This window comes from Trachemys scripta, chromosome 7, assembly GCF_013100865.1.
Source record: "Trachemys scripta elegans isolate TJP31775 chromosome 7, CAS_Tse_1.0, whole genome shotgun sequence".
Taxonomy (NCBI): domain Eukaryota; kingdom Metazoa; phylum Chordata; order Testudines; family Emydidae; genus Trachemys; species Trachemys scripta.
Genome location: NC_048304.1, coordinates 96,928,891 through 97,000,181, shown reverse-complemented (window position 1 = coordinate 97,000,181; position 71,291 = coordinate 96,928,891). Strand labels below are relative to the sequence as shown.

At 45.7% G+C, this 71,291-nt stretch overlaps 3 protein-coding genes across 3 annotated transcripts; 2 read left to right on the top strand and 1 right to left on the bottom strand.

Annotated features, from left to right (window-relative positions):
* The first annotated feature begins 24,893 nt into the window (after window positions 1–24,893).
* On the top strand, window positions 24,894–26,522 carry VENTX (VENT homeobox). Its single transcript, XM_034777759.1, has 3 exons — window positions 24,894–25,215; window positions 25,868–26,106; window positions 26,208–26,522. Exons 1-3 carry the CDS (start codon window positions 24,927–24,929, stop codon window positions 26,520–26,522), a joined length of 843 nt encoding a protein of 280 aa, XP_034633650.1. The 5' UTR covers window positions 24,894–24,926.
* Window positions 26,523–43,923: 17,401 nt separating this feature from the next.
* Window positions 43,924–50,427, top strand: LOC117881016 (homeobox protein vent1-like). The gene is given in 4 exon segments (XM_034777771.1): window positions 43,924–46,558; window positions 46,801–47,033; window positions 47,958–48,251; window positions 48,254–50,427. Coding segments are annotated over 4 exon segments (828 nt in total). The 5' UTR covers window positions 43,924–46,302; the 3' UTR covers window positions 48,299–50,427.
* A 1,971-nt stretch (window positions 50,428–52,398) lies between these two features.
* On the bottom strand, window positions 52,399–56,449 carry LOC117879943 (homeobox protein vex1-like). Its single transcript, XM_034775531.1, has 3 exons — window positions 55,727–56,449; window positions 54,972–55,216; window positions 52,399–54,010 (listed from the first exon to the last, which is right to left on the bottom strand). The coding sequence occupies exons 1-3, from the start codon at window positions 56,016–56,018 to the stop codon at window positions 53,639–53,641; spliced, it is 909 nt and encodes a 302-aa protein (XP_034631422.1). The 5' UTR covers window positions 56,019–56,449; the 3' UTR covers window positions 52,399–53,638.
* Between the last annotated feature and the right edge of the window lie 14,842 nt (window positions 56,450–71,291).

Below are 71,291 nucleotides of genomic sequence, written 5' to 3'. Positions count from 1 at the left end.
AAGTATGAAATCCCCATTTGACTGCTGGGGACAGAGCCTAGAGGGGGCAGCAACTTACCCCAAGTCCCACAGGTCAATAGGAAACCAGCAATGGAACCCAGGAGTCCTGACTCCCAGTTCCCTGCTCCAATCACTCCAGCGGAGCACACTCCCTCTCAAAGCAGGGGGACCGGACATGAGGGCCTGGTTGTAATTGCCAGCTGTGGGAGGGAGTGTGCAGCAGTGGTTAGTGAAGGGGCCTGGAAATAAGGACTGCTGGGTCTATTGGAGAGTGTCACTAGGAGCAGTGCATAAGATGAGGTGTCCTATCATGTTTACTCAGATCAGATTAGGACATAATAGAATGGCTGAAATAGTTTATTTTATTTGTATTGTATTATTTTGCAATTGTTAAGAGCAGCAACTACTTAGCTCAGACTGAAGCATCTTATCTAATTTTTGAGATCTAAGTGTCTCCTCTTTGAGTGCGACGAGACAATTTAACACATTGTGACAAAGAATTTTCATTGCCACTTGTTATGATTTCAAGAAACAAACTGGTTTAGTTTGAATAGGATTTTCGGTCAGAAACGGTTTCAATGAAATTTCCCCACCATCTCGATTCCTGGGCTCTATCTCTGCCTTTCGGGGGGGGGGGGGGGTTCTTTCTTTTCGAAAAAGAGCCTGATTTGGATAGGGATAGAGACCAGGAATCGAGAGGGTGAGAAATTTCATTGAAACCGTTTCTGACCAAAAATCCTATTCAAACTAAACCAGTTTGTTTCTTGAAATCATAACAAGTGGCAATGAAAATTCTTTGTCACAATGTGTTAAATTGTCTCGTCGCACTCAAAGAGGAGACACTTAGATCTCAAAAATTAGATAAGATGCTTCAGTCTGAGCTAAGTAGTTGCTGCTCTTAACAATTGCAAAATAATACAATACAAATAAAATAAACTATTTCAGCCATTCTATTATGTCCTAATCTGATCTGAGTAAACATGATAGGACACCTCATCCTTATTTCCAGGCCCTTTCACTAACCACTGCTGCACACTCCCTCCCACAGCTGGCAATTACAACCAGGCCCTCATGTCCAGTCCCCCTGCTTTGAGAGGGAGTGTGCTCCACTGGAGTGATTGGAGCAGGGAACTGGGAGTCAGGACTCCTGGGTTCCATTGCTGGTTTCCTATTGACCTGTGGGACTTGGGGTAAGTTGCTGCCCCCTCTAGGCTCTGTCCCCAGCAGTCAAATGGGTATTTCATACTTTCCCACTATTGGAAAGTGCTGGGAGAATCCCCCAGCAAAAGCTGCTCTGACAGTGCTAAGCAGCATCTGTTTGCTTGTGAGAATGTCCTATGGGACTGTGTCAAAAGCCTTATTAACACCAAGATAGATCACATCTACTGTTTACCCACATCCACTAGGCCCCTAACCCTGCCAAAGAAGGAGCTAGGATTGGTCTGGAATGATTTGTTCTTGACAAGTCCATGCTCACTAGTCCTAAGAACCAAATTGTCCTGCAGGTGCTGACAAACTGATTGTTTAATAAGCAGAGGCTGCTCCCAATGCTACACTCGGTTTCTCAGAAATGAGTAGACTTTATGGTCAGCAGAGACCGTTAGAGCATCTAATCTGACCCCCTGCATATCACAGGCCTCCTGTCTACCACAATAGCTACATTGGGGGCAAACACATTTCGGAAAGGCATCTAGTCTTTATTAAATGACATCAAGAGATGGAGAATCCACCACTTTCCATGGTAGCTTCTTCCTGTGGTCAATCATCCTCGCTGTTGAATATTTGTGCCTTATTTGTCATAGGAATTTGTCTCTTTTCACCTTCCAGCCATTGGGTCTTGTTCTGCCTTTCTCTGCTCGATTAAAGAGCCCTTTAATACCCAATATATTCTCTCCATTAAGGCACTTCAACACTTCAGTGAAGTCACCTTTCAATCTTCTTTTGATAAGCTAAACAGGTTGAGCTCTTTCAATAGCTCACTAGAAGGCATTTTTCTCCAGCCCTCAGAACATTTGGTGGCTCTTTGCTGCCCCAGCTCCAATTTCTAGGACCATCTTTTTCAAAGGAGGACACCAACACTGGAGGCAGTATTCCAATAGCAGTCTCACTGCTGCTGTGTCACCTCCCTATCCTACTCACGGCTCTGCTCCTTCGTCTAATGATGGCTTTAGCCCTGTTCACCACAGCATCACACTGGGAGCTCATGTTGAGTAGCTTCTCCACTCTGGCCCCTAAATCTATTTCAGAGTCACTGCTTTCCTGGATACACATCCCCATTCTGGAGGTGTGGCCGGCGTGCCTTGTGGCTACGTATAGGACCTTGCATTGGGCTCTGCTCAAACTTGTTTTCTTTGAATGGGTCCAGCTGGCTGAATGAGCCAGATCGCTCTGTATCACTGCCCTCTCCCCATCAGGAATTACCACTCTGCCTGTATTTTGTCACCCCCTGAATCTTATCCTCAGTGATTGTATGTTTTCTCCCAATTCATTGATAACAATTATTTTAAAAAATTAGTCCTTGAGAGCTTCTTCAGACCCTTAGTACCCAGGACCTGCTCCCCACAGCATAGTGAAAAAGGCTGTCCAGCCCTGCTGGTACATACCGGATAAGCACAGAACAAACACACTTTAGGAGCTGTGTTGTCCATAGGCTCTGAACAACATGTGGGGGTCAGCAGCTTACAAATGCACGACAGACCTGTAGTGTAGACAGGTCCCAACTGTGTCTCAGTTTCCCACCCTGCTCTAAGTTTAATCACAGCCTCCATGTCTTTTCCGCCATGTCCCTTAACCCCACGTCACTGCAGAAGAGAGATTTTCTGGTAGCCAGCTGTCTCTCCTGCATGTGGATGTCGTTCCAAAAGACGTGCTCTGGCTCAGTCCCATGCTATGGTTGGCTGAAGGAACCACTTGGTCACATTCTAGGCCCTGAGTTATACAGGAGGGGCGACTAGATGCACATAATGGTCCTTTCTGACCTGAACCTCTATCAATCGCTACATTTTCTGCTGCTAGGAAGAGAACTTTGAACCTATTTTCTCTCATTCACTTTCAGTCAAAATAATTTCAATCCAGGCCAAAGGATTTCCTCTTCCATTGTGTCTTCAGCACCTTTGCTAGCAACCAGTTACTGTTACCCACAGGTTTCCAGTTTCAACCTGTCCCAGGGTGAGATGGCCAGGAAAGGGGTTGGAGCTCAACTGCACCTGGCCCAGGTGATGCAGCTCCCTAGGGTGAAGGGAATAAGTGTGGGGGTCACGTGACAAGACGCAGCCTGTGACTAGGACCCAGGCCTGCTGAGAGATAGAAGGGCAGCCTGTGCTCAGCCAGGAGAGAGACCCCAAGGGAAGCAGGCATGGGAGGGGCTTGGATAGTCCTTTAAAGGTCAGGGACAAGCTGGAAAGGGGCCAGGCTGAGCACTAAGGACAAGGCCCTAGGAGGGAAAGACAGGGCAGTTTAGGAGATGGGGCAGATAGTCCAGTTGGTTTCGGCTCCCAGGACCAGACACCCAGAGGTGAAGGTGATTGTCGGGGCTTCTGTCCTTCTTCCCCAGTGTAGATTTGATAGTGGAGAAGACTGATGCCGTAAGGGGGAAGTGAGTTACCCCAAGGTCACCCTGTGAGTTTATATCACGAATGCATAGTCGGAAGGATCCAATAGAAACATGGATTTTCCAGTCTCTTCTTTCTAGGAGTCCCCAGGGCTAAGGTAAAACCCCTGCGGCCCCTCCCCATTCTGCTCACCTCCAAGATGTGCTGGAGTTTGTCTGTGCTGGGGGGTGCTGTCAGCAGGATTGAGAGCTCGTCATCCATGTTCTCTGGGCAGGCCTTGCTCAGAGCCTGCCAGCGGAGGGAGACCAGGGGTCAGGATTATGGAACCTGTTGTGACACCTGCCAGGATGACAGCAGGCCCTGTAGTCCTTGCCCAAAGCAGCTCTCTGCAGAGAGCCTGGTGCACAGCAGTGTAGGGAACAGCCAAGCTGCTAGGGATGGGAGCTGGGCTTCCTGGCAGAGTCCAGCACCCAAAGCCCAGCATCTGCAAGGAAGGGATTCCCCACAGAGGGGCAACATCACTGCGATTCCTATTCTGGATCTAGTGGCAGCTTCAGTTTGCTGGCAGGAGACTGTACATGAGACCTTGTAGTTGCGGAGGTGACACAGGCACTAACATGTGCATGGGAGTTTGAGCAACAGGGCAGAGGCCTGTGTGGGGCAAGGAGGGCAGGGATTTGGGAAGCAAGAGCAGAGGATCAAACCCTTTCTTAATGTGGCCCTTCGGCCAGGCGACCATCTTTTAGTCCACTCCTTCCTGGGTCGCGCTCATCCCAAACGAAAAGACAAAAAATGTCTTTAACTGAAACAAGATCCTCTGTCCCTTGGGGGCTTTTCCTCAGCCTGACTTTGGCTCGGCCTGCCCTTGCTGGCCTTGGTAGCCCTTCCTATGGCCCTGTACATCCCCTTCCTTAGAGACCGTGGGAGAACCAGTCCTACCCTGGATTCTAGGTTCTGCCCCAAGGCCCTGTACCGACAGCTAGGCCTGCTCCTGTACCTTTGTTGCGGTTTCCCCTGGTTTCCCCTCAGCTGGAGCTCACTCTGTAATCCATTTGGCCTAGCTCCAGGCTTTATAGCCCACAGGCCAAGCCCCCCGTTATATACCCTCCTCCTTAGAACCTGGCCCACGCGGGGGCAAGTTCTATTCTTCTCCAAGCTTCATCCCTCGTCATCTCATCGCTGTCACCGGCTGCGCGCTTGTACAGCCTGTGCGCAGTGTCTGCAGCTCCACTGCCAGCTCGCTCGGGGCAAACCTTCTCTTCTGCAGTATCCCGACGCTCTTCCTGCAGCCACTCAGTCTCATGAACAGCTGCTTGCAGAGCCTGTTCTGAAGCCTTTAGCGTCTTCTGTTGCCTTTTTGCTACTGCCGCTGCATATGCCAAAACCTTTCCGGTCAGGGTCTGAGAACCCACCATGGACTGCTCCACCCTTGTGTTTGTCCCTCCTCCAGTCTGCTTCATCTCTGGGCCAATCATTTTGTCCTTCATCTCCCTGCAGCACCCGACAGGGGGTGTTGGTGGAGGGTCTGCATGGTCCATGGCCACCCCAGCCACCTCCACCTTGCCTGCCTTATGGGGGTTTGTGTCAGAGGACACCTTCTCCTTTCTTTCTAACTTCTTAGGGCCCTGGCCCTTCGTTCAGCCACTCAGCAATTTCCTAAGCAGGCCGTGTCTTTTGATATGGCCTGCTTCTCTGCCCCCAAAAGAAAGAACTCTTGCTCCCATCTTGGCATTAGGCCACGCTTGTACACTTTCTCATGCCCTTCTCCCTGGGCTAACCTTCTCAGCACAGCCCAGGCATGCTCTCCTTCTCTGCTCTTTTTGTCCATGGGCATAGCAGACCCTGGGTTGATTTCTCTTTGCAGGATCTCTCACAGGTATTGCTGCTGCTGCGTCTGTAGCTCCACCTGCACTTCCTTCTGCTTCTGTTGGTTTTCTAGGAGCTGCTGGAGAAACCCCTAGATCTGCTTTGGCTGCTTAGACAGTCCCTGGAACTGAAGTGGGAAATCCAGCGACCAGCTTGATCCCTTGATACACCTGCTTGGGGGAGGGATAGCTCAGTGGTTTGAGCATTGGCCTGCTAAACCCGGGGTTGTGAGCTCAATACTTGAGGGGGCCATTTAGGGATCAGGGCAAAAAACTGTCTGGGGATTGGTCCTGCTTTCAGCAGGGGGTTGGACTAGATGACCTCCGGAGGTCCCTTCCAACCCTGATATTCTATGATTCCTTCAGCAACCAAGACTTCCCTCACGGATCACAGGGGGAACTCAATCCTGCCAACTATGCCAATCATAAATGAATCTACTCATCGTTAGGTGCCCCCCGGCGGCCAGGCATGGCATCACAGCCCTCTCGCTGGGCTAGTGTCCCCCATCCATGGTCGCTCCAGCACCACGGCAGTTTCTCTGCCTGGTAACTCTGGCCAGGTCACCACATTTAGTCCACCCTTCTGGGGCCCAGCTTGCCTCACACTAAAAGTCCAAAGAGGTCTTTCCACAGACAGAAGTCCTTCTGCCATGGCTGGGGCACTTGCTCAGCCTGTAGCCCCCTTGCTGGGCTTGGGAACCCTCTCCAGGTGCGTGTACGCCGCCTCCTCTGGGGCTGGTAGGGGAACCCAGTCCCACCCTGACATTGATAGCAGCTCAGGGCCCTGGACCCAACAGCTAGGTCTGCACCTTTCTCTTTGCTGCACTTTTCCAACCTCTCTTCTCAAGTTCCCATCCAGGCTTTCCTTGCTGCTCTGAACTTCCTACCTTGTTCTCAATCCTGTTGCTACCCCAGTTGGGCTGTATCACCACTGAAGACTGGCTCTTTGGGGGGGGGCGGATATGGTGCCTCTCAGTTCGGGCTCATTCTGTAATCAGCTTTCTGTGAGTGCCAGGGAGCTCCATTTCCCCTTCCACTAGCTCCCCATTTACAGAAAGCCAGAGCAGTACCTGCAGCAGGGAGCAGGAGTTGCTGGTGGCCTCAGAGGCACAGGCCCTGCAGCGCCTCAGGCACCTGGCGCAAGTGCCGCATGATACGGAGCTGGCGCATCACATTGGCCGTGACGTCCTCCTGCTGCAAGGGAACGAGAACCTGTCTGAGACTCAGACGCCTCCGAGGAATCGGGGGATTAACGGCCCCTGGAACCAGCAGCATTTCCACCCAGCCCCTGCCCACCTCTGAGGGATGGATTCCCCCTCCTGACCCCCAGGATGGAATCTTGTTGTCCTTCCTAGTGACCTCCAGTGGCAACCCCCCTCCTTGTACAGGGAGCTCCTGCAACCTCCCACTCAGTGCCCCTGACAGCTGTTCCACCTCCAATCCACAGCTCAAGTTCTCAGACCCCTCTCCTCCAGCCCCACCCAGGTTGGGTAGGGAGGGGATTGTAGCGGGGGGGCAGGAGGGATTCTGGCAGCAGTGAAGTGGGATGTGGGGAGGTTGAGGCCTTTCACCAAGTCACCCCAGCCACTAATGCTGAAGCCGCAGGATGGCAACCCTGGTGAATGGAACGGATCGGCAGCCCCTGCTGACTGAATCCTCCTGTTCTCTCCAGCAGGGCCGGCTTTAGGAAGGGCGGGGCCCAATTCGAACATTTTTGGCGGGGCCCCGGCAGGGATGACTAACAAAAAAAAATAATGTAAAAAAAAGCCTTTCATTTCTTCCATGTATTATTTACTTTCTATAACTATATAAATAATAAAATTATATATTATGTACATTGCATCATATATGCTGTTGATCGGTTATTAATGAGCTCCGTTTCACGTGTGTGGGTCCCCGCCACTCCCTGAGGGTGTGCTAGGGTGACCAGATGTCCTGATTTTATAGGGACAGTCCCGATTTTTGGGTCTTTTTCTTATAGGATCCTATTTATCCCCCACCCCCTGTCCTGATTTTTCACACTTGCTGTCTGGTCACCCTAGTGGTGTGCACATGTGTGGGTCCCAGCTGCTCCCTGCCCCCCTCATTGAAGCAGGTGTGCAGGGTTACTGCACTGGGAACTGCAGGGCACCAGTGGACATGGGGCTGGCTGGAGGCAGGGCGGGGGCTCACTGGAGGTAGGGTCTGGCTGCAGGCAGGGCAAGAGGTGCGGGGCTGGCTGGAGACAGGGGTGTGTGGGGCTGGCTGGCTTTGGGCAGGGCCGCAGGGGGGTGCGGCAGGGGTTGCCTGGAGACAGGGCAGGGGGTGCGGCAGAGGCTGGCTGTGGGCAGGGGGTGCAGGGCTGGCTGCAGGCAGGGCAGGGGGGCGGGGCTGGTGCGGGCAGAACAGGGGGGGCGGGGCTCGAGGTAGGGCAGGGGTGCAGCAGGGGCTGGCTGCGGACAGGGGGTGCAGGGCTGGCTGAAGACGGGGCTGGCTGCGGGCAGGGGGTGCGGGGCTGGTGCGGGGACGGGGTGCAGCAGAGGGAGCTGGAGCCCCGGCCCTTTAAATAGCCCCCGAGTCCCCTGCTATCCCAGGGCTCTGGGGGCTATTTAAAGGGCCCAGGGCTCCCCTGCTTCTACCGCCCCGGCCCTTTAAATAGCCGCGGGAGCCCTGGGGAAGCAGCGGGGCTCCAGCGGCTATTTAAAGGGCCGGGGCGGTAGAGGCAGCGGGAGTCCCGGACTTTTTAAATAGCCCCAGAGCCCCGCAGCCCTACCCCAGGGCTCCAGCAATGGGGGTCTGGTAGCAATTTAAAGGGCCTGGGGCTCCGGCCCCTGCTGGGAGCCCTAGGTCCTTTAAATTGCCCCCTGGGGAAGCCGGGCCACCCTGGTACAGCGCCCTGGCTCTTGCCGGTACACCGTACCGGGGCTTGAGCCCGGGGCCCGATTCAGGGGAATTGGTTGAATTGGCCTAAAGCCGGCCCTGGTGGGGGTATGGCCACAGAGCCGCAGGGAGGGGAACCCTGAGGTGTGGGGGCTGGGTGGGTACTGGGAGTTCCTCCTGAAGGGACGGGGGTTGGCCAAGGTCACTCAGCCCCGGGGTGTGGGAGGGGGACAGGCTGAGGGCATTCAGAGCCCCAGGAAGTGGGCGGGGGCTGAGGGGAGGGACTGGCCAGGGGCACTCAGAGCTCGTGGGAGGGGCTGTCCGGGGGGGGCACTCACAGCCCCAGGAGGTGGGTGGGGGAGGGGCACACAGGATTTCATGAATTCCCTGGCAGTGAAGAGCTGCTGGTGGCAGGGAGGAGCCAGCCATGACAATCCCCACTTGGGATCCCTGGCTGGGCTAGTGGCTATGGGGGCCCGTGGCCAAGCTGCAGCGGAAGGTGACCTGAAGGAAATGCCTCGGCCTCGGCCTCTGGCTAGGAAGGGCCTGGGCCAGACAGTGACCCACCGCGCAGTGTCCCAGCTCCTTGCCCCACACGACCCAGTTATGTTTTCAGCCCTTTGTGGCTGTTTCTGCAATGTAGACATTCCCTATGTAACACCCATGGCTGGCCTGTGTCAGCTGTTTCTAGCTTGTGGGGCTACAGAGCTGTTGAATTACAGTGTAGATGGTCCTGCTGGAGCCCAGGCTCTGGGACCCCACGAGTGGGGAGAGTCCCAGAGCCCAGGCTCCAGCTTGAGCCAGACCATCTACACCACAATTACACAGCCCCAGAGCCCAATCAGCCACAAGTGTTTAATTGCATTGTAGACTTATGCATACGTTACAGCAGACTTCAGGCTATCTGTGTGCTGGTGCCATTCCCTTGATTTCTGGGTAGTTACTCCAGACTTTCTCCAGTGTAAGTGAGAGATAGATTAAGCCCCCAGAAACCCAGGAACACACTGCATTTGTGCAATAAAAACTGAAAAATAGGACACATTAGATGTTGAATCCAAAGTCTGTGTGACCTGAAGTTGTTTAATAAAAACACTAGAAAAATCATTTGAAATCTGTGCCTGGGAATTTCCAACTTGGGTGGGTGTGTGTATAGAAAGACGCACAAATTGCAGGTAGTCTCCTGCGGGATTTTGTGATTCTTAAAGGGAGCAAATTCTGTATATACCTGTGACGAACTGGGCCTGTTCTTACTGTGGTGTGTGAATGCTGACAGGGGAGTGTGGCTGGGATAGTCTGCACTGGGGGATGGGAGTCTGCCCGAGGGCGAATACCTGGGCGTGTAGCATGGGAGCCCAGGAAGGGGTTGGAGGCCAGGTGACACCTTGGCCCGGGAAACTGAACAAAGGCTGTGGGAGGGGTCGCTGAAGGCAGAGTGCTGGAAGCGGGCTGGAGAGATGGCTGGAAGGCAGAGATGGCTCTGACCCCCCAAAGGGGGGTGGGCTGGGATGCCCTGGGACCCCAAGCTGGACCTAACTGAGGGGGTCCTGTTGTCTGTGCTGGCAAGACCTGTCTTGGACTGTATTCCTGTCATCCAAATAAACCTTCTGCTTTACTGGCTGGCTGAGAGTCATGGTGAATCGCAGGAAGCTGGGGGTGCAGGGCCCTGAGTCCCCCAATACTCCGTGACAATACCCTGACTGAGATCTTTGCTTTTCTGGTTTTTCTACTTTGTTCCTCCTGTTTTGAGTTGATTTCAGGGGTCTTGTTGAGACATTTTGGTTCCTGTTTTTGAGTTTTGTATATAATACACAGGCTTAATGCAATATGGAACCCTTTTCTGAATGTCACATTGAAAAATCTACAATTATTTGAGGAAAACTCATAGTAATTTTGCAGTGCTGAATATGCACTTTAAACATACAAATGGATATATGCATTGACTATAATGGTGGTGGGATCAGGGTGAAGGGCTATTCTTCCTACACTTGTGTGATTGTAGCAATTTGTAATGTGTGGAATGCTCAAGCATCTAGGAACTTTTCCATCACATTTTTTTTTTCAGTTGAAGGGATTAGTCCATGACTTGAGTTCTTGAGATTAAAACAATAACGAAACACTTTTAAAGGCCAATTTGTACTTTAGAGGACTATCCAAGCTTTTGGAAATAAAGTTAATGGCAGAAATCTATCAGTCTTGGGATTAATAGGGCACTAATATCCAAGCACAAGTTGTCTCCCCAACCCCTGCAAAAGAGGATGGGAAGCATAACTTTTAAAAACAAATTATCAACAATGTAACTTTTGTAAGGGAAAAATCCCTTCAGCATTCAAAAGGAATTAATTTCATTGTATTGCATTTAATGCTATGAACAGGTATCTCTCTACCACTAGTGGGAGGCTGTGCTGGATATCTTGGGGTGGAGTTTGGTTCAGGACTAGCAGAGTGGTAGGTTTAAGAGGTGTGTGTGTGTAAGTAAAACACATTTCTCCATGTCAATGACTTTTTTTTTTCATGGTCAAGAATGCAAATGTGAAAAACTTAAGAAATTCTCAATTATGAACTCACTCTTGTGTACTGTGTCTTTTGTGGTTCAGCCTAGTCAACCTCCTGTTGAGAGGTCCTGAATCAGAGGGGCTGAAGAGCTTGTCTGCTTTGGCCTGGCTGTCTTTATTCTGGCAACCTCCACCCAGGGCTGGCTCCAGGCACCAGCCCAGCAAGCAGGTGCTTGGGGCGGCCAAGGGGAAGGGGCGGCATGTCGGGCTGTTCAGCAGTGGCGGGTCCCTTTCGGAGGGAAGCACCTGCCACTGAATTCCTGACGAAGAAGAAAGTGGTGCGGTGGAGTTGCTGCCGGAGTGCTGCCAATCGCAATTGTGATTGCCGCCTTTTTTTTTTTTTTTTTTTCCCCAGCCCCTTGGGATGGCAAAACCCCTGGAGCAGGTCCTGCCTCCACCTCATTAAACCTTGACATCTGTCATCTACAGGAGTTTTCTAGAGAGAGAAAAGTTGGTAAGGTAATATATTTTATTGAACCAACTTCTCACCCACCTTGTCTCTGTAATATCCTGGGACCAACACGGCTACAATGACACTGCATACAACAATGGAGTTTTCTTAAGGCAGGGTCTTTAGCTTCTCATGCCGTTGCTTTTGGAAAAGGCTATATGCTTTCCAAATGCTGTTGGATGACAGTCCTCTTTTATAAGCTGCAGTGGGCTCTCACCCTGCTGCTGCTGCCCAGTTATGAATCTGGTGTACTTTGTATGACATCCACAAGCACTGTATGGACTGATACACAAGCACATATGGTAAGTGGGAAATCCTAGAAACATAGGAATTGCATGCTGTATCAGGCTAGTAGTATATCTAATGTAGTACATTGTCTAATTACTGCACCAGTCCCCTCGCCCCCCCAAAAAACCCATGTAGATAAGGCCTTAGTAATTTTTCCGCCAAGCATTGTAGCAGAACACGGAATTGAACCCTGTTATGTGCATAAGGCACTGGACAGATTTAGATGTCTATCCTTTTATTCTAATTTTCCTCATTCATGTTTTAATGTTGGCTTCACTAGTGTGAGAGCACCATTGTGTAAGCTAACTTGATTCTTCACAGCTTAGTACCAACACAATAAAATGTAGTATGGAAGCATAGGTTGCAATTCTTGAGCAGGGACAAGGAGGGACTGTGAGCCTGAACATTGTAATTTCTGGAAAATGTGTGTTCTCTCATGGCTTGCCTACACTTAAAATGCTATATGTGCCTCTGCAGAGCTTAAGTTTAGACCCAATTTACTCTAACGGGAAGGATTCTTCTGTCAGCATAGATAATCCACCTCCACGAGAGGCCACAGCTAGGCCAATAGAAGAACTCTTCTATTGACCTATTGCTGTCTACATGGGGATTTAGGTTGTCTACCCAGCTCAGGAGTATGGATTTTTCGCACCCTTGAGCAACTTTGTTATGCTGACCTAATTTTCTAGTGTAGACCAGACCCTAAAGTCCATTGCTAAGAGCCTTCACAGAATAAATCAGTGTAAGCTCTTGCAAATAGCATCATCATCAAAGATGTAAACTCTACCCTGATGCACATGGTCTCCATAACAATGAGAACAGGAATCTTTGCTTTGTCCATCCTATTCAGCTTGCTTAGGTGTAAATTTAGAAGTATAGTTGGACTATTTATATGCTAATAGTAAACACAGCCAATCTAAGGTCCCATCCACAAATAAACAGTGCTGCCCGGCCTTGGGTTACAATATAGTAAAAGAATAGCATTGTTTTTGCAGTGGTTTTGGCATCAAACCTTATGTTAATTCCTTACCTCAGTAATGTGATGTCTCTAGAAAGTCCATCATGTTTTAACAGTGCTCTCAGTGCGTTCCCTGATACTATATTCTCTACAGTGTAGATGGGACCCAAGAAGCATTCAGCTGCAGTCATGAAATTTTTTTAATTTCATTTTCTTCTAACCTTTTCAATTTCAAGGAGGGCTTTTGCTTTGCATTTTTTCCATTGTTGCCTAGAATTTAGTCTCATGTAACATAATTAAAATGTTAGAATAAAGGAGCTGCAGTTGGATCTTTGGGTCCATGGACGTTGTGCCCATGCAACGGATAGGATATGTGGGTCCCTGACCTCTAATCTAAAAACACAACAATTTCCTGTGGATAAAGCATTTGAGCAGAACACAGTAGAAAAAAGGGCACACGCATGCAGACAGGCTGCTGGAATGAGGTGAGGCCTATGAAAGGAAAAGGGTGATTGAATTTAGGATCTCTCTGGAGAGAAAATGCTGAATTCCTTATTACCTCCTACAACTTGTCAACCCAGGGTTAATGACAAACTTAACCCAGTTGTCAAATGCCTTTGTTCAATATTTAGTTCCTCTCCCTATGCTCACAGTTTTTTCTTATTATGAATTTCCTTCGAAATATTCTGTTATACAAGCAGTTGAAAAAGGTGAATTTTTTTGAAGTCCCCTATTCTTGCAGTAGGTACTGAAGAACTGAATATATGTACTGGCCAGTTTCACAACAGTTATAGCAGCAGCACGTTCTTCTCTCCCCTCTCTCCCCTCCACCCCCCATCCTGCTCCGTGTGGCAATATTTTCTGTATGTGATCATGTATTCTGGTCAGAAGGTGTCACTAGAGAGCCTTGCCTTGTAGCTTTTTCAAAACTGTTAAAACGCAACACAGAACTACCCCATAACCAGTACGGAACAAAAAGTGTCTGACCCTCCCAGAGTCAGGCTAAAATCCCTCAATTTAAAAATGGCAGGTTTCAGAGTAGCAGCCGTGTTAGTCTGTATCCGCAAAAAGAACAGGAGTTCTTGTGGCACCTTGGAGACCAACAAATGTATTAGAGACTAATAAATGTGTTAGTCTCTAAGGTGCCACAAGTACTCCTGTTCAATTTAAAAAGAAAACCTGCTGCTGTCTAATTTTGTTAATTTCCATTTTAAAATGAAATGCTAAATACAATTCTAATCATGGGCACTTTTAACATTTACAGGGACATGCCACATAATTGCATAGTTAAGTGTGCAAATTACCTTCCTGCCCTTTTTTAAAGCACTCATTTCCATACATCAAGGTGCTGTGCACAATAATGAGACTAGTCAAGATGAGGCAATGAGAACTTTTGGGGGAACACTGGAATCAGATGGCAAATTATAGGTATAGGGTATAGTGGTGCGCATAGTTAAGTCAACAAGGAGTCCTTGTTGTTTTTGTAGATACAGACTAACACGGCTACCCCCTGATACTTGACACCATAGTTAAGTCACTTCTCACTCCCCATTATAACTTTTTCTCTTAATTTGGCTGTATCTTTCTCAGGCCGTGTCTATGGCACACACTTCTGCCAGCAGACCTATATCAGTCAGGATCCCTGACTGACCTAGCTATGCTGGCAAAATTCTTGGTGTAGGTACAGTTATACCAGCAACGGCCCCAACCCTCCCTTCTGTAATGCAAGGGTAACGCTGTGCCTTCACCCACGGTTGTCACTGAGGCTCCCCACAGGTGCAGCAATTAGGGTTGCCAACCCTCCAGAATTGTCCTGGAGTCTCCAGGAATTAAAGATGAAGCTTATTTAAAGAAGAACAGGAGTACTTGTGGCACCTTAGAGACTAACAAATTTATTAGAGCATAAGCTTTCGTGGACTACAGCCCACTTCTTTAATGTTATGTGATAAAACCTCCAGGAATACGTCCAACCAAAACTGGCAACCCTAGGAGCAATCAACCCATACACTAATAAAATGCAGGCCTTAATGTGTCCTGGCTTGTGCTGAAATGTGACATGCTGCGGGCCTGTCAGGGGGCTGGATTTGGCTGACAAAAAGGGCCATTCTTTTTCCAGAGCTATTTGATTGTAAAATAGTGGGTTGTTTCCCTGTATAAAAAGTACACGTATGCAACAATATGTGTGCACGTACATGAGCTGTGGAAGTGTTTGATGCACAAAAGGCTGGCTCCATTATTCACATTACATTTTTTTCACATTCTTTACTAGCCTCTGCAAGCAAATGCTGCCACTTGCCTGCTGCTGTAAATTAACCTTTGCTGCCTTCAGAATAAAATATTCAAAGTCTTTGCAGATAACAGCAGTAAATTTACACCTATTATTAGCAATTCCCTAACACATACTGTAATGCAAAGCAAACATTGTTGGTAGGTGCTTTTTGTGCATCTGACTTGAAAGAAAAAATATATAGAGAGAGTCTAGGTTTGTTCTTTCTTTTCTTTTCTGTTTCTTTTCTTCACTCCTTTTTCCTTTCCCTTTTTTAGATCTCAATTTTTTTCCCCCTTGTCCTACATTGGCTGCAGTTGTTTGGTGATTGTTGTTGCATGTTTTTGTTGCTCTCTCTAACTGAATTCAGTTTACATAATTATTGGTCTCCCTCACTATTCCCTGCTCCCAGACATCCCTTCTTCCCTCATTATTTTTTTTCTCTTCACTACAGAAGCCTACGAGCTCCATGTGTGGTTCCTCTTCAACCATCACTGAACTGCAGGTATTCATACCTTTCCTTCTCCTGAACCCAGGGTGCCTCTTCTCTTCAGCCCCTATAATCTAATCTCACTTTAGGAGGGAGATTCTCTTCAGACCTAGAGATTTGGTGGGTCTGAAAGCCCCATGCATACCAGACTTTCCTCAGAAGGCGGGGCTATGGGGCTGCAAGAGGAGATTGCCAGAGCTTCAGGTTTTCTATCACTACTGGGGGATGAGTGTAGAGTGACCAGGAGGGTCAACAATAGTGAGAAACTTCTGAAAAATGTCCCTAGTGCAGACAAGGCAGTTGAGCAGGGTTGTAGCAACAAATAGGAGTGTGTAATAAGGTTGAAGGTGACCCACAAAGTAAAATAAAATCAGGCTTGTATTCCTTTATACAATATCAAAAAGAGGGGAAGAGCAGTGGCTGAAAGGTTTTCTATTCCCCCCCGCCCCGATTCATAGGGTGACCAGATGTCATGATTTTATAGGGACAGTCCCAATTTTTTGGTCTTTTTCTTCTATAGGCTCCTATTACCCCCCCCCACACACACACACACACACACACACACACCCTGTCCTGATTTTTCACATTTGCTGTCTGGTTACCCTTCCCCAGAAAAAGAGAAAGAGGGCAGAGATGCTTTAAAATGCATGCACTAGAGTCTCGGGTCTTGAAGACCTTGACACGCTATACTCAGTGTAGAAGTAGTTAAATGTATGGCATTGCAAAAGACGAAAACCTGAGCACAGTGGGGTTTGCTCAGCCTGTATATAACTTTTGAGGGGCTCGGAGGGGGGGTTAATGCCTATTTAATTCAAATGCCTAAAGAACACTTGGATGAAAAGGTATGTCATAAAGTTCCAACACTTCTGCCCATTCATTTCAGGTGTGGGTGGTAGCCAGAAATGCCCTTGAGGCTACCCAAGAGTTTTTTTTCCCCCAGCAATTCCAGATATGGGTAGTTTTGACATTGCTCATATCAAAGGGTTAAAAAAAATAACAAGGAGGAAGAAATTAAACCAAACAAACAACAATAACTTTGTTCGGGTTGCCTTGAGACAGGGACTGTGTATGGATAACTTGAATCAGCTTAATTTATTTTTGTGTGTGGGCTCTTATCAGTTTAAAACTAGTTGTATCAACTTAGTAAAATTCACAGGTGCCTGCTGAGACAAACCGATATAAGAATGACCACGCAAAGTGGGACCTCTCTAACTAAATTGGTATAACTTTAATTAAGCCAGTACAACTTTGAGCATCGCCCAGGCCTTAGTATATGTTTGTGTAATGCTCAGTTCAATTAGGACTTTGGTTACTACTGTAACACACACAAAAATAATAAATTTGCCAACGAAGCAAAAAAGGCAGAAATCCAGTGTTTTAAACATTCATTGCAGGTCACCTCTAAGATAAAGCATCCCTGCTTCAACCTCAATCTTCTACCTCATAAACACCTCAGTTACACCATTTATGCTTATTTACATCATTTATGTTGCCTCTGAATTTGACATTGAGAGCAGAATGCACCCAGGAAGATTGAGAGTGAATGAGTGGGAGGAGATAATTGGAAGAGGAAATAGAAACAGAATATGGTAAGAAAGAGAAAAGGATGGTGGGAGGTGGAGAACCAGAAGAAAAAATGGAGTGAAGACAAATGAAAGCAAGAAAGATGAGAAAAACGGACGAGAAAGATAACAGGAATATAAAAACATATTTTCATTTCATATGGCTATATGCTAGCCTATGATTTAGGGGCAGCTCAAGGATAAGATTTATCATTGGGGAAAGAAGAGTCAATAAAATGTTTTAATCTATCTGACCAATGCAATTTAAAAGAGCACTGGCTGGTATAGGCCAGCATGGGCAGAGGGAGTGATAAATGACCTAAGGAGTGCCAGATCTGGCTGCATGCTCTATGGTTGGCTTCCTGTTGCTCAAATGCTAGTTCTAAACTCAAGAAAAATAAAAATTAATACTGAAAGTGGATAGTTACTTTCAGGGGTTACAAATGTGTTACTAACTGCACAGCTATATTTCTGTGTAATATTCTTTTTTTTAAAGGCAATTGGGCGAGTAACTAAAGAATATCTTTAATCTTATTCAAGCCACCAGGTGGATCTATCTTAAGGTACTTTGCTAAATGTAATTTTAGAAGAATTTGTCATGGAAACGTTGATCGTTCAGCAAGTACTGGTAAAACAAAGCAACCAACCACCACCTTGATTTAACATATTAGCTGAAGGAAGACTCTTTTTGTTATCCTTTATAAAAGATGTCAGAGGATGAAAGTGAAATGTGTGGTCTCTCATTCACATTCCTAGTCCATGTCCTCTGAATTGGTAATAGACTGGGTGGGATTTTTGTGTGCAAGTTTCTCTTTGTAGATACATCTGATATCACCATCTGGCAGGGGGGCAAGAGGGAGCTCTGGGCTCAGGCAGGGGGTTGGCGTGTGGGAAGGGGTATGGGCTCTGGGCTGGGGGTGTGGGTTCCAGGGTGGGGCCAGAAATTAGGGGTTCAGAGTGGGGGAGGGGATTCTGGGCTGGAGCAGGAGGTTGGGGGTGTGAGGGCTCCAGTTGGGGATGCAGGATCTAAGGTGGAGCTGGGGATGAGGGGTTTGAGGTGCAGGCTGGGAGCTGTGGAGTCAGTGCTCGGGGAGGGTGCCTACAGCGTCTCCTGGCCACGCCTCCGCCTGCAACAGCAGAAACGGGGAGCTGCCTGAGGTGAGTGCCCCCACGGACCTCAAATTTTTTACCCTGCACACTTGTGTCCATGTAGGGACACGTTGCCAACCCCTGGTTTGAATCCTGGTAAATAAGTAGGCCCAAACACACGCCTGTGTTGATTGTTATATTTACAGTATCCCTGAAGGAAATTTTCCCACAGGTTCCCCTTAACCACTGGAAGCAAGACCAACAACCTTACAATAGAGAGGCCATTGGAACTGATGACATTTTTGATATAGATCAGTTACAGGAACAATGAAGTATCAGGAGGTAGCCGTCTGTATCCACAAAAACAACAAGGAGTCAGGTGGCACCTTAAAGACTAAGAGATTTATTTGGGCATAAGCTTTCGTGGGTAAAAAACCTCACTTCTTTCAGATGCATTTGAAGAAGTGAGGTACAGGGAGGGATTTTAATTATCATCTTGACATTGGCATTTGGTTTATTTCTAGAGTTTCCTGGTATTTCTGTCAGCATTTGGTCTCTCTAATGCCCTAGGGAAAACTAGCTCTCTTTCTGTTCAGGAGAGATCAGAAAAGTGACTGGTGAAGGGGAGGTCAGTTCAAGGGCACCTTGTCCCCTTTAGTGACATTCAAATCTTTTCACCATATTTATTTCCTATGGGATTAGTCCTCTGAACTAGGTGGGGCTGGAGAATGATTCCAGGTCAGAAGCCGCAGCGATTTATTAGCGACCTTATCCCTGCAGCTCCATGTAGTCAGGCTGCAGAGGGGAGCAGCGATTTTTCCACCCGCTGCCCACCATGCTTTGATCATACGCCGTTCGCATGCACAAAGCCCAGGGACTTGCCGGGGAGAGACACAAAAGAAGACGAACGCCTTCGCGTTTAGCCTGAACATGCCCCTTTATCTGCATCATTGCAGCTCTGAGAGCAGCGCTGACCGGAGGGGGCCCAGGGGTTTTGTCCCAGGGATTACACGCCACTGGTGGTGGGCAGCGGGTGGGAAAATCGCTGCTCCCAGCTGCAACCTGACTGCATGGGAAACCGGGCACCGCCGAGCTGGTCCCACTGGCCCCGGCCCTTTGCAGGTCTCTTTGCAAGGGACGGGCCTGGGGCTGCTTGCGGTAATGGCCGAGGGAAGTTTCCCCAGCTCCTGATCGGGCTGGCGTAGGGCTCTGCTGCTCCGAAGAGGAGGCGGCTTCACCCTCCCCTCCCTCCAGTCCTGGCTGCGAGGGGGTGGGGGTGGAGCGGCTCCTTCAAAGCAGCAACCTAAGCCGAGATCAAAGAGGTCAGCCTCGCACCTCAGCGGGGCCGGGGGCAGCCCGTGAAGTGCCCTGGGTGGGGCTGGAAGCTGGGGTGCCCATTAGCTAACAAAGGCCGAGGTTGTTGTCCTTGGGCGCACCACATTATCAACCGATTAGTGGGAGTCCCAGGGGAATAGCCACTGCTAGGTAGCCTCAGGGTAATGGCGTTGGAAAGACAAAGGGGAACCCCGGGGACCCCGTGATTAGACTGGGACGGTGTTACGGTAGTTGAACAGCTTTATCCTCTCAGTAACCCTGCAGCAAGCGCCCCCCAGAGGAGGATCTGGCTAATCTCACCTGTAACTCCGCCTCTCGCACAGCCGCTGCTCCAGTCCAGGATCCCACAGCCGTCTGAGGCCAGAGAACGGGGCACCCAAGTCCTAGGTACTAAAGTTAAACGCAGCCCATAAAGATGCTGCAAGGCTCCCCATTTACCCCCAGACAAAAGGGCCCTTGGTTTGGCTTTGCATTGCGGATCCCAATCAGTGCCTTTGATCTGCAGGGTTAAAAGGAAGTTGGCTGTTAATATTTTTCAGCAGCGGCGGCGCCGACGTCCCGGAGAGAGCTATGGGCTATTACATGACCATTTGCATAAAATATTGGAATCGTAGCCATGAAAATGAGCAGCGCTTTCATTCCTGTACGCTCCGGAGAATGACCATGCAGCTTGGAGACGAGCATAAAGGAAGGACCCAGTCCTGCCCTCATTCAAAGACATGGCAGAACTCCTATTAACTTCAATAGGAGCAGGATCAAGCCCCAAGAATGATTCTGAGTGTAAAGATAAGTCAATTGATGGAAAACATCTTGTGTAGCGTCATAAAAGTCACCAGTTAAATATTCAAAACAGGTTGCATTTGAATGTTGCCAACTGGTACACGCACAAAAAGAGCCAAACATCTGCCAAATAATAAAAATAGAACCAAGGTGACTTTTAATAAACAAGACAGTATAAGCAACAAGTTCAGCAGGTGGCTGTTAACTGTTGTAATATTCATTATACCTGGAAGTCATCCAAACTGTAAATAGGATAAATAAGCACACTTCCTGTAGGATGTGCATGAAACCTGTCAATTTATTTAATATTATACCTTTGTTCCAACTGACTAGTTTGTGCCCCTTTGCACGCTCTACATTTAACACACAATCTTTTGGCTGAAACAGTTGCTTTAATAGATTTAAACTGCATTTATAAATGTAACTGGTGTTTAAATTTGTAAACAAAACAAACCAGATACATCAGGGGATGCTAAAAGTCTGACTCAGCTGTCATTTTTAATTCCAGATAATATACAATAGGTTGTGTGCTCTCTGACAACTTACCATTGTAATTATGATTTGACAATGGGCAGATTACAAAGAAAAAGGCTTGCATATAAAACACCTGCAGTGTCTGGAGAATGGAAATATGGGGCCAGGGATGAAATAGCTTCATGTCTTAACTTGCCCCATTTCTGATGCACAATGAGGGTGAATCACTCAAAAGGAGAGAGAGGGGGAGAGAGATTTAAAATGAAAAGTAATGCCAGAAAAAAATACAACACTTTTTTTTTTTAATTTTCAGGTGAATTTAATCCTAGTGAAAGAAGGTGTCCTACTGAGACTTTCAAAAAAACTAATTATCCCCATGACAGGTACACATTACATAGTAACAGTCTAGCCTTTTCCAACCCTCACTTCCAGAGGCCACCTCTGGTCCACATGAATTAATACAACTTAATGAAGGGACCCAATTTAAATACTATAATTTGTAGCTCGGTTGGCACCTCATATTCTTATCTATACTAGCCTCCACCTCCCCTTAAAATTTCCCAACACTCATGCTCTGAGCAGGTTTATGTAATACCATGGTTAAATGTTGGCACTAGAACTGATAGAAAAATAAGTATGTTTTGTGAAAAATGTTATAGAGACAAGGTGGGTGAGGTAATAGCTTTTATTGGGCCACCTTCTGTTGGTGAGAGAGAAGGAACAGTTGGTACAATACAAGATCCATCACTCATCCACCTAGGCTCTCTTAACATCCTGGGACCAACATGACTGCAACAACACTTCATACAACAGTGAAAAATGACATTTTCTGATTTTTTGAGTGAAAAATCTCTTAATTTTGTTTTTGTTTTTGCTTTTCCCCACTGAAAAGGGGGATGGAAAGAAAAAAAGAGGATAGTGAGACCTGAAATGTGAAGGAGGAAGAGGGGAAAGGAGGGAAAAAGAGGGAGGGGAGCTGGAAACCAAAAATTTACAGATGAGGGTGTTTTTTTCTTTTAAAGAATAGTTATGTGAATATATTTGGTTTGTGAAAAAGGGCGTTTCTCATTGAACTGGGTTTCAAAGAATTTTGGCCAGCTATAGCTGGCACCCATTCTCACAATTGCTGTCACAAGTTGAGAAATTTAGGTCTGGGGAAAACTAATGTTGACACATGCTAAAGCCCTGTCTATAACAGAAATTTTTATTATCATCTTTAGTATGTATGTAATAGGGGTGCCATTGTTACCTATGTTTGAAGCTGTAATGTAGTCTGGGTTTAAGCATTTTAATACTGTTGCGGTTAGCCTTTCTTGGAGGCAGATTCAGTCTATCTAGTTTAAAATATGGGTTGAGTGGAGATTATGGAAGATGGCAAATGATGCTTACATAGATCCCTACCTAAGCTAGAACACAGGCCATTGTTTGCCCTGAAGGTCTTGTGGAAAACCTCACACTTATTTTTTTTTTTTTTTTGGTCATTTTCACAATAATTTACATTTGCCATTATGCACCTCGTGTATACATTTAATCAAGACAAATGCTAATTAATTCAACCCTCAGTAGAATAATTGCTATAAAAATGCCCTTGCTACAGTCTGGTATCCACTTCTCTGCCTACATTGTGTTTGATACACCTAGCTAAGCAAGTTTTGTGCTCCCATCTTTGTTGTAGCACTGGTAAATTTTAAAGTGAGAGATGGGATAAATATTATCCAGGCTGTAAAAGGGTGGGGATTCCAAGGCATAGAAAGATTTGAGGGCTAGATTGCAGCACTTGGCCACAGAAGCCACAATCAAAATCCAGCCCCAGTGCACTAGATGGTCTAAAAACATGTACAAAGACACAGTTCCTGCTCCAGTGAGTTTATAGTTTAAGTAGATAAGTGACCTAGGGATAATGATGCAATCAAATGAGAAAGCATTTTAAATTTGTAAATTATGTTTATAGCATATTAAATAGATAAAGTGTCATCTAGCCAGCACTGATTGGTACAATTGACATAGGCAATTTTAAGGTTTCGGAGTAGCAGCCGTGTTAGTCTGTATCTGCAAAAAGAACAGGAGTACTTGTGGCACCTTAGAGACTAACAAATTTATTTGAGCATAAGCTTTCGTGGGCTACAGCCCACTTCTTCTTCCTATGTATCCGAAGAAGTGGGCTGTAGTCCATGAAAGCTTATACTCAAATAAATTTGTTAGTCTCTAAGGTGCCACAAGTACTCCTGTTCTTTTTATAGGCAATTTAGTAGAGGTGAGTCTTCTTGAACAGTTATTTGAAGGAGTGTGTAGAGGCCTTAAAAAGTGCTGCAGGATAGGAATTCCTTGCATAAGGAGCAGTGTGGAAGAAAATACAGAGATTTGTGTGAAATGCTGACAAACCAGCAGAACAGAGTAGGACAGTGTGAACAAGTAGGGAGGGGCAGAGCTGTGAAGGGTCTTAAAAGTCAAGTTTGAACTTCATGCAGTGAGTTAAGTGGAAGGATTCAAAAAGCGGGGTGAAGTGCCAGGAGTGCTGGGAAAGGAAAATGCTTTTACCAACTGTTTTGAATGGACTGGAGAGTGTGCTGTAGATTTCGGGAAGGTTGCAGGAAATAAAATATAAGATGATGTGGGTCTGGGCAGGAGTTATGGAAGATGAACCCTTCCCTTACAGATTTGATTGACGGAGATGGTGGCATTGTCAATGGTGACAGAAATGACAGGTCAGGAGATGTTAAACTGAAGTGAATAATGAGAAATCCAGCAGGTGTGTCAGAGTAACAGACCAAGTTTCAGGATTTAATGTAGAAATCGGAAGTGGAAAGATACAGTTGGAGTGAGGATGGCTATTGAAATTGAGCAATCAGAGGAGAGCCCACAGAAGGAGGGCATAGACAGAAGAGCAAGAAGACAAGGACAGTGGGGGAGGGGGAGGTACAGAGGTACTGTCCAAGGGGTGTCTGAAGGGAGAGGTAAGAATAGAAGGAGGAGAGAATAGTTTTGAAAGCAAAGGAGGACAAGAAGCTGAATGTGATCAACAATGCAAAAGCATGAGAGAGGGCAAGGCAGATGAGGATGGAATACAAAGCCTGAGATTTAGCCAGGACACTTATTGTCCTTTCTTAGTTATATAGTACATATATGAATCTAAAATCAGTCCTATACACTAATATGATATGAAAATGAACAAACAGAATAAATCCATAATTACATAAAATATATACATTATCTATATAATAGAAAATGGGAATCAAGAAGAAGCTGGCCTACTTAAACACTCCAATTTACATGCCGATTATTTCACACTCTTGCCTTTCTGAGGTCTCTTCCTGAGTCTAGACATTCAAGGTGGGTGAAGTAATATCTTTTGCTGGACCATAGTTGGCCCAGTAAAAGATTATCTCATCCACCTTGTCTCTCTAATATCCTGGGATCACCAGCTATACCATCTCTTCCTATATCTGTAATTTATAGTCTGACTGATGCTGCTGCAAGTGGTAGACCATAGCAATCCCAGTGATGTCAAAAGGAGTTCTGTGCATGAAGAGTGTGTAGAATTGGATTTCATCCCGCAACTAAATACTAATGGCTGTTGTAGCAAGCAAGCACTATGCCCAGCAATAAGATGTGTGTACTGCCCAATCCTGCAATTTGTTATGTGTATGGGCAAATCCCCTATTGAAGTCAATAGGGCTCTGTGAGAGTGCAGCAGTCTGACTGCACAGAGTCAAATCCAGGATCAAGTCTTTAGATTGCCAGCCCTTTGGGGCAGGGACTTTTTCTTATATATCCATAAAGCAGTATGTTCCCCTCCACCCTGTCAAAACAGTCCAAGTAAAACAATGGCTCACAATTAGCTGTTAAAACATATATGTATAAAACTTAACAAACCTAATTTCTGGACTTGTAAAATCTCAAACTTAAATTAGACCTGTGGAAATCTTAATTGGTACTCCGTTGTCTGCAGAAAGTAGAAATTACCAATTCACTCAAGTATACTTTTCTTAAAATATGAATTAAATAAAGTACATTTCTAAACACCCGATCCTTTTAGAGAAAAGCTCTTTAAATTCCCGATTGTCTTTTGAAGCTTCTGTGAGTTCAAGCAATAAGTGCCATTTACATAGGGATAGGATGTAACAAGTATTGTAAATCACTTACAACAGAGTTCACTAATCTATTGGCAGACATTGTGGAGCCAACCCTAACCGAGCTTTGGAAAATGTGTGAACAACATCTTTTGTGGGGGAGACCTGATGGCAATTAGACGATACTTATCTGGGCCTTTGATGTTTGTTTACATAAACAACATTTTCCTTGGGACTCCCTTTATAAAAGAAGCAACCCAGAGAGAGGCATTCTCTGACTCTGCTGCTCAAAAATCCATCCTCCCCTAGTTTGTGTTGAAATAGAAGACCGCCAGGATGACCAAGGCCCCTTTCTCTGTAGAGTGGCTTTCCCAGAGCAGCCAGGACACCTATGAACCACAGCAAAGGCCCAGTAGCTACGCAGAAGGCACTCAGGGCAGGACTTTTGCATCACATGGATTGCTCACCCGGGTCGGAAATCCAGTCTGCAACTCCAGAACAAACCCACAACCGCACCAAACCGCAAGCCAAACAGGGAAGAAGGGTGAACGTATAAAGACCCCGGACACCTCTTCTAAGAACGACCCCAGGAGTGAGAAGCTTTTTGATTCTTCCTCCTCTATAGGTGATTATAATTGCATCTACTATTGTGCTTTATAGACCATCCCAATGTATGCTTGCCCTTGTTGTCTCTTCAGTGAGTAGAGGGAAGGAGGAGAGTTAAGTTATAACAGCGACTAGAGGGAGGGAGGAGAATTGTGCATTATTCTTTGCTAAGTGTATTGGGACACAAAGGGTGAAATCCTGGCCCCACTGAAGCCCGTGGGAGTTTTGCCGTTGACTTCAGTAGAGCTGGGATTTGACCCAGGGGATGGTCTTAAGTGACCGGGCATAGGACGGGGAGTTGGGACTCTTGAGTTTAATTTCCTCGACTACCACAGGTTCCAGATCTGACAGTGGGCAAGTCATCTGATCTCCCTATGCCAGCCTCCAAAGGGAGTCCTTTGGTTTGACCGTGGTAGCACGCCTGGAGCGCCTGTGGGGCCAGGAGCTATGTGGGTGCAAGGCACTAGCTGAGCCCTTCCATTTAGGAGATAAGAATCGCCTCGGAAAACTGCTGATTTCCGTGCCAGGAAAAGCCTTTGTCATCTGCCCGCAGCTGGCGTCCTTCAGTGGTGTATAATGGCCGAGGGATGCGTGAGCCCTGCAGCCGCCTCTAGGTCGCCAGCCACTGGAGTGCTCTCAGCGGGGCTGACCTGGTTCCTCTCTGTGTCCAGCAGCACCAGCCGCAGCCAAGCGGGCGTGGAGCGCCGCGGAGTCCGGTTCCGACTGGGAGGGCGGCCGCTCGGAGTGCCAGTCCCCAGAGGAGCCCGGCGGCAGGGGCAGCCGCCGCTTGCGCACCGCCTTCAGCGTGGAGCAGATCAGCACCCTGGAGAGCTCCTTCAAGCGCCACAAGTACCTGGGCTCAGCCGAGCGCCGCAAGCTGGCCGCCAAGATGCAGCTGTCCGAAGTGCAGGTGAGCGGGCCGCGCGGCTGGCTGGAGGCCGGGTCAGGGCGGCGGAGCCCGGGCCGGGCTCTCTGGGGGCGCTTGGGTGACACTGTTTCTCCTCCCCACAGATCAAGACCTGGTTCCAGAACCGGCGCATGAAGCTGAAGCGGCAGCTGCAGGAGATGAGGCCGGAGCCCTTCTACAGCCCCGTCCCCTTCGGAGCCCGGGCCGGGACTCTGCCCCTGCACTACGTCTACCCGGCTCAGCAGCAGCTCCTGGCTCACCTCCCCAGGCAGGAGGCCGTACCCGCCAGCTTCGCCTTCCCAGCACTGCCAGCCTCTGCCCTGAGCCCCGCCAGCACGTTCCGGGGGGAGCCTGGCTTTTGGCAGGCGCCCTGCTTTGTGGGCTACAGAGACTCCGGGGCCTTCTTGCTGCCCGTTTGAACCCGCGGAGCTGGCCTGTGACTCAGAGAAGGATTTGCACTAACGCTGGCTCTGCGGAGTCGCCTAGGCGTGCAACTGCCTGCTGTGTTTGTGATGCGATCTCCCCGTACATAGCGACAATATTTTATACGGACACTTACATGCGGATAATGGGGCCGAGTATAAAACCAAACACTTACCAGCTTTCACTCTACTTCCTTGCACAAATCCTCGGAGCCCTTACTTGCCATAACCGTGAACACGGCCTCTTTCTTTCTTTCCTCCCTCCCTCCCTCCCTCCCTACTAAATTCAGGATGTCAACTAATCTGCAAAGCCCTGACCCAAACCCAACCCTTCCCTTCCATGGGACCCGGAATAGGCTCCTATCTAGATTTGCAGTTTGAGCTGGTTTAATAGACTCTGCTTGGAGACCACCTTTTAAGGAAGTGGGTTGAGAGTTTAAGAATAATAACCGGGAGAAACTCAATACCCTGTCAAACCACCCAGCAGCCAACAGCGTGTTGAACCTTGCAGTATGCACACAGTGGGTGAAATCATGTGCTCATGGCAAAATTCCCATTGACTTCAATGGACTTGACTGCGTCCAGGATTTCACATTGTGTTGAGTTTTAGTGCTGCTGCCTGATCCTTATTACAGAGGCCCCTATACGTGCCCTGTTCTAGTTAAAACTGTTACTATTATAGACACGCCAACATTATCCAATTTAAATCACTAGAAGTGAAATCCTAGGTCAATTGAAGTCAATGGCAAAACTCCTACTGAGTGACTTCAGTGGAGCCAGGATTTCACCATAGGAAGTTTGCTACTGACACAAACAGGAACAAGATTGGGCCCTGTGTCTTCAACTACTCCCTGGGTGGCTCTGCTTCTATTTTATTTAATCTGACAGCACTAATATATACTGACCATAGGATTCATTTTCAGATTTATTCATGCATCTAAAATAAGGTGTTAATATTCGGGAAATCAGCTTCCTACATTTAAGCATACAATGATAAGTCTAAAAGATCTGTCCAAAATAGGGCCTGCCGCTCTTATTAACATGAAAAGCAGATAGCTGCACCGGTAGGATTACTCTTGTAACCTTGAGCAAGGGCTTTCAGGATCAGGCCAATCACAGTAGTGACTGACCTGGAGGAACTGCTATGTTTTGCAAGATCAGAAAGAAATGGAAGACAGATTTACATGAGAGGCCCTGATAGTCTGTGGTGGAACAAGTGTGACACTGACAAAACTACATATATGTGTGCATAGCAGACTGGCTGGTGCACATTACCTTTTAGTATTTATACACTAGTGCTACATTTTAAATGTATTTTTGTGTTAGCCAACCAATTATTGGGGAATACCTTTTAAAAGACCCACCCAAAATGTCTAGACAAATTAGATAGGCAATTAGTAGGCATTTTTTAAAAGTATAAAATTTTAACTCCCCACCCTGAAAAACACTATCCAGCCCTTTAAGATTTCTTTGATACCAAGTACCGTGAAAGGGTACTTGTCCTTTTGTTTGCTTTTGTTTTAACAAATTAACAGGCAAGAATAAATAATCAACCAAGTGTAGTTAAATGACAATGTTAAAAATATAGATGTTCTTGGAAATGTTGTGCCTCTGGGAAGCCTTCTGAAAAATAACACCATTACTCACATGAACTGATCCCACCCAGACTAATCCAGATTTACGTTTCTATTTACTCTTATCATTGATCCAGCCTTGCAACTTCTTCATCAGTTTAGACTCCTGTCAGTCCGGGGTCCCACCATAATGATACTCGGAAACTCCATAGTATCAACCAGGTGTAAGGTTGCCTACAATAAAATCCAAAGATAAAAGTATTGGTTAGTCTGACCCATTTATATTTTGCTGTGAGATTCACTGTTGTTGTTTTTAATTTAAATACTATTACTACTTTAAAAAAATTCACACTCAGCAAGGGCCCATTGGCAGCCCATGGAAATCAATGGAAATGGGGGAGGGAGATAAACTGGAACAGGGCCGCCCAGAGGATTCAGGGGGCCTGGGGCAAAGTGGGGGAGCTGCGGCGCTTGTACTCACCCGGCGGCGGTCCGGATCTTCAGCGGCATTTCGGAGGCTGGGGGCCCTTCAATGCTGCCAGAGACGCGGAGCAACTGAAGAGCCCCCGCTGCCGAAATGCCGCTGAAGACCCCGACTGCCGCCGGGCCAGGGCTCGCGGGGCATTTTTTGGGGGGAGCTTCAGTCGCTCCGCGTCATCGGCAGCACTGAAGGGCTCCCCCGCCGCCGAAATTGCCCCCCCCGCGCCCCCCCCCCCCCCCCCGCGGCTCTGAACTGGAAAGGATTGTTCTAGTTTCATTGACTTCAACTGAGTTATAAAAAGTTACACTAACTGAGGATCTACCGCAAAGTATTTTGAAAGACTCCATTGCTTTCAGATCAGGTCTCTTACACCGCATCCCTTTAAGCTGCTCTGACCGCTTGGCCCATGCAGATGGTTTTGTTTTGCTTTCTCTCTTGTGCACTCCTGAATAGGCTGGCCTGGGGCTGAGCTAGAATGCGTACAAGAGACTGTAAACCTGGTCTTCTGAACAGGATCCCTAGTATGGAAGCTAAATAGGAAAAATAGAGGTTTGTGGCTTTAAATGTTCTTCTGGGCTATAAGAAATAAGCCTAGGGTTTGCCTGCTATTAGTGTGACCTTTTAAGAAATCAAAAGCAAAATGAGTGGATTTCATTGAGGAAAGTATTTTGAATACAACCTAAATTAGTTGTAGATGTAAACGTTATTTCTGAAATGCAAAATGTGTCCTCCTGAAGTAGTTACATTGATCAACAGAAGGAAGATGAAAGCCAGTCTTCTGGGATTATGAAGTGCACCTCTTCAATGCATTCATGTATTAAGATATCTCCAAGGAAGCCTTCATATGGTAGATACCTTATCAGGTCTAAAGCAGCCAAATTTTAAGGAGGGTCAAACAGTCAATGTCTATAAATATACATGTTTACATGAAAGCCTCTACATTTATCTGCTTTATTGTGTCTGTTATATACTTCATGGGATGATTGCTATACAGGCAAAGATTGGAGTAACTCACTAAAACCCATACACTATAAAACGGGGCATGGAACTCAGGTTCAAAATGCCTTTTTTGGATGGGGTGGGCGGTTTCTGCTTTTCCTGCTTGGAAAAAAAATGAATTTGAAGGTGTTAGTGACTGGCATAATTCGCCTGCCCTCAAGACCCACCCACCCAGTAATTATTTCCCCAGTCTCATCTGAAGGATGGGGAGCCTCCTGGCAGTTGGTCTGACTGGCAGGGAGGAGATAAAGCCTGGTTGAAAGAAGGGGGAAAGGGGAGACAACTGAAAGGAAAAAAACAGAAGAGGAGAAGGTGATGAAGCAAATATGAGTCAGAAAACCCGACTCGAGAGGGAGAGCGCGCAGCCCTCCCGAAACAGGTAGTGCTGCTATGAGAGGGGGAGGGGAAAACATGGGAGTGGTAATCAGGAAACTCCACCTCAGGGCCCATAACACAAGTTTACAAGGCCCTTGGGAAGAAGCGACTGCGAGGGTCTCAGATTTCTTATTTGATGAAAATGCCCCCGGGCTGTCTGGCTTTCACAACACATTTTATGAAGAACCAAGGCTCATGGAAGCTCCCCTAGAAATTCAAAACCTGGAGCAAATCCTCCTTTCCATAGCATCTTCCTCTATCCCTTCTCTTCCCCCCACCCCAATTTCACTCAGAAATAGCTGCCCTGCTCACAGCTCCTCCCATGTACTTTGTCCCTAGGATCCCATCCCTGGGGTTTGAGAAGGCACCTCAGGCCCAGGGCCAGGCGCAAAGGAGGAGCCTGCACTGCCTCTATCGCATCCTTCTAGTTGGGCTCCTGTTTAAAACTCCTCATTTCAATAACTGGGCTTAGGACTTTCCACTTCCAAGACAACTGCCGGGTTAGCCATTGCAGTAGCTACTCGTTGCACGGACCCCGAAATGACAATAGCTTCTGAAGAGCAATAAAATAATTGCAAAGGTCGAGCTATTCAGTAGCTGTGGAATCTGACTGCCTATAAGGTATGACACTTTGTATGTTATCGTCCTCATCTCCAGCATTTCACATACAGGGCAGTAAAGCTACTTCTTCAAACAGCCCCTACAGCGCCTGAGGCCAGAGGTGCTGGAACAATTTCTGTAGTGGGGGTGCTGAGAGCCATTGAGCCAAACTGTAAACCCTGGAGATGATGGAAATCACTTGAAGTCAGGGGATGCGGGAGCACCTCTAGTGCCGGCACCTATGCCTAAGGCCTCCTTTTATTGTCTAATGGGCTTTTGACCCTTGTCTTCCTAGAAGGGACCCCTTAGAAGTAGGCTTGAGTTAGAAAAGCAGAAGAATTTTATCATAATGCAGATACTCACATACAACCATATCTGGTTTTATAATGAACGCACAATGCTTCACAAACTGATAAATAGCAACTGCTTATTCCCAGTTGCTCTACCCCTACCAGAGCCTAAGACTATCTCATGCAGTAATATAACCCCAAGCGTATTGCCTTGCTATGGGGTGCATACATACAATTGCATTCCTAGCGTTCTCCCTTCAACAACAAAATGATACGGTTGGGATAACACCCCATTGTTCTCGATTTCGTGTGTGTGTTGCATGCACGCACATTGTTTGCACTTGTGGAATTTACATCCAGGCAGCTGGAAATATTCATATTTGATAGATACGTTTCAAATTTTAGCTATAAGGGTTAGGCCTGGGTGCGTGAAAACAATGCAGCATATCATTGTGCATTGCAATGATTCCTGAACGGGAGTCCTTTTGTCTTTGGTTTTGCGCGCTGGGAGGAAACTACCGCGAAAAAGAAAGACACGGCAGAAACACCCTGTCACCAGTTAAAAAGGTGCTAATGAGCACTTTGCATAATGACTATTCAACAACCGCCTGAAATCTTCTAGCATTTGGCAACATTAACTAGAAACGGTGGCCCGATTTATGCCAAAATCTGCCTATATGACTATGTGAGATACGTTTACTGGGTTAAACTTCCAAGAACTGTTTTAACTAAACTCTAGAAAAATGAGTGAGTTTACGTGAAACAACGGTGCAAATACATTTTTGCCAACAGTCCATTCCAGTTTATTAAGCGTGATTATATGGTATATGTTGCATCTGCAAAAACATATACCGATCTCGTTTGTTTTTGCAAGTTTGTTTTTTTCCAGCCATAGGGTTTAATTTTTTACTTGAGAACGGAAGGCTGAAGTTTGATAGTAACGTGTTTAATGCGTAGTATACACTGTAGCGAATTCCATCCCCAAAGGACCCACATCGCTTAATAATTATCTATAAGCTTGGGTTGGGACACTGAAGTGCAAGTGCAACTACTTCGGGGATAGAGGAAGATGATCAGTTGCTATGCAGCACACTGGAAACCAAGTAGACAGAGGAATTAGAGCTGCTGATTCTCTCTCCTCAGCAAACTTTGGGTCCGCACTTCCAAACGGCCAGAAAGATAGAGAGCTGAGGTCATGCCTTAATACACAAAAGCATGGACTGATAGCAACTAAAATGTGTCTGAATTACCCTGCAGAGGAGGGTTGGGTGGATTTTTCCACCAGCAGATTTGAGCAAGTCCCTTATTTCAACATCCCCTTTTGTCTCTTTAATCGCATTTGGGGGTCAGGCACAATAAGCGATCAGTACTGGAGTGTACTCACTGAGGACAGCGTGATGTCAGTGAGTCAAGTTTTCCGTTTGTACTTTAGAAAGTAACGTATGTGGGGAGTGGAAGCGAGTTTGCTACTTGTTCCTTTGAAAAAGCAGCGCAGTGAAACTGTTATTATTGTTCCACCATCGGCTTTTTACACCACATCTGATGGGTAGCTGGATCTGCGACGGAGAGATTCGATTGTATGGAGGAAAAAGCTAGAATGCAAAATCGCTCGAGCAGTGACTTCAAAGTTCCACTGCCAATCATCTCTGCCCCTGCAGCGGGGGGGGGGGGCACTATTTAATTAGCAAAGCAATAATGTCAGAGATGTCTGCAGCCTGCGCTTGCTTAACCACCTTTATCCAATTTGGCCAGAGTAGTTTGCCAGGATACTAGAGGTTTGGCCAGAATATTTGGACCCCTGCTGCTCGCAGACTCTGTGGAGCCACTCAAGGGACCTGTTTTCAAACCAGGTGAAGCAATTCCGTGCTGTGTGCTAATCGGGAGAGAGCTCACACTGCAGGGCCATTAGATCTAATTGCTGCCCATTATCTCTTTCTTTGATAGGCAATTAGATGACAATTAACTTGGAAAAGCCCTGAGGGCTTGGAGTAAAGAAGGGGGAGGAGAGACCTTCAGGTTTCAGTACAGACTCTGTGCAAAGCCTGATAACTTTTCCTTTCAGCTGCCTACAAACAAACCTAGTAGAGAAAAGGATTTCTTCCCCTCCTCCCGAAAAAAATTCTGTGCTGTGATTTTAATGGACCCAAAAGCAAAATAATTCTGTAATCAAAAAGACAAGTTTCCTCCTTTCCCTTTCACAAAGATCTATTTCTAACCCAGGTAAATTCTTATGTATTATTTATAGTAACTATGTTTTCACATTTGAACAATATAATGTAAAGGTATCAGAGTTCTTTGGACATCCCACAGCTGTTTCGGGGTGTTGAGTGAATGATAGACCTTAGGTTAATTACATTTTCCTTACTTTATTTGGTCATCTTTTGGTCATTAATTTTCGAAGAGCTAAATGAGATTTTCAAAATCCGGTTTTAAAATGATCACTCCCACAATTGTGACGTAATTGTCCAAATAGTTTTCGGAGTAGAAGCAATGTTAGTCTGTATCCGCAAAAAGAACCGGAGTACTTGTGGCACCTTAGAGACTAACACATTATAAATAAATTTGTTAGTCTCTAAGGTGCCACAAGTACTCCTGTTCTTTTTGTCCAAATAGGGAAATTGACGTATTGCAACATGCAATCGAATTTTAAAATTCATTTTTAAAAAGGGTGGCATTATAAAAGGGGATATATTAAAACAGTTCTGCAATATCCCCATAATTGATACCAGTACTATGCCTCCAGCTGCAATCAAGGGCGTGAGAGGGCAATGGACAGGTTAGTGTTCACGGGTACTTCAAATAAAAAGGCATTTACTCTTAAACAAGTAATCTCGTTGATGCCTAATTGACTATCTAATAGCATGTATCAGTACATCAAAGCCTCACTGAATAAACTTGTTAGCATTTCTAAGGGGGGCAGTGAGTGTTACAAACAGTGATCAATTTTCTTATCAGCCATACTTAAAAGGAAGCTGTCCCTCTGAGCAGATAACGATGTGTGTGCCTAAGTGAAGTATTGGGATTCATTGTCTCCCATGGAAAGTCTGAGAACAATAAAAGCTGAAGGGGCTGAGGACAGTGAGAGTTCCCCCAGTTTGGGTCCCTTTGATCAGCAAAACCGGCCGCGTGAGATGCTCCTAGACTCCTGGCGCCTTCCAGTGGGGTGAGTATGGTTTGTGCCATATTATGTGCCCCGGGAAAGGTCTATGGGTGGAAATATAACTGTTCTCTCTCAATAAAACTATTATGCCCTTGCATCAATAGAGTGATCTTGGTGTGAATCTAAATAACATAGAAGTGAGGTTTTTACAGACAAAAGCTTATGCCCAAATAAATCTGTTAGTCTTTAAGGTGCCACCAGACTCCTTGTTGTTTTTGTAGATACAGACTAACACGGCTACCCCCTGATAAATAACATATATGGATCTCATCCAAAATATATACTCTCCTCGGGATATATCTCATTTAATCAATCCCCTGTCACTTCAGTGGCCTTGGGTATTGGTGCACCTTAGTCCTTCCTATTCTCTGCCTTTTGCAGACAATAATGTAATCTCCTAAAGGCTGTAATACTATGGCCTAGTTCTGGTTGTTGGTTAGGTGTTGAGGTGACTGGGTGGCAGTTAGTGGCCTGTGATATACAGGAGGACAGACTAGATCGGGGTCGGCAACCTTTCAGAAATGGTGTGCCGAGTCTTCATTTATTCACTCTAATTTAAGGTTTCCTGTGCCAGTAATGCATTTTAATGTTTGTAGAAGATCTCTTTCTATAAGTCTGTAATATATAACTAAACTATTGTTGTATGTTAAAGTAAATAAGGTTTTTAGAATGTTTAAGAAGCTTCATTTAAAATTAAATTAAAATGCAGAGCCCCCCCCCCCCCCCGACTGGTGGCCAGGACCCAGACAGAGTGAGTGCCACTGAAAATCAGCTCGTGTGCCACCTTTGGCACATATGCCATAGGTTGCCTACCCCTGGACTAGATGATCTGATGGTCTCTTCCTGCCATGCTTTTAATGAACCCAATAGCAGAGCACCCCTGAGAGCAGCATGGGGCCCAATTTCTGCTGGGCTGACTCAGCCCTTCCACCCTTGAAAAAGAAAGTATCTCAGAGTATGCTGTGTGTGACTTTTCCTTAGCATAGCCCTGTCTGTGTGAATAGTAAGGGCTTTCTTGTGACATTGGATGCCAAGGTATATGGAGATCAGTTGCTGCAGCAGCTCCTGGACATATTCTGGTTGCCTCAGACACTGCTACCCTGGGTTTAGTGCACCAGGCAGCAGCTGTGATCTGACAACTGATGCAGAAAAGGAAACAAACAGAGGCACACTTGGTTTATTTCTTTCATTGCACGGTTCCACCACATAATGTCCTTCTGGGGGATCTTACTAGTACCGGGATTCCCAAACAAGGCGTATGCTCCAAAGTTCTTGGTCAAAATTTCCCTTCCTGTTGTTGCACTATTTGCCTCTTGGCTAGTGTCCTCCACCCCAGATATGATTGATTTACTGTAGTGTTGTATGCCTCTAACTGAGGACGTCATTATGGAACCCTGGGAGCTGACACATGTTTTATGTTTGTATTACACTTTACAAGAGGGAGAGCAGAACTTCTGAAGCTGAATTTACAGTGACTTAATCCCTTCATCAGAAATATTGATAACATGGAAAAATGGTAGGGAAATATTTGGTGTCAATAAGATATTTACATTTTCTGTGTATGCAGAGGTTATATGAAAGTTATGGATTCTCTTTTTCAAAAATGAGAGTCAAATTTGCATAGTTTTTTATATTTATGAATAAAAATGGTAAAGTGACAACAAAAATCATGGAATTCAGAAGATGGGTACATCCCATCCTATTGGCTTTAGTTACAAACAGAGATAATTCTAAGCATAAGTAGACTAAACAATTGCTTAGGCCCCCAAGCTGCTCAAGAGGGTCCCCTATTAATTGTTAGTATGTGTTGGTGGAGATATTCCTGCTTAGGGTCCACAATGGGGTAGCACTGGCACTGGTCTGGTTACAATACATACAAGGGATAGAATTTATAAGCCCCTCAGGACTGAAATCTCACTCCTATTACACATGTGTACTATTGGTAATAATGAGACAGGTGGGTGTAGGCCCTCCTCCTCAGCTAAGGTGGTAGAACCACTGAACCCAAGCTACTATTGAATTCTGGGAATGACAAATGGAAAAAAAAAAGCAGGCAAGGGAATGAGGTCAAAGGTTAATAACAAGGAATCTGGGGGGACACCAAGCAGAGAACCCAAGATGATGCCCAACACCCCTCAAAGGCATCTAAGGTGTCAGTGGACACTGCCCTCAGGAACTCTGTCCAGAGGCATGAACGTATAAGGGGCCAGAAGTCCAGAGTATCCCCCATCCAGCTTCCTCCTCCTGGTATGATGAATGGCTGACTTGGCTATCCCCAGGAGGAGGTTGACGAGGAGATCTTGCAACTTTGTGGGGCCATGGATGGGGTGTGCATAGAGCAGGAGGCACGAGGAAAAGCGCAGCCAGAACCTCAGTAAGAGGTTCTGGAGGACCCACAAGAGGAGCTGCATCATGATGTGTTCTATTCATTTGTGTGTGAGGATCTCCCTCTGGATGCAGAAAATCCAGGTGGCAGGAGTTCATGAACCATGGCAGGTACATGCCCATGCTTGCAGCTCCATGAAGGAGCCACCAGCTAATATCTCTGGTGGGCCATGGGACCTGAGTGGAGTACCAACTAGCCAATGGGACTTCCTCACCCTCCTTAGGTAGCAACATGTCCTGCCTCTTGGTGTCAAGGTAGGACATGCGGGTGAGGAAGTGGATGGTATGAAGCTTGAGCACAGACAGACATTTCCTGGGTGTGGTTTGGAGTCAGTCTGGCTGGATGGTGGTCAGTTAGGGTTACCGTATGTCTGGGTTTTCCCAGGCATTGCCTCCTTTTTGATCATCTGCCTGCTATCTGGGCAGATTTTTCAAACAACAGGCAATGTCTGGGATTTTTGCACAGCGGGCATTGCAGCTCAGAAAGAGCCCTGATTGGTCCCACCCTGCATCTGCAGATGATTGGTCCATTCCCCTGCAGTCACAGCTGCTGGATCCCAGCTCTGGGGTGGGAGGTTTCAGAGGGAGGCACTGACTGATGGCTGGCACTATGTCCTGGGCTTGCACCAGCCACCCTGCCATCATGATAGGGAGTGACACTTCCCCCCACCTCCAGTGATTACCTCTGCCACAGATAACCCCCTCTATCACTCCGCAAATGCCCCTCACACTATGCACTTACCCCATCCCATACCCCTCCAGTATCCTCTTCAGCACCCACAGGGTACCCCTCCCAGTACACACACAGACCTCCAGAACCTCCCAAATACACCCTCCAGCACCCCCAACTGTACCTCCCCTCCAGGCCCTCTCCCTCCCTCCAGCACTCCTCCCCTTCTGGCAGTGACCTCTTTTTGGAACCTGAAATATGGTAACCCTGTGTTCAGCCAACTGAAGTTGCATGTCAGGGATGGCCAAGGAGGGTTGTGTGGCAAAGGCCTGATGACAAGGTCTGGTGGGCCAGGGGGTAAGAGGCAGAGGGTGACCAGATGTTCCAATTTTATAGGGATAGTCATGATATTTGGCATTTTGTCGTATATAAGTGCCTATTCCCCTGCCACTCCTTCCCCCCGCCCTTCTCATTTTTCACACTTGCTATCTGGTCATCCTAGAGAGGCAGGCAGGGAACACCCTCCCACAGGGCCTCCTAGAGGAAAGCAAGAGAAGCGGGAGGCAAAGCTGCCTTCACCTCCTGGAGCACGACGGCGGATGTGCAGGGTGGACAACTCTATTCACTGGCTAAGTGCCACAGCATCAACCCAATCCTTCTGATCATAGTCCAGGAGGTCTCCAACTCTAGTGGTACCAGCCAGGGCCAACCTCCAGTGCACCAAGGGGCACTTTGTCACCCACACTTTGGTGTGCAGAATGTGTAGCAGGGGCTCCGTGAGGAGGTCCTTCCCTTTGGCTGCCACTGTGGACCCGGTCTCTGAAAGTAGCTTCCAGGGCCTGGTAGAAGACTGACTGGTCAGAGATGTCTTGTGGGGAGACCCCCTCAGCAGGAAGTAAAAGAGCTGGTTGTATCAGAGGCAGTGGAAAAAAGCATGCACCAGCATGCTTCATGCGGACTCCCTGCACTGTAAAGCAGTCTCTGCAGAGCCTAAGGTAGAAGGCATGGACCTTGCTGTGGATGCAGACCAAGTCCTGGCTGACATTCTCCAGGGGAAGGCTCAGGACCCCTGTAGAGACCCAGTGGGGCCCTGACCAGAAAAACTCCAGGATCATCTTCTGGAGGCTGGCTGGTGCCAGAGCATTGACAGGACCACCTTGTTGAGCACTAGTGCCCTCCCCTGAAGGAAAAGGCACCGAGCAGCCCTGTGCATCTATGCAATTGGTCAGCCGCTCTGGCCTCGAGATCATCCCAATTCTCCAGTGGGGAGGGATCAATGGCAGAAATGTAGACACCCAGAGAGAGTATTGGATCCACACCCCACCAGATGGCCCATAGCATGGGTGGGAGGGAGCTAGAGCGAGGGCCACCCATCCCCCACCACCAAGCCAAAGCTCTTGACCCAGTGGACCTGGGCTTGGCAAGTCTCCACCTTTGCCAGGTCTCCTGGGCCAAGGGTGCTGGAACTGGGGGAGAGGGTGAGGGGGGGCAGGGGTCATGGCTCTCCCACTTTCTGAAAGTGGATGAGCCTAGCCTGTCCACTTTTCTCCACAGGCCTCTACCCCTCCTTTTCCCCATGAGGCCCCACCCCCTGGCCAGGCCAGCACTCGGAGCCTGGTTGGGGAGGCCAGGCAGCATGAGGCACTGAGCTGCAGACCCTCCACCTGCCTGGGGTGGAGGGGCCGAAAGCAGCCCCCAGCCCATGTCCGTGTCTCCCAGACCCTCCTCCCAGGGCAGGTGGAGGGTCCGTGGCGCCCCACAGCTGCCCAGCTCTTACTATGCCTGGGCTGCAGCTCCAAGGCCCTGTTCCCCGGCCAGAGCTGGGTCGGGGGGAGCTGCAAACCCTATACCTATCATGGGAACATGTAACGGGAAACCCTCTGCAAACTCTCTACCTGCCACTGAGAACAGGGGTGGGAACACAGGTTGGGGGCTGCTCTTGGCTTCCCCACCCTGGGCAGGTGGAGGGTCTGCAGCTCCCGGCCCGCTCTGGCTTCCAGTTTGGCCAGGGGCCGGGCCTCAGATGAAAGGGGTGGAGCCTCAGGTGGAAAAGACAGGATGGGGCCATAGAGAAAGCGAGGGTCCCTGCTGGCCCCCACACTTCTCGGAAGGCTCTGTCACCCCTGTTCCAGGCCCTGAGTCAGAAAGAGCACATCTTCAGAATACGCCAACAGGACCACCCACAAGTCCAGCTATGACATGACTGTAGAGCAGTGGCTCTCAATCAAGCATATGTGTACCTCTGGGGGGTACATCAACTCATCTAGATATTTGCCTAGTTTTACAACAGGCTACATAAAAAGCACTAGCGAAGTCAGTACAAACTAAAATTTCATACAGACAATGACTTGTTTGAACTGTTCTATATACTATACACTGAATTGTAAGTACAATATTTATATTATTCCAATTGATTTATTTTATAATTACATGGTAAAAATGAAAAAGTAGTAATAGTCTGGCTGTCACACATTTATATTTTTATGTCTGTTTTCATAAGAAAGTAGTTTTTAAGTGCAATGAAACTTGGGGGTATGCAGGACAAATCAGTCTCCTGAAAGGGGTACAGTAGTCTGGAAAGGTTGAGAGCTACTGCTGTAGAGCATCTAGCACTCAGGGCCGGCTCCAGGCACCAGCCCACCAAGCTTGCGCTTGGGGCGGCACCTGGAGGGGGGCGGCGCGGCCCTCCGGCCTCCGGGGAGAGCGGGGCCACGGCCGGGCTCGATGCCCTCCCCCCGGCGCTCTGGCCGCCCTCCCCCCCGGCCACCGCTGGGGCTCGCCACCTTTTCGCCACCCTGCCGCCTGCGCTCTGGCCGCCGGGGGGAGAGCAGAGCCCCGGCCGGGGCTCGTCGCTCTCCTCCCAGGGCTCCGGCTGCCCTCTCACCCGGCGCGCCCTCCCCCCGGCCGCCGGGGGGAGAGCGGAGCCCCCGCCGGGGCTCGCCGCCCTCCCCCCGGGGCTCCGGCTGCCCCCCCCGGGGGGGGGAGTGGCGGCTTTTTTGCCTGGGGCGGCAAAAAAGCCAGAGCCGGCCCTGCTAGCACTCTTAACAAATAGGGGCTAAATGACTCGATTCTACTCAATTAGCCCTCGCGACAGTTTCACCTGCTTTTTGCTGATACAGATGTGAACAGAGATTTGTTTCCTATTCCAATTTATATATTCAACTTATCCAGATACAATATCTGACCATGTCTTCCACTGTCGCTAACTCTCTTGGCTAAATCACCAGGTATTTAATGGGGAGAGGAGCCATTATGAAGAATCCCATAGCTATCACCTGAGCTGCAACAAGAGCTGTACCAGGGGAAAGAATTGTGCCCAGGCCTGGAAGGTGTCCAGTCTGAGAAAAAACTTACTGAAGCATCTCTGAGGGTGAGATTATCTGTATTCAGTTTGATTAGGCATAGATTTGCACATTTTATTTTATTTTGCTTCGTGACTTACTTTGTTCTGTCTGTTACTACTTGGAACCACTTAAATCCTACTGTCTGTATTTAATAAAATCACTTTCTATTTAGTAATTTACTCAGAGTATGTATTAATACCTGGGAGAGCAAACAACTGTGCATATCTCTCTGAGTGTTATAGAGGGTGAACAATTTATGAGTTTGCCCTGCATAAGCTTTATGCAGGGTAAAACGGATTTATCTGGGTTTAGACCCCATTGGGAGTGGGCATCTGAGTGCTAAAGACAAGCACACTTCTGTAAGCTGTTTTCAGGTAAACTTGCAGCTTTAGGACAAGTGATTCAGACCCTGGGTCTGTGTCTGGAGCCATACGTGGGGTTGAAGAAGTGGGCTGTAGTCCACGAAAGCTTATGCTCTAATAAATTTGTTAGTCTCTAGGGTGCCACAAGTACTCCTGTTCTTTTTGCAGATACAGACTAACACGGCTCTTACTCTGAAACCAAGTATTTAATGTTTTTCTGAACACTTCAATTGCTAGGATCAGGTTAGTGCATGAAAATGTCAGATTTCTTTAAAAGAGAGAGAGTCTGTAGTCCTCAGAGCTGTTAGAGGAAGCGACTTAACTCCCTGTCTCTCTTTTCAGGTGTTTTGGTGTTTTCTCTCCCCTGTGGCCTTGCAAGCACTGTTTGCATTAGCTTGCAATAAGGTTGTGGCTAAACCATTTTTAACATAGTCTGATTTTGTCTTTAGTTAGTAGATAGTGTGACAAAGTTCCTCCTTTATCTTGGTAGGTTCTGTGCTTATTGGCAGATTTTCTTGCCTCAGAGATTCACCATGTGGGTTGGGGAACAGCCCAGAGACCTTCCCCTCTGGAAGAACCCACAGGCCAGGTCACCTGGGAGGTTTGAGGGGAACCCAGGCCCACTATTTACTCCAGGTTCCAGCCCAGGGCCCTGTGGACTGCAGCTGTCTATAGTGCCTCCTGTAACAGTGGCATGACAGCTACAACTCCCTGTGCTACTTCCCCATGGCCTCCTCCAAACACCTTCCTTATTCTCACCACAAGACCTTCCTCCTGGTGTCTGATAACCCTTGCCTTGCCTTGCCTTGCCTTGCCCACTCCCCTCCTTGCACCTCTTGCTCCCAGCTCCTCACACTCACACCACAAACTGAAGTGAGCTCCTTTTAAAACCCAGGTGCCCTGATTAGCCTGCCTTAAGTGATTCTAGCCGCTTCTTAATTGGATCCAGGTGTCCTAATTAGCCTGCCTGCCTTAACTGGTTCTAGCAGGTTCCTGATTACTCTAGGGCAGTCCCTTCTCTGGTCACTCAGGGAATGGAAAACTACTCATCCAGTGACCAGTATATTTGCCCTCTACCAGACTCCTGTACCCCACTGGTCTGGGTCTGTCACAATAGTTTTGTAAAGACATGAGCATTTTTGTTTGTAGTGCTGTGATCCACAATGGCACCTAATTAATATTTAATAGTAATGTCAGAGTTTCAAGGTGAAAGATACATAAAGGAGTCATGATGCTAGATATGTTTAAGTGTAGTTAGTCATACACCCGCAGGCACCATGGGAAAGGAAATGGAAATGTACAAAGATGACATCCACAGAACACTTCAGTAGAGAACAAGTAAATCTGATTGGGGGAGGGAAAGTATGTCTCAGGATATGTGTGGTCATAGGTCCTTATTATATTGCTATGCTAACATCAGAAATGGCCAGTAATATTACTAAATGGGACCTATAAATAGGTCAGTGTGTGTGTGTGTGTGTGTATACATATATAAAATATTGCATGAGTGCATCATAATTCAAGCATCTGTAACTTCTGGGAGGGTGAAGAATGAATCTGTAGTGATTTTCTAAGTATATTAAAAATAGCTGGGGAAAAAAGTGGCGCCAACACTAGCTGGGGGGAGGAGCAGCTGGGGATACTTTTTACATACAAAACAATATTAAAATATTGAACTATGCAGACATGTCCCAAACATCACCCTGACACTGTTGTTAAATCTTTTACTCCTTTCTCTGGCCCCTAGCTGTCTTTGTCGATTGCAAACTCTGCTGAGCACCTCTTCCTGCCTATACGTACACCACTGAGCAGTTTGGACATGACTGTATAACAATCTGCCTGAGAAAGTCTACAATGTGTATTTATTTAATATAATGTAATTTGGAGGGAAAGTCTTGATTCTAGAATGTATCTCAATAAGTGCACTAACCCACTCTCTGGAGTTACACGGCCTTTAAACATAGCGTCACCACGGGCTGTTAGTGTGTTGGAGGGTAAGGATGAAGAAAACCACCACATTTTGGAAGGACTGCCCCTTTCTAAAAATCTGCTCCAAGTAACGTGTGAGTGTGACAGAAGAGGTGACCGCAGGTGTGTAATGGCCGGGAAGGCTATTGAAATGCAGGGAGGGGGGCTGCTCTCAGTCCAGGCCTTTCCCCAGGTTATATGTGTGTGTGTTTGGAAGGACGTCAGGGACGCTAAAATCGGAATCGCCTGCCCTGCTGGTATTTCTTATTGCAAGCTCCATTTCCGTCAGCCACTGACCCCTCTGTGCGGACAGCCTTTGAAATGGACATGGGTCCTCTGCAGAGTTGAAGTCATGAGCACGACCAGCCTCGCCACTTCACGCAGGCGGCCCCTCGGGATTTGGAGCCTGGCTGAGCCCACCCTGCCCCGTACGCTTGTGTAACGGTTGCTCTCTTGGCTCAGGGCCGTGCAGGAGCTTCGGGAAATCTCTCCCTTGCTCAGTCCCACTAAAGATCGGCCACGAAAAGCCCGAGTCAGCCCTCACTGTTTAAACCGTCAGAGACGGGATCCGGGTGTTTCCGAACACGCAACCCGCAGTGGAGCCGAGTCCGTTGGAGAGGTTCCCAGCTTAGAGGTAACAGCAGCTGCTCTAACGAGCTCTGGAAGAGGAAACGCTGCGAGCAGGCAGGTGTGAGGAAGCGGCGTGCAAAACTCGGAGGGAACTAGCTGGAGCCTGTTCCCCTGTGATAACGCGGGGGGGTGGGGGGGAGCACGGAGCGTCCCAAAGGCACAGCTGTGAGCGATCGCAGCGACAGCGCTGGGAACAGGAAAACGCCAAGAGCCAGGAAGATCGGGGCCGGGCTCAAGCACCCCGGCAGTCCTGGGGCGGGGCGGACAGGGACAGCTCGAGTAACCCCGCCCAGCTGAAGCAGCACAGGCTGGCCCGTATGTGTTCAGGGCTAACAAACAGAACAAGCCCCAGTCTGGGAGCTGTGGATGAGAACTAAGTAGCTGGATGAGCGCCTGGCATGATTCTATCACGATTGTAGCGAGCCTGTTTTCCGATCGCGACGCTGCCCGGTCATGTCATGCCAAGGACGGGGGGGGGGGGGGGGGGTATTTTTAGTTTGTGTGTTTAATCACAATAGTTTGTTTGTAATACAGCAAAACAAGGGGGGGGCACAGGGAGCCTTTTAAGCCTACTTCTATCTGGGGTTGGAAAATAAATAAAAGCAAAACAAGTTTCTTGTTAAGTATGAATTACAGGGAGAAAGGAAAGTTCGGGGAAAACAGCATCCTAAGGGCAGCTGCTGCTTTATTTGCGCCCACAGTGGAGCCACTCCCATGCCAGCTCAGCCAGCCCTTCTCAGAAGGCCCCTTAGAAATTAGATCCATGTGGCCTGATATTCAGCCGTGTTCAGCATATGCAGTTCTCCCGAAATGCGGGTGCTGAGTAAAATCTATTCTGAAGGCCCTGCTGCCCTCTTACTTGGATGTAATGGGCCAGGTTGCAACTTTAGTCGAATCTCTGCGCGTTGGTAGGATTAACAAAGAGTCTTACACTTTTCCTGGAAAGTTTTGTGCTTTAATGGCCCCGTGCATTTATAGACAGTATATCTGTGATTCAGATCAGTACAAGTTTATAATCTGCTGCAGCTCCGTGTGTTAAGACATCAGTAGCAGATGATGAGGGTGAAACAAAGAAAACCAGCCTCACTCACATACCATTGCATTTTCAGTGAAACTTGCCTTTGGGGAAAGGAGGCATTTATGTTTTTCCTTTTGGAAAGAAAGATCAATAATCTAGTTATAGGAAGAAGAAACAAACACGCTGCTCATTAGATCCGAGTTTATTGAGTCAAATCCTTCAGTTCTGGCGGGTTTCATCGGGGGCTCAGTGAGTTCAGGAGTTTAGCCCCTGTGAGCACTGTAAGAACAGGGCCCTGGTATCAAGGTTCAGGATTAGAGAGGGAATATCTGCAGTTTGCTCTCCCAATTAGGAACAATCTGAATATATGGTGCCCCGGTGTCTTTTGTAGCCGATTCATTTGTGCTTTGTGCTCGCTGTATGTTTTTCCACTGGCTTATCTAAACGCAGAAAATGCTTGAAACCTCAGTGATAGGTTTTCTAATAACGGTTTCTTATACTTACAGTGATTAAACCTCTGGGCGGTTCTTAGCATTATCTGCCCCTTGCATCACAAAGGCGAAGCTATGCTTTATAAATAACGTGTACATTGGGGTAGTTTGAAGTTGATGAGGTGTGAGCTTTCTGGTCCTGTATTGCTTTGATCGCTAAACTTCCAGGCGTTGGTGAAAGATTGGCTACATTTCTGGCTAGACAACTGGCGCCAAATTCAAGCTGAGAGGAGTGCAGGGTTGAATTTGTACCCGTTAAACCAGAAACAGCAATAATACAGCCAAGAGCTGGGAAATCCAAGCCAACCCAGACTTTTGACGTCTCCGTACGACCTTTACAATGGACTTGGATTTCTTCCGCTCATTAGTTTACAGTAGAAGGGGTTCTGATATTGATGGGGAACATAGACGGGATTCTATGGGAAATCGATCGTGACTTTTATTTACCATGTTTGTAGTAACGTTTTGTGTTACATGATTGCTAGACTATCCCTCCTTCTCCCCTTCAGCAGGACCCCCCCCCGACCTGAAATATATAGTTTGCAGTGTTGTAGCTTGTTGGGCTCAGGATATTGGACAGACAAGGTGGGTGAGGTCATATCTTTTATTGGGCCAGCTAGAAAAACTGATCTAGTAAAAGCTATGACCTCACCCACCTTGCCTCTGAAATATATACTGCCACTCTAAAGAGGGCATTTCAAAGGATTACCTGGTAGCTTCATTTAGATCTGCATTTTGAAAGGCAATGATTGATGTAAAAATTCCTGTTATAACAGAGTTCTGAATTGTGTTAAGCGGTGATAAATGTTCTCATACATAGAACCGGAACCTCGCATGATAAAGATACTAAAACCTTGCTCCATTCACGTCCCTGCCCTAAGGAACTCCCTGCTAATGGCTGTAATGAGATGCGGTTGCTAATGCTTGGAGATCTATGCAATTTAAAATATGTCGTATGTGCCTTTTGTGTTAGTCCATCGACGTTTGGAAGGGACATGATTGAACCCCATCGTTCTGCCATTATCTGGCGTGTAACTGTCTTTAAAAGCCCTTTTGCTGGTCTTTTGTTTGGTGTGGCTGGAATTGTCCATGCCGCCACTCCCCCTCTCCAGGGGAGAATCAGGAGGGGCCCAGAGCAGGTTTGCATTTCAAGGGGGCAGAAACAATCCTGCAGACTCTCTGGAGCCAGGGGCTGCAGACATTTGCCAGACGTGTGAACTCTACTCCTAACTGACAGCTGTTCTCTCTTTTCTCTTCGTACTTTGATGTGGATTCACACTCGCAAACGAGCCCGCGAGGGAGGGCCCCCTATAAATAAATGGAGGCCCCCACCCACCAACTTGCCCTTCCCTCCAGCGGAGCAGCGCTAGCTAAACAGAGGGAACTCCAGGCAGCTCCTGTGAGCCCCGCTCCTTCAGCTCCCACTCGCCATGGGTGAGGTCGCCTTCTCTGTGGACTTCCCGGCCCCGCCTGAGAGCGAGGAGCAAAGGCCAGCGGGCAGGCCGCACATCTGCTGCGTTCCTCCTCCGCGGGCCCCCACCTCCTTCAGCAGGAGTCCCCGCCTGGCCAAAGCAAAGCCCAAAGGGGGAGCCGCGGCCGGGGGCCAGCTCCAACCCAGCAGCCTGCGCCGAGAGGAGCTGGAAGACACCAAGCCCCAGGAGCTGCCCAACGGCCGAGCAAGTCCCGGTAAGTCAGAGGCGAGCCCGGGGGAGGTGGTGGCTGGTGCTGGAGAGGAAAGTAGGGCCCTGATCCGGCCGCGAGGAAGAGCCTCCAGCTGGCCGAGGGGAGGAGGGTGGGGCGGCAGAAAGGATGATGCTGTTGCCCTGGCTGGAGGAGCAGCGGAGGGCTGGCTCGCAAGCCGCGGGGCCCGATCGGGCTGTTTCTCCCCGTTGGGCACCGGAGCCCTAACCCACCCTCCGCCTTTGCAGCTCCCGAGGGCGGCTGGGTGAGCACGGACGAGTCCTCCGGGTACGAGAGCGAAAGCGCCGCCTCCTGCATCCCCTCGTCGCCGGGGGAGGGCGAGCCCCAGCAGCGCAGGGCGCGGACCGCCTTCACCCCGGAGCAGGTCGGCAAGCTGGAGAAAACCTTCAAGCGGCAGAAGTACGTGGGGGCAGCGGAGAGGAGGAAGCTGGCGGCCGCTCTTCAGCTGTCCGAGATTCAGGTCAGTGTCCGGCCCCAGTCCCCGCGGCAGAGACAGTCGGGCTGGGAGGCTTTGGGCCGCTCGCTACTCCCCTAGCTGCAGGGATGTGTGCAGAGACGCTGAGTGCCTCCAGCTGCCCCTTGGCTTCAGTCAGGCCCCGCGCGTGCAACAGTTTCTCCGAACGGAACTCGCTTGAGCAAAGAGAGCGCTGTTTCACACTTGGCCACGCTCTGCGTGTGTAAAGCCGCACGGGTGCTGAGCATAACGATAACTGGTTATGATTTCTTGCTGATGGGGACTGGTATTCAAATTGCTTCCTACCGACTATAAACGCAGGGCACGGCATGTTGTCCATTAAAGAAAGTGCAGGATTTACTAGAAGCCTAATCTCCTGTTTCCATGGGTCCGAAGAGTATCTTTAAAACTCTTAAACATTTGTACTTAATATTTTTTTAACTTAACAATACAACCGGGATCTGATGCTGATAAATATTAAGTTTGATATTCACTTGGACAGAAAATTTAGAGAGTTACTAAATAAGGCCCCGATCCTGCAAGCACTTGCTTATGCACTGGTTAACACCTTGAGTAGAATCAGTCAAGGGCTGCTCACAATTAATGGACTTAAGATCTGGGTCCCTAACATGCTCCCGTTGGGGTCAGTGACTTCCCATTGACTGAAATGGAAGCTGGATGAAGCCCTTGATTAGGTCTTTGCAGTTGCTATCTCTGGCAAATACACACAGTAAATAATACATTATGAGCTTACACAATATGGAAACTTTTCTGCTGATAAGATCAATGCTTTAATTCAAATTATTTTAACTCTGATTATACTGTATGGATCACAAGTGAGCTCAGTTACAGATGCTCTCAATACATGGTAGTTTTTGTAAATTATTCTGTTAGGACCCTGATTTCTTTAACATTACTTTTTTTTTCTAGGTCAAAACCTGGTTCCAGAATCGCAGGATGAAACTTAAGAGGCAAATACAAGACCACCATCATAGCTTCATATCTTCAGATCCCTTCTATGGCTATAAACAAGGGACCCCACCAAATATGTTACAGGATTATTCCCACTATCCTAGTCCAATGCAACAAAGACTTCTACCTTTTACTCCTAATTGTGCTTTACAGTTCAACTCTTCCTTTCAAATATATGACTCCCAAAACCCATCATACGCCCTTAGGGCACATGATCTGCCTTTTTTCCAGCAACACTTTCTACCACAATTCTCTGTCCATCCAGTTATACAGAACAAAATGGACAACAAACAATTTAATCCTCTTCAAACATTATAAGCAAAGTGGAAGACAGAGAGTATAATATAATACACTATATATGATTCAACTGTACTTAAAATGTTTGTCTGATGTAGAAGTGTATATTTTTAATATAAAGTTTAAATATTAAATTCATACCTAAATTAAGTATAATTGTATTTAATTGAGATTGAATGCTGTTAGAGGCACTCTAGTCCTAATTCTTGGGTTTATACCCAACCTATGTAATTTGAAGGTTACTGATCTGAAGGATTCTGATAGACTATGTTATCTTCCATTAGTGTGTGGATGCTTAAAAGGATCTTTTGCTATAAATTCCATATTGACAATTAGTCTGTCTCCAGGAGGAGAATTCCACTGGAACTACTGCTGGCACTGGGGAGAACCCTAATGTAGATGTGCTGAAAGCAAATTGTGTACAGGTTTGACCACACAGCCTTGTCTACACTAGGATTCCCACCATGTAGGCAAGGCTGTGAGATAAAATTCATTGTTGTAGAGACACACAACCAACCCCTGGAGTCCTATACTTTAAAATATTATGCAAACATTTAACCTATAGCAAAAACTTATCAACTGTGAAGAAACCATCAATCTGGAGGCATTGTTATAGTAATGTTAATCTAATAGTTTTTCCTGTGTATATGCAGCACAGAAACCAGATACAATTAGGTTTCTGGTTTGCTAATTGTTAGTTGGGTAGTAACACTCCGCTTATAGTCAGAAAGCCAGCAACCAGCTTCTGATGAGATTATACACCTAGAACATCCAGTTAGGAGCAGGAAAGGATGACAGACAATTTATAAACTCTTAGTTCCAATGTGCCACATAATCCTGAGTTGGCAGTTATGCAATTTGTGACTTTTGACCATGTCCACTTTTCCTATTCTCATCCAAGTGTTTGCTGGCCTGTTTTTACAGCCAGTGAAAATTAAAACTTTTACACTATTTAAAGAGTAGAATCATATAATGTTCTTGTTTTGTGACCTCAGTACTGCATAGTGCTTCTATAATAGGATTCTGTGTGAATTATGGGGGGTAGGAGGGAGCAAAGTGCTGGTCATTGAATTGTTTTGTGAATATAAATTACTGTTTTACACTTCGATTGCATCTTCCAGCCAAGAACCTCAAAATGTTCTACAAATGAAGAACACAGAATAGTTGCACTGATCAATTGACAACTGATTTATATTGATTTAACTAAATTGGTAATTTACTGAATTAAACTACATTGCTATAAACAACTTCTAAATAAGTGTGTGTGAGCTCACACAGGCTTTGAGTTTAAATCAATTACAAAATTTACAGTGGAAACAGTGCAACTTTCTGTGTACAGACAAGCTCCTGAGATGGGGAAATATTTGTTACTATTTTTCCTATGGGGGAAAAATGAGATTTGCTTCCAATTGACTTCAGTGGAAATTGCTGGGTACTTAGCACTCTTGAAAATTAGCCTATTAGGAACTAAATTGGGATTTTGGAGCATAACCTATATTCTTGAAAGTCTTTGCCTTTAAAGTATGACTAAAATCCCTCTTTAAATGAAATTTAATGTAAAAATTTGGCACAAGGACTTGACAGAGCACTATTGCATGTTCCATGTAACTTTTTTAGTGTTTTTTTTTTTTTTTTTTTAAATGTTCCTGTACTTGTTTCCTCCTGAAATAACATTTTGGACTGACTAATCTTGGTTGTATGAGGGAAATTGGAGACAAGAGCCCTCTGCTTCTGTGCAAAGGCATCAGTAGAGCCACAATGAGTATGTCTCTGCCTGTAGCATGAAGTAGTTTAATCTCCTCAGGCCTGTAATATTTCAGTCTAATTCTGGCTGTTGGGCTTGGTGTGGAGGTAGCTGGGTTGTGTTTAGTGAGCTGTGATAGACAGGAGGGCAATTTGGTGGTCCTTCCTGCCCTTAAACTTGATGACTACAATGAGCAAAGGGTGTAACACAACTGGAAAGCCTTGTTAAGATACAGGCTACAATAATTGAAACTGTGTGTTGCTTAGGCATGTTAGACTCTCCTCCTGCCTCCATGTTCTACTGCAGCTAGTTAACATTGCTTTATGTGTTAGATCAGGGGTTCTCAAACTGGGGGTTGGGCCCCTTTGGGGTCACAAGGCTATTACATGGGGGGTTGCAAGCTGTCAGTCTCTACCCCAAACCCTGCTTTGCCTCCAGCATTTCATAGAATATTAGGGTTGGAAGGGACCTCAAGAGGTCCTCTAGTCTAACCCCCTGCTCAAAGCAGGATCAATCTCCAGACAGATTTTTTTCACCAGTTCCCTAAATGGCCCCCTCAAGGATTTAACTCACAACCCTGGGTTTAGCATGCCAATGTTCAAACCACTGAGCTACCTTCTCCCCCCTCCTATTTATAAAGGTGTTAAATACATTAAAAGGTGTTTTTAATTTGTAAGGGTGAGTCTCACTCAGGGGCTTGCTATGTGAAAGGGGTCACCAGTAAAAAAGTTTGAGAACCACTGTGTTAGATCTTAATAGGGCTTTTTGATTGTTTGAACTAACTTGATTAGAAAACTGGCCCTTTATTGATGCATGAAAGGGTGTGTATTTTTAATCAAGTTAAATACAATTGAAAAAGCCCATTGAAGCATATCCATATACAGCTGCCAAAGTTTGTATATTGCACACATGAATCAGTGGTGCAGGGTGCTGCTACATCCCCTTGCTTAAAGTAGTAAAAACAGACACCAAATATATGGTTTCTATCATCAGCTATAAAAATTGTTCCAGAATCTGTGACATTCATACTTGTCTGCTTGCAGGGATGCAAAGCACAGTGCAATGGGTAGGAGGAAGCCTAGTGTGCCACAAGCACCTCTGTCTGTTAGGTTGATCTAACTTTGTAGTATAGATTGGGCCTTAATAGGGCTTTTTAAGGGTGCTTAACATGATTGAAAAACACATCCCTTTGGCCCTTGAGATAAGGCCACTGTGTTGCTGCTTTAGCTCTCCAGACACATTGTATCTGTATCAAGGGCTACCCCCAAATATTGCTGCAGACAGATATAGGAGCAAAACATTCAATTTCTTGTGCTGATGCCTGAACATGGAGGCACTGAGTTCACCCCAAACCAACCCTTTTCTCTCCCTCCACTTCCCTGAAAGTAAAGACTGCATGTGTTTGTCTCAAAAGTATTTTTGAACCAAAAAAAAAAATTAATTTCAAACATGTTGAAATGAAGTCTTGAGGTTTTTGGATTGTTCACAATAATTCAGGCAAACTGTCATGAATTCACCAAACATTTGTGTTGAATTTTCTCTTTTTGCCTAGGTCTTGTAGTTTTCACAACTCAGTGTATGCAGATGAGCAACCTTAACCCATAGAGTAAATAGAGCTGTTCCTACTGTTCCCATAGGCAAAACAAAAAAGGAAAGGAGTGTTGTGAGCTATAGGTGACCTCTAATGTCAGAATGCTGGTACTTCACAGTCATGACCCTGGATAAAAGAGTTGCACTTTGTAACTTCCCTAGGCTGAGGGTATTCATGCAACAGAGAATCTTTTCATCCCACACATATCTGCCACAAGCTCCCTATGTGCTACCCTTCCATCCTATATTTCAGGGACTTTATGTAAGCCTCCCTAAACCTTGCTCATGACAGGTTCTGCATGTTTGCCACGGTCCTCCATCACATGCCAGAGACAGGTCCATGTTTTCCATTCCCAATCTCCATATCTCCTCCACTCTGCATCCTTTCTTACCCACTAGCCCCATTTTTTCCCACCTACATGGGTCCCTGCTTCCTTTCCCCCCCCCCCCACCCATCCACTTTCCACCTCCAGGTCTCCAGTCCCCACTGCTTCCCTGCAAATCTGCATTCTTGCCCCTCTCCCAACCCCATCAGCCCTCCTTGTAGGTCTCTCATTTCAGTCCCCAGGCAGGGAGTGAAGCTGGCTCTCACTGATAGCTGAAGCTCCTTTGCCTGAATCACCAGCTTGTCTTTGTTTATCAGGTTTTTCTGGGTGTTCCATTTTGCACCACAATCAATAGTTTTGTGCATATCAATGCTCAGACCATTCCTTGTAATGGATCACATACAGCCTTCTAAAGTTATATTACAAAACAACTGCCATGAAGTTGAGAGTAAGAAAACAAGTCACCTTTTATTTTAAGCACTCATGCTGAGTCAGTTTATATTTATCACATACACACAGATAAAATTTGTGAGTAACATCCTGAAGTTAACTGGTCTTGAATGACACTTGTACATGATTAGCTATTTATGGAATTTGAATATTAAAATTAATGTCAAATGTAAATTTTGCAATGCTCAAATCTTAAAATTCTCCAGGCAACAGGCAATTATCTGTGCTTACACTGCAGAACACATCCTGCAGTCCTTATTTAGGAAAGGAGCCTTGAAATAGGAGTTTTGAGTACAAGATTTTGTTCCATGAAATATAAGAAAACAAGTATTAATTACATGAGACATTTCTGGCTTGCTAGTGGTAGCTATTTCATGGAAAATGGATGTTAGTTCTGACAGTTTTGTTTTCCAAAAAAAGATTTAATCACAAGGTGCCTCTATTCACAAATGTATTGTGAAAGCCAGAATGGTCCCTAGTCCCATACAGTTGTTTGAACTTCTGTGTTTGCCACTCACAAGCACACACCCTTTTTCAATCAAGTGTTCCCATTACTATATTTTACTGTAATTATTACAAGAGTTTCCTCAGAGGTAGTTTGACAATGTTTGTAAAGGGACATTGTCAAGTGTTAATATTTTGACTAGTAAATTCTGGTAAAGTACTAGTCTTAGAAACTAAAAGCACCCTATTGTCCCCACCTCCCATGCGCTTGTTAAATAATTCCACCACCACCCCTGCCACACACACTTATGAACTACATGAGCTATTATAATAGATTAATATTTCTGCAGGTAGGATTCAGTAGACAAGTTGGTTGAGTGACACTGTTCTGCAGAGACAGTTAACACATTGATAAAGTGTTGGGTTATTATAAATAATCAGCAAAATCACTCCTATATTCCCACACCATTATTCCCAGTTATGAGTTTTCATTGACGTTTTGATGGCAACATGTCTGTAGTTGGAGGAAGGGAGGAGAATTTTTGCAACATCAACTTGCTCTAACATTTGTCAGCCTATTCTAATTACCATTTTGAGCCTGTTCTTGACTGTGTCCCTTTAACAACACTGCTTTAAAGACAAAATAACCAAAAAAATTAAAGTTTTTGAAATACTGAATTAATATATTTAATGACTATAATAAAAATAAGTTAAATAAGTACTCTTCATGATTTCAGGTAGTTCATTTTAAAAATTCATTTTGCAGCTCAGGGCACTTTTATGCATGTTTAAGAGGGAGGAAGATATGGTTGGAATCTCAGTCGATTATGATCTTGGGTTAGAGAGACCGTTGGAATTGTAGACTGATAAGAAAATCCTGGAGCAGCAGACACCAGCAGGGCTGGGGTTGGCACAACTGGCTGAAGAGATTGAGTTGGAGCAGGAGGCAACAGCAGGGCTGGGGTTGGCATAGCTGGGTGAAGGGAACAAGTCACAGCAGCAGCAGAGGAGACGTTGAACTCCATCCCAGGGGGATAATTGGGTGTCTGGATCTCTGAGTAACGGTAAGGTAGAAGTAAGCCTGAAAAGAGAGCTTCAACCCTGGCATCTTGGGTCTGTCGTTTGAACTTCATACGACGGTTCTGGAACCAGGTTTTTATCTGAAAAATAAACATCCAAGAGGTTATTACTAACTCATTTTGCCAAATAAAGATGTGCAGATGGTTCTACAAGTTTTAGAAATGCATTAAGTGTTGGTGATTATTGGCCAAATTCTGCTGTTACAACTATGTGAATCTGGACATTTTCCCTGATTTCAATGACACTCATACAACAGTCAACATTCCCCCGAGGATGCAGTTTCATAGACAATGTCCACAAGGGAGTGATGTGGCCAGAGCATCATGTCAGATCACCTTTGACTGCCCAAATTAGCAGGTAACTATTTTCAGTTGAATGAACTGGAGATGGCCTTTCAGTACTAGATCAAGATAGACCCAGACCTTCAGGATTGTAGCAGAGTGCCTTAACCACTCAGTCACTGCACCTCCTTCATACTATGCAAGTACCAAGAGAGAGATAACAGCAGAATTTGGCCCCTATTTTTCAGCAAACTTAATTCAGATTTAATGCAGAAAGAAACCAGTTTACTTCAGAGGAAACACACTAAGAATACTAAATTGTGCAATCTTTGTTAGCCTGAAAATTCAGTTAAGGTTCCACTGTAAAAACCACCACAATTAGATAGTATGGCAGTGTGCAGGAAGCTTACCCAAACCTATCCGCTTGTGCGGTGACTAGCAGTCTGCCCCCCACCCCCTTTATATAGGAGACACCTACTCCCAGACAGGATCAAGCGGATTGAATTAAGCTGGGGGAAGGCTGAAGGTAGAGTCAATGTAGGGCTAGTACCCGCCTTAACTAGGGCTCGTGGAGCTCCAGCCCCGGGACTAGAAAAGGATTTACAGAAGATACGAGACCATGACTCTCTCTCGCACATTCTTGGCCTCTGGGGGGCGGCGTCGCGTGAATATATCCCCCTCCCCCAGGAGCAGGTGATCTCCCGTGGACTCTGATCCTGGGCGGCTGGGCACCCCCAGTTCCTCCTGGTTTGTCCCTCACCTGGGTCTGGGAGAGCTTCAGCACCTTGGACAGCCGCCGCTTCTCGCTGGCCCCAATGTAGCGCTGTTCCCGGAAACTCCTCTCCAGCTCCTGGAGCTGCGAGGCCGAGAACTTGGTGCGGGGCCGCCCCGGCTGGGTGCAGCTGGTGCTCTCCGAGCCGCTGCCTTCCCCGCCTGCCTCCTCCTCCTCCTCCGGGCTGGACGCGGCGCTGCTTGGGCCAGTTTCCTCCAGCTCCCTCAGAGCAGCTGGAATAACGGAGCAAGGTGTGAGAAGAGAGACCCCACGCTCCAGAGCAGCCCCACCCGCAGCCAGGAGGGGGCAGCCTCATGCCCCAGCCGGCCCTGGGCACGTGGCATTACATGCTGAAGTCAGCTGGCCAGGTGGCACTCACGTGGGGCCTCCATGTCCCATCAGGGTCCTTCTTCCCACGCCTGGCCTCTATCAGGGAGGATTCATAGTGGCCTCACCACCCGCAGGCCGGCTCAGCCCAGCCGCTGGGTGGGAAGGCCAGGCAGGATCTCTCAGCCAGCTCTGGCATAAGCGTCCACATTACCTGGAGTTTAGGGCTCAGCTTCCTAAGACGTCTCTGCCCCAGTGGGGTCCCCCGAGCCTGCTCCCCTTCCATAGACAGAGACTGCGATTGTCCCCCAGGCTCGGGGACCCTTTTCTCGCTGGCTAGGACCGACTAGGATCCCGCCCCGCGGACTCCTTCTCTTGCCCCACTCCACATGTGGATGGGCAGGGCTGGCACTCACCTTGGTCTCCCGGGCTCCGCCGGGCGCCCTCAGGCGGCCTCTTCCGGCTCCTAGTGCTTGGCGTGGTAAGCGCTGGGTTTCCCTTCTCTTGATCGCCGCTGGCACTGGCTGCTTTCTTGGGCAGGGACCGGTCGCCCCGCGGGGGGTGGTGGGTGGAAGACACCCCGCTTGCAGGTTGGGCTTTCTCGTGGCTGCTCTGAGCGAGCCACTCCACCGAGAAAGACCCCTTCTCCATCTTCCGTGCCCTTCGCCCCTTAGAGCCCTTCCTCGCTCTAGCAGACCGACTAACCATCCCCCCTGGGTCTCCAAATATTTAAAGCTCCTCCGCGACGTGATTTGAAAAGGCCCCAAAGCATCAAATGAGGCCGAGAACAAAGGATCCCATTGAGACCCTTTAATCTCCCCTTTCAGGTGATTGTTACATCCGACTAATCTCTGAACACAGTTGTTAACAGAACTCAAGGCTACCTGACCTGGCGCCAAGTTCATCTCGGAATCACTCCCTAATGATACAGCTGGTAATAATTACATCAGGGCCTGCACTTTAGTTTTACTCACTCCAGCTACTGCAGCGTTTGAGCCATCCGAGGATTTTAAATCTTTATCTTCGACGATCAAGAACAAAAACGCTCCCGAGACTCTGCCTGATCGCTTGCCAGGGAGCTGGAAACACCCACACCGGCTGCTCCAGAGCTTGCAAAAGTTCACCAGCCATTCTAACCAGCAAAGGTAAAGTAATCCTAGGAAAGGGTTAGAGCAAAGCAGACCCACGGGCTTGGGGAATAGGTAAACTTCATCAAGAAATTAAAGTTGCAATATTCTTCCCATTATGTAGACAGGTCTAAGGCTGTTGGGATATACCTGGCCAGAGGGGAATAAAAGCACCAGTGTTTGCACTGGGGGTGCGGGGAACGTAGTTGTATGTAGCTTTCTGTATTCTTACTGATCTTAAAGTATGGTTAAATATGTGGCAAATAAACCTGTCTTACCTACACACTTAAGGCTCGTTCCTGCTTCCAGAAAAATCTATCACAGAAGTCGTATTGACCTTAGTAGGACAGAATAAGTTCCTTCATTAACAGAAGGTCAGAAACTATATCACGTTTACTCCTTTGTTTGGCAGCATGAGCTAACTCTTTTGATCCTCTAGTAGGCAGAGAGCAGAGACAATTCATTTATTGTGATTTTATTTTAGAATTAAACGGGTCAGTGGGGGAATATGTGTCAGGGCCCTGGGCAGAAAAGAAAGGAAACCCTGAGGAAATAACTGCTGGTTTCGAATCTAACCGTCAATGTCTGGAAGAAAAAAAAAATAAAGAGAAAAGAAACGGGGCTGGTGCATTTCAAAGTAAACAGCCCTAATGTTTTTATAAAGTAGATCAAAGCCGAGGAGTGTAAACTCTGTTAAAGAGGCAAAGTCTGTTAAGGGATGATTCAGATAAGAGTGAGAAAAGAGCCACTTTTACAGTCTGAAGTGCGTCTGGGACAGCAGAGTCCTTAGCCTCGGCAAATACTAGCTAACACTTTTACAGGTTGTTTCAATAAACAGTCGCCAACTGTATGAGTTTATACAGCCCAGAGATAATGAACTAGCTTATGTTCTTCCACTCCTCCATGCTGATCTGAACATGTTTGAGATATGTTAATTCTTAGACTTCAAAGGATTCTTGTCAGCCTGTTATGAACGGTGCTATATTTGTAGTGAGATGGTGAGAGTCCGATAACTCCATCCTCTGAGATGTCTGTTCCCCCCGGCTTTATGCAATTTCCCAGCAAGGCAATGGATTTCCCCGTCATATAATATAACGCGCTTTACATGATTTTGTGCTTAATGCATCACAGCATGACATGAGTCAGCAACTTTGAGACCTCTATGTGACTACCCACCCTGAATAAATTTCACAGGTAAATCTCGAGTTATTTTTCCACGTTTTAGTAATAAGGAGAAAACCCTGTCTAATTATCTAATTACTGAATCTGCTTTTCTTTCTCATCAGCACTGCATATTTTGAGGTAATATACATGCTGTAAAAGAAAACAAAAGATAAGCCTTTTTAAAATTTGTATGCATTTTACAAAATGTTAATTGAGCAAAATGGCTAGGGACTGTAGTTCTATTTTTGTAGCTGCATATTCCTTTCCTATTGCATTGAAACTGCAGGGTGTGGTGATTTATGATAATATTCTCTTGGCCAGTGCAGACAACCATGTTATAATAAACTGTTCTACAGAACTAACCAAAGCCCTTGTCTGTAAATAATCCCTAAGTGGAAAAGGTCTCAAGGTCTATAAACATATATCTGTATTAGACCTAGTCAGCAGTTTTTTGTGTTTGTTTAATTTTAATGTAAAACAATATTAATTTTAATGAAACTGGTGTAGACAATTATTCCCACTTGTGACAATATCTCTATAGATATGTACAAAAGTCAGTTTTTTCCTTCCCATGATCAAATAGCATGTTTTTATTAGTGACAAGGGGTGATCTTGATCCTAGTGTGATAATATGGAGTAATGGCTATGGGGAAAAGATTCTTATGAGTGATTTTTCCCACAAAATAAATGTTAAAAATATATTTTAAAATAATGTAGATCCCAATCCTGCAAGGATTTACACTTGCTTAACTTTACACCTGTGTGTAGTCTCATTCTACTCAATCCACTACTCAAGTGAATAACTGTTTGCAAGGTTAAGACCTTGTGTCTTTTTAATCAGAAAAAAAGACAATGTACAGAGAATGTAAAATAATTTATAAACTGAAGCAAGTTTTGAAATCCTCAGTGGCTAATTAGAATCCAATAATGATGCAATCATTTTCTTAATGAAAATCCAACAATTTACTTAGGGTGGGATCCATAAAGGACTCAGGTGCTGCAACTTTTCCTCATAGCTACACCTGTTGTATTCTGGTAAATATATTGACTTCAAAATCCTCCCAATTTACACAAGTGTAAGAAAGACACTTAATTAAAACTGTGCTATTTCTATTGCACTCATGTTTCTAAGCACACATGAACATATACTGCACAATGCCTAGTGCTACTCAAAACACACATTACTTATAATGAAATAGAAAATAAAATCTTATCAATATGGTGTACTAATATTATCTTTGTTTTGTATGCACACATGCTTGCTGTATAAAATGCTCTACTCTGCTATAACCTTATTATTAGTTTTTTTTAAAAAAAAATACTTTATTAGTCTGAATACCCAAAATGAATTCTTCCCTTAAGATTTTGGTCTAATATTTCATCTGTATTGGTTTATATATTTCACAATACAAATGAATCTTGGGGCTTTTTCTGTTCATGTTACAAACGTTGACTCTCAGATGAAATAACATTGTTTCAGGCTGATACTATATGAACTTTATTTCTGGTAAGCGAGTTAAAGGAAGCCATAATAATAACTACCATACACAAACGGGAAGGTGGGGGCAGGGAAATCTATGGAATCACTGCTTTGGGGTAAATACTCAAAAACTTAGAACAAGGGAGGAAATGTACATCAAATGCTTTGTACATTATAAAAAGGCTTTATTTAAAATACAGAACCAAGCTTAAGGCAAAACTCCACATTTTGAAACCAAAACTACTTTGATCAGTAAACTGCTAGGATGCTCTAAGTAGACACCTCATGAAAGGAATCCCAGTTGAAGTAGTCATTGCTACTTTGTGTATTTAACAATTAACAGTTGTCAAGTGCTGTGATGAAACAGTGTCCACCTCCAGTATTCAGTCTCATCTGTGTATACATAAACACATTAACAACAAAATTAAATAGCACAAACTGAGCAAGTGTTTCATGTACACCACTGGCCAGGTGAGCTCCCAGAGGCAATGCAACTGAGAGCTTACTACTGTGATCTAAGGATACCCTTTTATAATGGAGATCTCATTAAGATGCTTTGTACTAAGTATAGCTCTGCTTCCTTCATACTACTTCAACTTCTCTTAATGCATGATATATATTCAGATAGTAGTAAGCATTGGTTTTGGTCATTGCTTTATTGCATTGTTTGGTACAGTTGCTCTTTGGGCATTGCTCCTGGTATGGACCATAGTCAAGATCCCAGCTGAACTATAAACTGTGACTATATTGTAACAGGGTCCTCTGATTTAGATATATTTGTATCGTAGATGGGCCCATGCCCTGCAGATCATGAGAATGGCATTTTGAAGCCATGTCACTACATAGCAAGAATACTTTCTACCTTTATAACAATTTTCAAAGGTGGAAATTAATTTAATTTCACAATTGCAAAATGTGTCCTACAGAAACTAATCAAGAGGCTAATTTTCCATTGCCATCCACCTTGTGTAGTCATTTGGATCACTATAAAATGCTACTGTCTTGATCTGGTGGTATTTTACACTACTTTACATTGGTGTAAATGACTACATAGTTGCAAAGCAATGGGGAATCAGGACCAGAGAGGATTTTTCAGTGTTTAAAATAGAGGAGGCTATGTTTGACCCTTTAGAGATGTACTCCTAGGAGGACTGCTAATACCAGCCAGTTTCTGGCCCTGATTCTTTTAATCTTCTACCCTGGTGTAACTTGATGGAGTCAGCGAAAATCAAATCAGTTGTGTAAAATCAAATAAAGAAATCAATTAAGTTACTCTGGAATGAAATTGGTGTAATGAAGTGGAGAATCAGGCCTCCGACCCTAGTTGTGCTGCAGTATGCAGTGCAATGTAGGTTAAGTGTACATGGTGAGACATAGTGCCTTTACGGAGATAGAAAAAAAGATGCTTGGGTTGCAGGAGCAGTTCTTTTCTGCAAAATTGCTGTTATTAAGGCCTTGTCTACACTAAAAATACTTTGCTGGTATAGTTACTTTTGCAGAACCCCCTAGTGTAGATACCCCATATGCTGACAGAAGGTTTGTGTTTTTATATTTAAAAAAAAAAGTGTGTGTGTGTTCCAGGAAGTGGTGGACAAATAATTCATTATAAATAATTTATCTGATGAATTTTGACTCTCTTGTTTGCAGAGTGTCTCTCAGCAGATCACAGTATTCTTGAACTTATTGATTATTCCAAATCATTTTGCAAAAAATTGATCTGTAGCAGGGTTAGATAAAACTTGATCCCATCTGAGCCATGTTTACATTATAAGTTCCACTGGAGCTAAATCTGTTGGCATCTACAGGTCCAACAATTCCTAGAGTTGACAAGGCCCACCTTAATTTAGTAGGCATTTTGCCTGAATAAGGACAGTAGAATTGGTCCCATGCCATAATTACCATAAATGATAATGGATGTTTAGTGTGTGAGGTCCTGTGTAGAGAAAGCTTGTCCAGTGACAAACTGTTGTCAAACAAATAATAGCACCAGCAAATAGTGTGAATTCTTCCTCCCAACTCAATTTATCTTAATGAGATTAGGACTATTTTATTGCTGTTGTTCAGCATGATAGTTTGAGATCTGGCCTACACTAAAAAGTTAGGTTGACCCAGCTAAGTCACTGAGGGGTATGAAAAATAACCCCCCTGATTGATGTAGGTAAGCCAATCTAACCCCTTGTGTAGACAGTGGAAGAATTCTTTTGTCGGCCTAGCCACCGCTTCTCAGGGAGGTGGATTACCTGTGCTGACGGGAAAAGCCCTCCTTTAGGTGTAGGTAGTGTGATGTGTCTACACTGAAGTACGACAGCCATGCAGCTGCAGTGCTGCAGCTGTGCCACTGTTGCTTTTAAAGTGTAGACAAGCCTTGAGATACAACAGTAATGAGTTACAGAACATTTCACTGTTAATGGGCCATACATGTGTTACTTTTAACAGCATGCCCATTCAGACTGATAGAATGTCAGATCATAGCATAGCATATTTGAGAACAATAGAGGGGAGTACTTCTCACATTCCTGGTACATTCCCATACTTGCAGAACTGTGGAGGAGCAAAAGCAGATCATTGGGCCTTCATGTATGCAATAATCAGGAAACAGTTCTCTTGTCTCTATCCTATGTCGTTTAAAAAACTGATGCCAAGAAGACTGGGGATCAGTGTGGGATTGTATTGATGATGGCCCTGACCTCCATAGAGCCACACAGATCTCAAGTTTGGGACCCTTCAGATTCCCTTCCACTTGGATGAAAAGCAAACCCTGCACTCAGATAGAGTGGCCAGATGTCCCGATTTTATAGGGACAGTCCCGATATTTAGGCCTTTTTCTTACGTAGGTGCCTATTACCCCCCCATCCTGTCCCGATTTTTCACACTTTCTATCTGGTCACCCTACATGCAGAAGAAGACTTCATTAGAAAACCAGCTGGCTAGATTCTGGCCCTCTATATGGCTGCTCTGCACCAATCTGCTGGTACAAAGCTGCTGCCAAGCCATTTTAGCCAGCTATCTGAATAGGGCTAGCACCTCCTCACCTGCCCACAGGACATGGCTAAGGAAAGGGTGTGTGGCTGTGCTTTTGCAGCCAGATGAAAATTTGAACATCTCTGGGGCTGCTTTACCTAGTAGTGCCAGTGAGCTAAGCCAGTCCCAAGACTGGGAGAGCAGAGGTAGCATCCATTCACCTTTGTCTTACTTTCATTGGTGTCTGTACTGAGTAGAGCTGGCACCAATGCAGCAAGTGAAGGTGTGATTGTAGAGCAGGCTGGCATACCTCTGCTATGTGCTAGGTTTTATATAGCTAGCACAGATGATAATAGTAGAGAAGAAGCAGTGGTACAGACTTCAGTGAAGATTAGCCACCTCAGTCCATACCCAGGGCCCTGGCAACCTTGTAGTGGGGTGCTTAGCCCACACTGAAGCCTGAGCCACCACTTGTTCACTATTGTTACTTGCACGGCTAGCTAGATTAAAGCTAGCACAAGTTGCCTACCCACAATACAGTCACACCTTCACTTCCTGTGCAGATATACCCTAAACAGTCCTCTACACAGAAGTAGCCTTAAAGGGGGACAATATAGCCCATAATCACTATTTGAACTTGACCAATACACTTATTTTAAAAGCCCACTATTTTCATATTCTGAAGTATCAGAAGTCACCTTTTAAATAGATGAGAAATGAAATGTGCTACAGCTGGCTTAAGGAGACTCACTGAATAAGCAATTGTAAAGCGTTTGTAACAGCATGAACTGCTATGTATTTGAGAGTAAAAGCAAAATCCTTAAAGTCAATCAAATTGCCACCTATTGGATGTACACACATTTGTGATGGGCGGGAGGGTGAAAAATCAAGTCTAATTTACAAAGGAATGCTAGCTTCATCAATAATGCTTTGTTTATTTGGTTGTAAAAGTCACATCCACAAAAGTGTTGATCATGGTGATAATGGAAAACACTTGGCTTTTAGAATGATGGGTTGTGTTCATTGTTAGATTAATACTGCATACTTTTGAACTTTTTCCAAATGTCCCCTCAGGACTTAGGCTTGCCTCCATTGAAATCAATGGCAAAACTCTCATTGGGCTATCCTCTCCATCCTGTTTACAATGCAGGGGCAGTGGGCAGGGGCAGTGCAGAATGTAGGCCTGACTCCCCTACTAAGAGTACCTCCAGATTCAGGAGGAATTTCTCAGTGGGCTCAGAGCCAGGATAGCACAAGGAGTATGATGCAGATGTGGAAGGGCAGCAAGGAGGTAGTGTGTGCTGCACTCTGGCTATCCTTATCTGGCAGATGATCTTTGGAAACTTGCCAGCTGGTGCAGGCTTGAGAGTCCTGAGGTTGCTCTACCAGATGAACAGCGAATCAGGGAACAGTAACTAGTGCTCTGATGGTCCCCACTTTGCTGTGCCAAGTGTAAAGCCAGTGCAGCAGAGAAACTAGGACACTGCCTTAACTGGAGTAGGATCTGGTCCTTAGAGACAACTTAGAGAGACACTTACATTTTGGAAAATAAAGTCTAAGTTTTCATTTTTAAATAGCGTTGTAAATCCCTCTGGATAGGAACCTTGATATCACAGTGGTGGGCACACTGAAGATGCCTGTGTACAGGGATCATGTTTCCCTTTAAATCTGTACTGTGCCAAGCACCCTTCCCATGATCAATAAATAATTTCTTTGTTAATTTGTATTACGGTAACTTCCATAGGCTCTGAAAAAGATCTGTGCCCCATTGTGTTAGGCATTGTAATGAATAATAAATGGAAGTTGCTAGCTCTTCTAATTGCAAAAAGAGCTGTTATAATGTAAAGGTTTGGTTTTCTTTTAGTACACAGCCAAACAAATCAAACTGAAATAATAGCTGCAAGAGAGGTGTGAGCTTCCATTCACATGTTAACATGTGGCTATTTAGGGCTTGTCTAGATTAGGGGAATTTGTACCACTATAATACATCTATATAGAGATATACATAAATCAGTGCAAACCTGTAATGTAAAAACATTATGCTGGTGCAAAACAAGTTTGCCCCAGATTTCTCTAGTCTAGACAACCCCTTAGATGCCCTGACTTCTAATAGCTTATTTGCTGAAGGAAACATCAGGATATGCCAGAAACTACCAACAAATGTACTTGCTTGGTGCAGCTCAATGAATGTGCTCTAGTATGGCACTAATTAGAATAGATATGCAGAGGAAACGGATGAGTACCATATGTATTCCGTAAGCAGTGAAGGAGCAGTTAACTCCTTTTAAACAATAAAACATAGTGGGACTGCGGGATTCTATTTTTACATTAACTTTCAGGAGTTATGCAAAATACAAGTAAAATAAATAGTGATGAGCCAATTTAATACATTTAAGCAAAATAATAATTAAAACTCCCTGTATTTCTGTTTTTATCCATGTTAAACTGTATAGATGTCAATTCCATAGGAAGGTTGTATAATTACATATTCTTGATGGGAATGTATATGTATTTTAGCCATACATATTTGATATCAAGAAAAGGGAATGCAGAAAAATATTGGTCATGTACATTTTTTGTGACCGTGTTTTCTTGTTCTTCTCCCAACTTTTTTCTCCAAACTTAACATTTTTCTTTAAAGCAAAACTTTGATCACATCAATAAAATGATTAATATAGAAATGTTTAACTAAGCCTTTCAAACCTTCTCATGCTACTTTTTACTGAATGTATGTGTTCTTTCTTGTCCCCTTTTCCTGGGTTATTATCATAATCATCCATTAATAATAATATTTATTATTACTTTTAAGACACAAGGCCAGATTGTGATCCCCTTACTCTTGATGTGGCATCAGGTCCTTTTCAAGCAGTGCCAGTCAATGGAACTACTGGTAGAATAAGGTGTTATTAAGCACCGAGGAATTAGTCTGCCCTCTTGTGCTGCACTAACCCACCTCCAGCCGCCATATCACATTGACTATTTTCCCTTGTAGATGGCAGTGTTTTGAAGCTGATTTTACATTATGAAATCTGAATCAGAAGTTTGCTGGTATTTGATTCCACTTTCCTCATAGGGAATCATGCCTGGAGCCGCACTTAAGGGAAAGACTGTTTTAAATACATAACATGCCAGACTGAACCATAGTTTGTCATCAATGTAGCTAAGAGTCTCATTTAAGAATACAGGCAGCCAGTGTTCCATCTAGCCTACATCTACACTTAAAATGCTACAGCAACACAGCTGCAGCTGTGCCACTGTAACGGTTCAGTGTAGACATAAGAATGGCCATGCTGGGTCAGATCAATGGTCCATCTAGCCCAGTATCCGGTCTTCTGACAGTGCCCAATGTCAGATGCTTCTGAAGGAATGAACAGAACAGGGCAATCATCAAGTGATTCATTCCCTGTCATCCAGTCCCAGCATCTGACAATCAGAGGCCTAGGGACATCCAGAGAATGGAGTTGCATGCATCCATGACCATCTTGGTTAATAGCCATTGATGAACTCTATGAACTTATCTAATTGTCTTTTGAATGCAGTTATAGTTTGGGCCTTCACAACATCCAGTGGCAATGATTTCCACAGGTTGACTGTGTGCTGTGTGAAGAAATACTTCCTTATGTTTGTTTTAAATCTGCTGCCTATTAATTTCATTGGCTCAGCCCTGGTTCTTGTGTTACGTAAAGGGGTAAATAAGACTTCCTTATTCGCTTGCTCCAAACCATTCATGATTTTATAGACTTGTCTTATCCCCACCTTAGTTGTCTCTTTTCCAAACCAATAGCCCCAATCTTTTTAATCTTTCCTCATATGGAATCTAATCCATACCCCTAATAATTTTTGTTGACCTTCTTTGTACCATTTCAATTTATAATATATCTTTTTTGAGAAACGGCAACCAGAACTGCTCACAGTATTCCAGGCGTGGGTATACTATGGATTTAAATAGTGGCATGATATTTTTTGTCTTATTATCTGTCCCTTTCCTAAAGGCCCCTAACATTCTATTAGCTTTTTTGACTTTCACTGTACATGCTTTCAGAGAACGATCCACAGTGACTCCAAGATCTGTCTTGAGTCATAACAGCTAATATAGACCCCATCATTTTGTATGTATAGCTCAGATTGTTTTCCAATGTGCATTACTTGGCATTTATCAACATTGAATTTCATCTGTCATTTTGTTGCCCAGTCACCCAGTTTTGTGAGATCCCTTTGTAACTCTTCACAGTCTGCTTTGGACTTAACTATCTTGAGTAATTTTGTATTATCTGCAAAATTTGCCATCTCACTGTTTTACCCCCTTTTCCAGATCATTTATGAATATGTTGAACAATACTGGTTCCAGTACAGATCACTGGAGGGACACCACTATTTACCTTTCTTCATTCTGAAAACTGACCATTTATTCCTACCCTTTGTTTCCTGTCTTTTAACCAACTACTGATCCATGAGAGGACCTTCCTGCTTATCCCATGACTGCTTATTTTGCTTTATGAGCCTTTGGTGAGAGACCTTGTCCAAGGCTTTCTGAAAATCCAACTCCACTACATTCATTGGATCATCCTTGTCCAACTGTTTGTTGACCCCCCTCAAAGAATTCTAATAGATTGGTGAGGCACGATTTCCCTTTTCAAAATCTGTGTTGACTCTTCCCCAACAAATAGTGTTCATCTGTTCCTTATTATAGTTTCAAACAGTTTGCCTGGTACTGAAGTTAGACTTACGGGCCTATAATTGCCAGGATCACTTCTAGAGCCTTTTAAAAAAATTGGCACTACATTAGCTATACTCCAGTTATCTGGTACAGAAGTTGATTTAAGTGATAAGTTTTATATACCATAATTAGTAGTTCTGGAATTTCATATTTGAGTTCATTCAGAACTCTTGGGTGAATTCCATTTGGTCCCGGTGACTTATTACTGTTTAATCCGTAATTTTGTTCCAAAACCTCCTCTACTGACATCTCAATCTGGGACAGTTCCTCAGATCTGTCACATAAATAGAATGGCTCAGATGTGGGAATCTCCCTCACATCCTCTGCAGTGAAGACCAATGCAAAGAATACATTTAGCATCTCCACAATGGCCTTGAGCGCTCCTTTAGCATTTCCTGATTTTAGCATTTCCAGCCCCACTGATTTGTTTGGCAGGCTTCCTGCTTCTGATGTACTTAAAAATGTTTTGGTGTTAATTTTTGTCTTTTGCTAGTTGTTTTTAAAATTCTTTTTTGGCCTGTCTTCTTATACTTTTCCACTTAACTTGCTAGAATTTATGCTGCTTTCAATTTTCCTCAGTGGGTTTTGACTTCCAATTTTTAAAGGATGCCTTTTTGTCTCTAATTGCTTCTTTCACTCTGTTTAACCATGGTGGCATTTTTTTGATTCTCGTACTATTCTTTTAATTTGGGGTACACATTTCATTTGAGCCTCTATTATGGTGCTTCTTTGATATTTCACCATTCACAAGAACATTGTATTTAATTAAGGTTGCTATTAGTGAGCAGTTCAGCTATATTCACCTCTTGGACCAGATCCTGTGTTCCACTTATGACTAAATTAAGAATTGCCTCTTTTCTTGAGAGTTCTAAGACTAGCTGCTCCAAAAAGCAGTCATTAATAGTGTCTAGAAACATTATTTCTGCATCCAGTCCTGAGCTGATGTGTACCCAGTTAATATGGGGGCAGTTGAAATCCCCCATTTTTATAGTTTTCTATTTTTCTTGGCTTTCTAATCTCCCTGTTAATTTCACAATCACCATCTGGGTCAGGTGGTTGGTAGTATATTCACTGCTATACTCTTATAATTCAAGCATGTAATTTCTATCCAGGTCAATTTCTCACATCAAAGACAATGCTTGTAGGCAATCCTATAGTAAATGAAGTATGGGTTTATTAACTAGGAAAAAGAAATGAGTTATTTACAAGTTAAAGCGGGCAACATATATACTCAAATGACAGAGTTGTAGTAATGTGTCAGCACTGAACATCTTTTACAGCTAATCCAGGTTGACCCTGGGGATCTCTGCTTCTGATTTTTAGGTCCCCAGCCCTGTGAGGTTCCAAAGAGCAAAAGAGAAAGAGAGAGAATTTTTCTTGAGTCCCTGTTTTATCACCTTCTTCCAGAATTCAAGCTGATGGGATGGGCTTTCCCTCAGGTAGCAGCTTCATGTCTGTGAGAAGACCATAAACCAAGTATTTGTATTGTGATGTTCCACAATGGTACATTTAGTTTTGATAGTCTGCCTTGGTGGGCGGTGGATCATTCCTCCTGACTGGTTCAGGGAAAGCATTTTTACAGATATAAAGCAAAACTTACATATCACCTTATGAATACAGACATTACAAGTGAAATTAATGCATGCAGCAGCTTACCTATCTTGCAAAATACTAACATACAGCTGAGCTGGTCTGGTTTCCAGCTATGAACTTGTCAGTGCTCAGCTGATGCCTACAGCCTTGGCAAGAACTGGCACTGGTCTGTCAGCATCATATGCCTAACTACAGCTTCACACCCCTGATGGACATAGATACGCTGATGTAACTTTTCAGTGTGGACCAGCCCCTAGTGTGTGTTAGCTTGTCCTCATAGATGACAGTGATCTATTAAAAATTCTCAGGGGAAGGGAGTATTCCAACACCCCCATGTTTAAGGCTATATCTTCACTGCCAAAAAATAGTGCGTGTGTGTGCATGCGTGTGTGTTTTACAGCAAGACAATGACAGAAATTAGTTATCTTGCTGTAAAATACTAGTGGAGATAAAGCTCTGTAGTTTTTACCGTAATGTAGCCAGGTGAGGTCAACCCCAGAAGTGGGGTATTAAATTCCCACTGCTGCTACTGCCAGCTCAGTTCCACCACGGCAGCAACGGCGGGAAAGCTAATGTAAACAAGGTGTCACTGTCTGCCAGCATGTTAACCACAATGTTGTTTGGAGCCGCTCTAATAATTTAATGGATTCTTTAAAAATAATATTAAAATCCATTCTGAAAATGTGCCAACATATTCTCAAGCATATGTAAGTAATGCCCACCCCACCCCATTGAGATACACTGAGAGCATTTCTTTAAGAAATTGCTCTGTGGCTAAACAGATAAACTTGGTGTGGCAGTTTCTATGGTGACTGTACTTTACTGGGGTAATGTGCAAAAGCTTATGTAACTTACTGGGAAATCAACCAAGACTTCTGCAGGCAGCGTGCATTTTCATGGCTTCCTCTTTGTCAGCTTTTGTAGATGTCTTGATTGGATGAGTTTGACCTTGCAGTGTGTCCCTTTTGCTTTGCTCCAATGCTTTATTGAATTGAATCTGGTTTATTTTTGCTGCGTAAAGCCTTTTGTAACCGTGTTGAGTTATGTCGCTGAGACATGGCTGGTGATCTTCAGCAGAGACGCTATTAATGGACTGAAAATGTGCACTGTGGTTTGTGAAGCACCTGTGGCTCGACAGAAATAAAAATAACGTGTGCACAAGCAGTGCATTCTGCTTCACTAAGGGCAAACCCTGCTATTGCTTGCATTGTCTTAGAGCTTCCCTGAATAGAGAACCAGGGTCATTCTACTGTGCAAATGAGTATCATGATCATGGGAAAGGAAAGCTTTTTCCTAACACTAAATAATTGATGTTATTAGAATTATATTTAACACCTCCCCAAATAAAGTGAAATCTAAACTCAACCCTCTTGTGTGTCTGCATTTTGATGTCATTAACTAATTGATCACATACTATTTCCTCCCCGCCCCACAGATCCCCTGCCTTGTTCAGTGAATAAGTAGTTAACCAACATTTCTTCTCATTCAATGTGTGCCCCTATACCTATTTAATACACACCATCCAAAGTGTGCACTGAATACAAATTAATTTCCTAATGGTCATTTGGCTCCAGGTGTCTTACATTGGGCCCCTGCCACCCAGAAATGAGGAGCATTTTGATTTTAAGTGACTTGCCCAGCAACAGGAAGGAACACTGTGGCGGAGGCAGGGATTGGCTCCAGTTCTCCAGGGCAACATTCAACTGCCTTAAACACCGAACCCTCCTTTCTCTTCCTACTATCCCCCTCCTCATTCCCTGTACAGCTGTGACTCTGGGTAGGGGTTTCCAGTGCTACTGGCGCTGCTGCTGGGACTGCACCACCCCTGCTGCTTTGCTGTTGTTGCTACTGGGGAGGAGGGAAGCGGTGTAGAGCCCTCTGCTGCAGTCTATCTACTCTCACGCTTCCGAAGACCACCTGTGGACTGCCTCCACTTGGTTGCCTCCCTCCACCTAGCCAGCCTGGGAGTATAGCAGCAGAGACTCTCCAGCCTCACAAGCACATGTGAGTACACGTGCCCGCCTCCCAGACTTTCCTTTCCCTGCTGTCCTTCAGTTTGCAGTGGGCTGGTGGGCCTCTCCCTCCCTCTCCCCACCCCCACTTTGCTGCTTGCTACTTGTCCTGCCTAGCCCCCATTTCGTTGTTTGCAACCTGCCCAGCCCCCTGCCCAGCATGTCCCAGGATGTGGTATCTGCTTCCGCCAGCCTCCCCTGGCTGCTTCCCTCCTGCCTCTGTGCACCTGTGCATCTCTGTGCTTGTGAGACCCCCACCCCCAACTTTTGTTTGATATCCCATTCAGAACACACACACACACCCCACCCCACTTACATCTGCCCTTTACTCCCAGTGCATCTGGGTTCCCCCCAAATGCGACTCCCACTTTTTTTTTCTTGTTTTACTAATCCTCCAGTTTCTGTTTGCACCCTCCTCCCCCCACATGCAGCTCCAGTGCGGTGGTGGTGGTGAGGAACTGTTAGCCTCTGTCCTCCCCACCTCCATGTTTCTATTTATTATTGCTATTCTGCTCTCTGGTGGCCGATCCCATCACCTGACCTTGATGGTGAACCCTGACATGGCTGTGTACGAAGCTTCCGCTCCAATGGCTTTGTCTATGTGGGATGGGGGGATACTGAAGTGGGAGACCCTTGGCCACCATTGTTGCCCCACCTCGGGTTTCTCCCCCATCCGCCCCCACAGCTACCAGCACCTCTGCTAATACCATCAACGCAGTCTCCTGGTGGCTGCCTTGATCTACGACAAAACGTACATGCAACTGTTGGCCCAGGTGGTGGGGTCCTTGGCCATTGTGGCAATTCCAAGCTATACGAGAAGGTTGTCTTCTTCCTGGGATCAGAGGCTTTACCCAGGAGGCAATGGAAAAAAGCATCTCAATGGGGGACTTGGAGGTATGGGTGGTCCTCACCTTCCTCCTGCCCTTC

What these genes read in the sequence shown, in the direction of transcription:
- VENTX (XM_034777759.1), top strand. Translation starts at nt 24,927, where the DNA reads ATGACCAAGGCCCCTTTCTCTGTAGAGTGGCTTTCCCAGAGCAGCCAG. An exon ending in TGATTCTTCCTCCTCTATAG is followed by an intron (nt 25,216 to 25,867) that starts GTGATTATAATT and finishes CTCTGTGTCCAG; the next exon opens with CAGCACCAGCCGCAGCCAAG. An exon ending in TGCAGCTGTCCGAAGTGCAG is followed by an intron (nt 26,107 to 26,207) that starts GTGAGCGGGCCG and finishes TCCTCCCCACAG; the next exon opens with ATCAAGACCTGGTTCCAGAA.
- LOC117879943 (XM_034775531.1), bottom strand. Translation starts at nt 56,018, where the DNA reads ATGGTTAGTCGGTCTGCTAGAGCGAGGAAGGGCTCTAAGGGGCGAAGG. An exon ending in GCGGAGCCCGGGAGACCAAG is followed by an intron (nt 55,217 to 55,726) that starts GTGAGTGCCAGC and finishes CCGTTATTCCAG; the next exon opens with CTGCTCTGAGGGAGCTGGAG. An exon ending in TGAAGCTCTCCCAGACCCAG is followed by an intron (nt 54,011 to 54,971) that starts GTGAGGGACAAA and finishes TTTATTTTTCAG; the next exon opens with ATAAAAACCTGGTTCCAGAA.